Source organism: Miniopterus schreibersii (genome assembly GCF_964146895.1).
Source record: "Miniopterus schreibersii genome assembly, chromosome: 10".
NCBI classification, from domain to species: domain Eukaryota; kingdom Metazoa; phylum Chordata; class Mammalia; order Chiroptera; family Miniopteridae; genus Miniopterus; species Miniopterus schreibersii.
Window position 1 is genome coordinate 60,926,287 of NC_138110.1, and position 68,228 is coordinate 60,994,514.

Below are 68,228 nucleotides of genomic sequence, written 5' to 3' on the forward strand. Positions count from 1 at the left end.
CTTCTCTACCTTCCTGAATGATTCATCCTTTAAAACTTTGCCTACATGTCCCTTTGCTCTGTAAAACTTTCTCTCTCCTGCAGCCAGAGACCCTGGACCACACTTGGAGAAATCTTGCTCTGGGGCTGGTATGTGCCCAGGACAGGAAGTTTGGAGGCAAGAGGAACAAGAGAATTTGGGTAGGACTCAAAGTGGCAGGAAAGCTGTTTGCCTAATCTGCAATTCTAAAGGGCCTGAGGAGGGAATAGGTGGCTGCTTGGAGCCAGGGAGAGAAAGGCAGAGAGGGAGAGGCCTGTGGGTGTCTCCTATGAGAAGAGCTGGGGGTATTCTGGCCCCTTGGCTGCTCTGTCCCCTCCATGGGGTGGATCCAGCACCTGATTCTTGGTCTTGAGCTCCCCAGCTTTCACTTGGGCTCAGCCTCCAAGCTTCTGCCTCCTGTGGACTGTCCTGCTTGGAGGGGATCACGAGGATGATGGCACCTATTTCTGTGGGAAAGTGTTTCCTCCCCAAATCCCAGCACCATACACACTCACCACATCATATCTCGCCTCCTGGCTTTCGCTTATGCTGTTCCCTTCACATGGGATGCCTTTCTCACCTCCTTTGTCCAACCAACTTTACTCAGCTTCTCAACTGACATGTACCTCTTCCAGGAAGCCTTCCCTGACTGCCCTCCACCACTGTGCCCCTGGGCTTTCCTTGAGTACAGCACATACCACACTGGCCCATATTAGGAGTTCCTGAGGGCCAGGACTATCTGATAGTTCTTGTCCCCAGAATCACCCCAGCACAGGGCTGGGCACAGAGTAGTTGTTGTGAGCAGAATGGGTTTATGTCATTGGGATGGAGCCAGGGAAAGACTCAGCCATTCTAATTCTTCAGCACCATCCTTTGGTCTTCTGGGTAAGGGAGCTGGGCACCTCTTTACCCCCTCAGAGGGTCCTTCCTAGTCCAACCAAGTCTCACTGCTGTTTCTGACATGACCCCAACAGGTGTTTCCTGCTCTGAACCTTCCTGGTGCCCTAGGCTTTCAGCCCCTTCCCTACACTTTTACCTGGACACGCCGGAGTCCTCAGCCTCCTCCGCACCTGGGCCGTGGGTCTGGAAGCCCAGCCTTATATCCTGCATACCTGGGTTAGGCAGTTACCCTTTGCATTTGGGCTGAGGCCTCAGGTCAGGCCAAGATCTCCAAGGAAAATATTTGTGGCTCCTGTTGAACCACATCCTTGCCTGGAGGCAGCCCCAGGACTCCAGCTTCCTGAGGTTTGGAGAAAGGTCTTGGGCTGTCATGAAGTGTGGGTGAGGTGCTGGGCCACGTGGCAGGCCCCTGGACCAGGCACATTGTGGCTGTTCGTAAATGCACCGCAGACCTCGAACTCCTAAAGGTGCGGTCCTTGGGAGGGACCCTGCATGTCCCTTGGGCACATCTCCAGAGAGGCAAATGCCCCCTCCTGGGTTTCCCAGCTGGCCATGCCTGCTGCCCATGGACAATGCCTCTCTGTAGTTGGCCTGAGCCCAGTGCCAGGGCCCCGGCCCACATCAGCTCCTACTTCCTGCCTCTCGGCCCCACACATTCACTGGGGGCAGCAAGCATGACTGCTGTAGGCCTGGCACACTCTGGAACCCAGGGGTTGCCATGGCCCCAGCCTCGATAGCACTCAGTTCCCCTCAGGCTGCGAGGCCTCTTTGTCCCAGCCTCACCCTTTCCAGCACCCAGGCCTTTGGTTGCGCTGTGCCCTTCCTGGGACACTCTGCCTGCCCCTGACATCCCCACCTTGCCCCATGTGGGCAGCAGAGCGGGGGAAGCAGATGTGGCTGACAGATGTGGTTCAATTTCTGCTCCTGGGCTGGTCAGCTGTGCAGATGTGGGAAAACTGCTTCTCTCTGAGCCTATGTTTCCTCGGTTGGAAAGTGGAGCTGTTTTGATGTGTGGAATGCTTGAATCATCAGAGAACTCAGTAAATGGTAAATGCTGTTGTTACTGTTGAAATAATATTACTGACCTTCAAAGCCCAACTCAGAAGGCAGGATCTGCATAAAGCTGCTTGGCCTCCACTCTACCTACACCTGAAATCCTTTTGCTCTCCTGGGAGCCCCCAAAGTACTAACTGCTTACTCTCTTGGGGCTTGGATCCCCTCTGCCTTGAGAGGTGTCCATTTTATCCATCTATCCACCCATCCACCCATCTATCCATCTATCCATCCATCTTTCATTCACTTACTCATCCCAGTCTCCTTTCCAGTCTCCCTCTTTCCACCCCTGCCCCTTCCACCAAAACCCAATTTCCACCCAACAACCTGAGTTAATTTTGAAATATATTACTCAGATCTTGTCATTTCCCTGCTTATTAAAACCTCCAAAGGCCTCTGCAGCTCTTGCCTGAAAATCTGCAAGACCCCGCATGGTTGGCTGCTGTGCACCTCTCAGCCCTCGTCTCGTTCCTACCTCAGGGTCTTTGCATGTGCGAAACCTTTTCCCAGGAGTGTTCTCCCAGTCTTTCCTGGCTGGTTCTCTCTCATTCACCAAGTTTCAGCTTCAGTATCCTGTTGGGAGCTGGTGATGTGTCTGGACATGGTCTATGTCGCCTGAGGGTCTGGAATCAAGGACTTGACCCTTCCCACAATTACCCTTGAGGAGGTTTGCTACCCCAGATAAGGAAATACCAAGGTCTGGGCTCACACAGGAGGCAGGATACTTACTCTGAAAGAGTGTTTATGCAGCCTTGAGGGAACTACTTTGTATCACACTCACCCCAATACCAACTGTTTGTCACTTACTATATAATAAAGGCATTGAAGCCATTTGGGGCTGCTCCTCTCCAGAGGACAGTCTCCCTGATCCCATAACTTTGCCTCTTTCATTCCCACCACTCGGACTCAGGTTTGTTCGTTTCTCAGGCTGGTTCCTGACAGTGTCCCTTCCTTGGGAAGGCCTTTACTGGCCACTCTGTCTGAAGTAGAGCTCTTCTCTCTCACTGCCCACCCATGGGTGTCCTCAGTAGCTCTTACTCAGTCTGAAAACTCAAGTGTCATCTGAGGCACCACAATTCCACGATGCTATATACCAAGGACAGGGGCCCGACCACAGTGGAAGCAGGTGGCCAAGAACTTACTGCATAGCGCTTGGGTCCCTCATGTGGGTGCTCCTTTCCCAGACCAAGGTGATAAAAATGTCAAGAGGGCAAAGGAGACAGCTGTGGTCCCTCTTCCCACTCTCCCAGCAAGATGAACAGGGGTGTTTGCCCCTAATGCAGGCCTAGAGGGAGGGGGCTTTCCAGGGACCATTTAGGGGCTTGAGGGCCCCTGGAGTTGGGACATGGAATGTAATGGATTATCTTTCTTGCCTGAAACAAACAGGCTGATGATCTGAAGTTATGGTGGGAGAGTGGCTTCTGTGAGTGGAAAATTATAGTCTTTGTTCCCTCTGGATGGGGTCAAAACTTGCGTGTGTTTTACCCAGGGCCTGGTTTGGACCCTGCAGGAGAGATCTGGTCTGGAGCTGGTTTAAGTCCTTCCCAATATCAGCCCCTGGGCAAGTGAGGGAAGGGGCTGGGAGTGGCATGCAGGGTGATCAGTTGGAGAAACTCTGTCCTTATCTGAGGTTATGGCCTGAGAGACTTTGTAAGGAGGTTTGAAAATACCCCCAATGAAAGTGCCCATGAGACTCAGCTTGAAACATTTTTTGGCTCCCCAGAGAGTAGGGAGCCATCTATCAGTCAGGGGAAACCTCTCCTGCCCTCTTTCCGCTCCTTCTTGCCAGAGATAGAGGGAAAAGGGGTGTGTGTGTGAGAGAGAGAAAGAGAGAGAGGGGGAAAGAAAGAGTGTCTTCTGTCTCTCTACCAAGCTGGTCCATAGAAGCCTCAGTTAGGGGTGGAGGGAGAGAGTCTGATGCTCAACTGAAGCTGGACACTCTGACACAGCAAAGTGGCAGAGTGGAAAAGACCATCTCTATTCTACAGATCACCATACTGAGGTCCAGATAAGAGAAAACAGAGGTGTTATCACCCCCATTTTCCAGATAGGAAGGTTTGTGCAAAAGGGGAATGATCTGCCCAAGGTTCCACAGCCATAAAATGTGGAAGCAGGATTTAGACCCATTTCTGGCTAACTCTAGAGCCTGTGCTCTGGCCCTCTGCCCCAGCCCACCCATCCTCTTCAGCTGGTACAAGAGGCGCCCGCTTTTGGGAAGCCTATAGTCCTGTAGAAAATCAGAAATTGTTTCTAAGGACACGGTGGGTTGGACAGGTGGAAATCAGTAGGTCTTGTGGACTGTCACTGACTTGGAAGGCAAGAAGGAAGCCACCTTGAGGAACTCACTTGAGAGGCCTCAAGCCCACAATTTAAAAAGGCTCTCTGTTGGAACCAAAGATGCCACCAGAATGGCAGAAACACTTCACCTCTTGTTGCCTGTTACTGGCTGTTGGAAAAGTCTTCAGGGTCTGGACTCAGCGGAGGAGAGTGTGATGATTGATTAGCAATGTGTGCGCTGAGCAGTGTAGATGCTACATGTTTGCTGCAACCAACTGCCTCCTTCTTGAAGATTTTGCATTCCCTTGCAAAATATGAAAGAGCAAACAGAATGGGGAGGAAGTCTTTAGACACCATGGAGTTTGCTAATGCCTTCGGATAAGTTTTATCTCTGGGCCTCAGTCTCCCCAAATGTTAGATAAGGATGTTGGCTTCTTGATGCTGTGGGTCAGGTTAGCTGAGGGAGCCTGGTAAACATGCAGTGAGGAATAGCCTGTTTCTGGGCACAGATTTGCTCTAAGGAAGGCTCAGGCCCATTGACCCAGGGTCTGTGTAGGTCCTGTGTGAGGGAACTAGGCTGTTCATTGCGACATTATGTATAATTTCCCTAAAGTGGGACCAGCTTAAATGTCCAGCAACTGGACTCGGTAAATAATTTGTGGGCCACCAGGCTGCCGTCCCAAAACAATATAGAGAAAAGTATTGAAGGCTCTTAGCAAGTGAAAAAAATAAATGGTTTCTACTATTTTTTATTAATTTTTTTAAATCTAGAAAAAAGACTGGAAGGAAGTACTGTTACCAAAATGTAACAATGCTTATTTCTTGGTGGTGTCATCACAGGTGACTCTTACCATCTTCTTTGTATTATTAAAAGTAAAAGGAATTTTACGCTGAATGCATTTCTTGATCAGCAAACAAACCCTTGAAATAACTTGAAAATGAGTAAATAAACGTTGGACAGAGGACAAAGGAGCTGAGGGAGCCTGGTTCCTTTCCCAGAGCCCACCCACAGGCTCAGGATTCCAGGGGAACACGGCAATGACGCGGCTCACAGCTGCAACAAAAGCCCAGTCACGCCAGTGCCGGAACCGCCCTCCAGGAAAGAAAGACAGAAATCAGAACTGGAAACACAGGGCATAATCCCTCTTTTGTGGGATGGGAGGATGTAAGCTTTCATGCAAACAAGCGCTGGCTAAGCCAGGCTTCTAGGCTGGGTCATGGTCAGGGGCAACAAGGGCAGGATCAGCCACAAAGGCGATGATTCCCATCAGCGGGAGCAGCAGGGGACGAGCGGGGTGGAGGTGGCAGCGAAGGGAGACCCAGACAGAGTGGTGCCGCTCCCCCACCCTCTTAGGAGCTCAGGACCGTGGGGACAGCCTGACACATGGGCCAGCAGGCCAGCTGGTCGGTCAGCTAATCGTATTCCCCAGTGTGTGGACCCAGCTCTGGATGCCTTGGACATAGCAGTGAGCGCACGAACCACCCCACGCCCTCCCGGAGCTCACATTCTCCTGGGGACACAGAGAGGGAGCCACAAATCCACGAAGAAATAGGAAAACACAGAGGTCAGTTGTCTCAGGTGTGGGGCTAGATAACAAAAGTAGAGAACGCATAGGGAAGGCTGGAGCTCTACCATCAGAGCATCCCGAGGGCGGAAGCGCTTTAGCTTCAACAGGATGCCCTCCCCCAGCATCCAACACACACACGCGCGCGCACACACACGCCCTGTGCAAATTTCTCCTTGTTTGACTTTCAGAGTTCACATGTTTCACCTTAGGAACACAATCATTTGGGGAGTTACTTATGTATGAAGGGAGGGGCGCCTAAAGCATGGAACAGCGGGGGCCCTACCGCCTGAGCGCTCGCCGCCTGCCAGGCCGAGCCTCCAGCCCACCCGGTCGCTGCTGTTGCCTCCATCCTACAGGCAGGGCAGTGGAGGGGCAGAAAGGCCAGGTGATCTGCTTAAGGTCGCACAGCCACTGGGACAAGAGGCCAGGATTCGAACTCTGGTCCATCTGACTCCAAACGTGGGTTCTGATGTCTCAGCCACTGTCTCCCAAACACCTGCCGCCTGCGTGCCGCCTCCCGGCCGCCACACCTGCCTTACCCTCTGCGGCACCTGCCCACCCTCGGTTCCTGCTTATTCAGCGCGCGCTCTGGGGAATGGGGTCATGTTTGAAAACTTAAATACACTTGGTTTTCTATTTCTTTTTAAAAAATTTATCTTTATTGTTGAAAGTATTACAGATGTCCCCTTCCCCCCCATTGACCCCCTCCATCTAGCCCCCCCCCCCCCCCCCCCCCCCCCGCCTTCCTCACACTATTCCATGGGTTATGCATATACGCATAGAAGTTCTTAGGTTAATCTCTCCCCACCCACCCGCCCCCACCTTCCCTCTGAGATCCCTCAGTCTGTTCCATGCTTCTGCGTCTCTGGATCTATTTTGTTCATCAGTTTATTGTGTCCATTAGATTCCACATATGAGTGAGATCATGTGATACCTGTCTTTGTTGACTGGCTTATTTCACTTAGTATAGGTCCTCCAGGTCCCTCCATGCTGTGCCAAAGGGTAAGAGAGCCTTCTTTCTTTCAGCTGCATAGTACTCTATGGTGTAAATGTCCCACAGCCTTTTTACCTACTCATCTACTGATGGGCACACTTGATTTTCTATTTCTAACAGAAAATTGTATGACCCTACCAAAGTGGAGAAAGAACATTGCTTCCCATAAAATAAGAGGTGACAAGATGCTTCTGGCGACGATAATAATGCCTATGGTTCAGCTTAATGAGCATTTCCATGCCCTTTGTTTGCACTAACCCGTCTAACCCACATTGATGCCTGGAGGGCACTGTTTTATTTTCATTTTGTGGTTGATGTTTGAATGCGCGCTCCCTTCAGCGAGACGACATAGAGTCACAGTGAAAACAAACAGCAAGGGGCTGCTGAGCTCTGGCGTGCTGCCCACTCCGGGGTTAGGGTTGCCTGGGGACAGTAGCCAGTGCTTGGAGAGGTGCTAAAGACCCACTGGCTTCCCGGGGAGCCTTTCATATGGAAGGATTGAGGAAGAGCAGGAGGCCAATCTCTGCTTCTAGAAAACTCTGCACCAAGCTTACCTGTCATGCATCAAGAAATGCTTCGGAGCTCTTTCTGAGTGTGCGAGCCAGATCACACATCTCTTACCTTGTGGGCAGCTGTGTCCACCGGCAGTGGGGGCTCCGAAACCAGATGAAGTGTGTTCTTGAACCTCTTTGCACCTTTTCTGGACTCACAAGCTCCCTGGACTACAAATGTCTTGCTCTTTGCTTATATGCATTCCCAGGGCCAGGAGGGGAGGACAGGGGACCCAGCGGGCACCTCCCTCGAAGTCACCCACATGGAATTAGGTTCCTGTGCTAACATTTACTCACTTAGTCACCCAGTTCTCTGGAAGGGGAGAAAGGTAATTCATGGGCAAACCAGGAGACCCACCTGAAGGTGGAAGCACGGCAGGAACTCTTCAGTGTCTTCCTTCACGCTGGATAGGGACAGTCAGGATGCTCCTGTGCCCTCTGCACCCCCCGCCCAATCCCACTCTGCTTCTCTGTACTCTCAGAGTCTGCTACTCCTGAGAGAGGAGGTCATTCTAGGGCCTCTGTGCAGAGGGCTTGACTTCTGGGCTGTTTCCACTCATTTCTCTACTCCCTCTCTCACCTCCTCAGTGTCCCCACAGTGGAGTCTCTGGCCTGCCTCATCTCACCCCCGCGGCCTGGCCTCACCCCAGACCTCACCAGTTACTGACCGGGGCGGTTGCAGCAGCCTCTTCTCTGGCCTCCCTGAGTCTGGCCTGGCCCCTCAAATTTCCTGTCCACACTGTGGCCAGAGCCAACTTCCCTCCCCGTAACACTTTCTTATGACAGTTTTCAAACACAGAACAAAGTTAGTTTTACAGATCGCACTGTCTACCCACCACATAAATTCTGCCCACCCAACTTACTGGTTTGATGCATTTCAACCCAAGTTGCAACCTAAGTACTTCAGCTTGAGTGTCACTACCTAGAGTTCAACATTTGTCTGCAGTTAGGCTCTCGACTCAGAGGAGGCCAAGGTGCGCCTTTCCTGGTCGCCTAGCATCTGAGGGCATCCTGTACCAGCCTCCTCCTCTGTGATGTCCAAGTATAACCCAAGGAGACCAAAGTCATGTGCCGGTGGGGAAGTGGGTGCATGTCTGTCGTGGTCCTGAAGGTCTATCTCCAAAAGGAGTTGGTAGTGACATTGCTGCGGCAACTGGAAACTGAAGGGCCCTGGGGATTCCAGTGCAACCGGCCCTTCAGAACAGACAGGCCCAGACTCATGGGTACCTTCTGCCTCTGCCTCGATTAACACAGCCCTCAGGGAGCCAAGCAGAGACGGAAAGAAGCAGAAAAACAGGGAGCACAGTGGGAATATCACTTTTGATAAGACCGTCAACATTGCCTGACAGATGCTGCATCGATCTTTAGCCAGAGAACTCTCTGGAACCATTGAAAGGATCCTGAGGGCTGCCCAGCCTATGGGCTGCAATGGAAACATTTTGATCCACATGCAACGAGAAGCACAGATCTTCAGTGGGATTGCGTGGGACTGGACAAATGCACACCTCTGTGTGAGCCAAAGCCCCACTAAGAACAGAGATTCATCATCACCCAGAGGAGTTCCCTCCTGCCCCTTTCCAGTCGATCCTCAATCCCCCACCGTGGGAGTGGGTTCTGATCCCCCCCCCAAACATTAGCTTTGTCTGTTCTTGGCCTTCACGTAAGTGGATGGTGCAGCGTAGACTCTCGTGTCCGGCTGCTTCCCGCACCCGCCCGCGTGGCGGCAGCTGTCGGCAGGCGCTGAACGGTGGAGGCGCAGCCGCCCCTGTATGAGCACGTTACGGGGTGTTTCGCATTCTGCTTCCTGCCGCTGGGCGCCCGAGCAATTTCCAGTTTGGGGTTATTATGAATCCAGTTTCTATTGAACGTTTTAAGACAAATTTTTTTGTGAATAAATATTGTCACTTTTCTTGGATAGACTTGCTGGAGCACAGGGGAGGAGTATGATTATTTTATAAGAAACTGCCAGAACTTTCCCCAAAGTGGTTGTACCATTTAACACTTCTGCCTGCAGTGCAGGGGAGTTCTGGCTACTCCACTGCTGCACTGACATGTGGTGTGGTCAGTCTTAATAACTTCAGCCCCTCTACTGGGAGTGTCAGGCTATCTTTTTGTAGGGTATGTCCCTGGCTCCCGATGGCTCAGGAGGAAGTTTAGCTCTCAGCCTTAGCTCTGAGCCCCCCAAGGTCCAGCCCTTCTCTATCCAACCTTGCCTTCTCCATCTCCCATTTAATTTTCCTACTCTATTGACCTTAGTTTTTAAAAAGTTGTCCTCTGCATGCAACAGGTCAGTTCATTTTTCTCTGCTTTTACATGGGCCGGCTTTTCAACCTGGAATGTGTTCCTGCCCTCACTTATCTGATGAGATCTCAATTTTTTTTTAGGCTCATCTAAGATGTTACTTCCTCCAGGAAGCCTTCCTGTACATTTCACTGAGAGGAAATGATTCCCTCTTTAGTGCCATGTGGGTGCTTTCCAGCTATTTCTCCTGCAGCTCTGATCACCCTGTTGTGTAGCTGTCTCACCCTCTAGACTGTGAACTCTGTGAGGGAAGACACTCATCTTACTCACCCAGCACCTATCATGTGGTCTGTACATAGTAGGAGCTTGGACTTTGTTTAACAATAAACAGTTGCAGCAGTGGCAACTGGAATGACCGCTGAAATTTGTTATGTGCTCATGTGTGCTGGGCCCTTGCGAAACACAGCAACTCCCTCACTAAATGGTGTTCACCACAACCCTACGAGGCAGAGCTTGTAACAGATGAGGAAACTGAGGCTTGGAGAGGTGAAGAGGCTTGTTCCAGGAAACAGCCAGGACTTGTTAAAGCTGGGATGTGTCTCAGTGTCTTCCTACCATTCAGATGTCTGCTCAGATGTCCCCTCCTTGGAGGGGTCGTCTTACATTTTCTTCCCGCACTCCCTGTCCTCAGCCTTAGGATCTCTCTCTAATACATCCCTGGACTTTTTGACCCTCTTAGATGCCATCGCAGCCAACAATGATCTTTTTTACTTACTCATATATGTGTTTATCATCTGTACCCCACTCCCAACAGTGAGCTCATGAGCACTGCAACTTCATCATGTCCAGTACGTCACTCTAGCACACAGCCACGCTGTGTGGCACACAGTAGGGGCACAGTAAGTGCTGGTTGAAAGTAGAGCAATGGAAGCCAGTACCTGCATTCTTTAAAAAAAAGTTTAAGAAAGCCAGGTATAAAAATGAAATGTAAATACACTTAATGATTTGTGCATTTTATTCCATAAATTTTCCTTAAAGAAAATAAGTGTTGGATCCTAGTTAATGAAATGCATCCTGAAGTGTTTAAAAAGTGAACTGCCCTCTGCGATTTACTTTGAAAGGCGTCAAAGGATAAGACGGCTGGATGGACAGGCGCAAGGACAGACAGGCAGGCACGTGGCAGGGCACACAGAGCAAGCTGTTAATTATAGAATCTGGGTGGTAGGTATATGGGAGCTCATTAAGAAGTTATTTCAAGTTTGTAATAGAACATTGGGGATCCAATAATTTGCTTGAGATGCTCCTGCAGGAAACAGTGGCATGAACGATAATAACAGGCACGTTTCTTGAGCCACGTGCTGGGCACTGTGACAGGCACGTGTTTTACATGCATTAGCTGATTTAATGCCCACAAAAGTCCTCTGAGACGGGGCTCTTTGCAGATGAGACCGGTGCTCAGCGTGTGTGGCCAGCGGACGGCAAGGGAAGCGATGTGCGCGCTTTCAGCCTGGCGCTCGGCAGTGTCCTCGCGTCTCCAGCCCTCGCTGCCCTGTCTTGGTGATCTTGGTGACTGGAGACCCTGAGTTCCAGATGGTGCCACTCCCAAACGGAGCTTGGAGGAACGTGTGAGTAGGGAGCCCACTTTACCGCGCTAGGCCACCGAGGTTCCAGGGCTCCTTGGTTACTGCACCACGGGCCTGTTCTGTTTCGACTGATGCCGTGGAAGCTTAGATTCCGTGCTTTAAAACGGGAGCCAAGCCTGAGACGTTACTACCGAGGGTCGTCGGAAGGACTTGGGGAGTTAGGAAGAGGAAAGAGAATGGAAGCAGGTGGCGAGGACCTGTTGAGGTTTTATGGTGAAGCCTTGGGAAAGCAGGTATCTGGGAGACAGCAGGCCCAGGCCCTGTGAGTGGAGGGGGTGGAGGTGGGGGGACAAGAGAGATAAAATAGGTCGAGTTGTTGAAGCTTGAAATGAGTGATCTAGCAGAGATGCGAAGCATGTTGCAAAGGCGAGAACTTAAGCGCATCCCCCTCCCCGCTGGCTGACATATGAGGCAGACACGCTCTGAATGGCTGGTCATTGTAGGTGACCCGCCTGCCTTCCTCCCTTCCTCTGCAGAGGACCCTGGGCTTATGGGGCCAGTGCCTGCCCCCTCGTGGTCCAGAGGGTTCATAGTTACAGTGAGAACAGCAGTCTTCACTCCCCCTGGTGGATCAGCTCCTGCTTACTGAACATTTTTGATATTTGCCCCGAGTGTTCATTGGAGTCCTTAGTGGCCTCTGTAGAATACGAGAGGAAATGCTACTGGACGAGCCAGGCTCACAGGGTCCAGGGTGATGTATTTATTGACTAATAACCCCCAGATTGTTGCAAGTCTTTGGTTAATTTCAAGAGTTCTGGAAAAGTTGGTTCTGACAATTTTTTGGTGTTGCCATTTTTCTCATTGCTTTCATGTAGGAGAGAATTTCCAGAGGTCTTTAATCTGCCATTTTCATTGACATCGTTTTAGAGAGTTTTTTAAAATGTTAAAATGTTGTGACTATTTAAAAGTCATAAATGTGTTCGCATCATCTGCCACCTGTCAGACTGTTTTGTATCCAGGGAGTCTTAAGCTAGTTAGGAATTGAAGTTGTCAGGGTAGGGGAAATGCCCATCTGTGAGCTTCAGGAAGAAGGCCAGGGAACAGTGGGAAAGTGGTTCATAGATGGGCAGTGGACCTGTGTCCAGGCAGGAATGCAGTTTGGTGCCATGGCCAGGGGACAGCAGGACCAATTCTGATGGTCCCAGATGTGTGTGCCTGTCTTTATCCACCTTGATCTTTGGAGCCTCAGCCAAGGAGGACTCTCAGGCTTGACCTAATGCCTCCCCCAAAAGGTCATGAAAGAAGCTAATGCCTGGCTCCCCCCTAGCACAATCAGGTCCTAATGGCTGGTTCCCATTCAGAAAGGTCATCTGTACTTCAGGTCACCAACTAGATAGACATTCACAATGATCATGCAGCTGTTTATGGAATTTAACTGCCCATCCTGAGCTCAAAGATCTCGTATTTCTGTGAGTGTGGAAGATGCTTCCTCCCTTAAGTCCTCAACAGGAGAAACACTCTGGTTTCTTACAATTAACTTTCTTGCAGTTCTGAACTCTGAACTCTGGGACTGTCCTCCCACAATGTCATGTTGGCTGGTGGCAATAGTAGGTGCAGACAGTGGTGAATCTGGACATGATGACAAATATTTGGCAGGGGTTGAGAAACACCAACTTGAATCTGCTCATTTTCACAAGGTCAATGGGTCTCCCAAAGAGCAAGGGACAAGATTTTCTGTGAAGTCAGGGATGTTTCAGCCCTTGATTTGCCTTTTTGTCACTCTGTGACCCTGTGCAAGTCATTCACATATCTCCCAAAGCTCAATACCCTCATGTGTGGAGTGAAAGGGTTGGTTTAATCCTATAAGGATCTCAAACAATGATAGCATATTTATTTTTTATTTGAAGGGACAACCTTCCCCATCCTGGATATCCTGTTCTTGATTCTTCTTGCATTCAGTTTTTCATAAATCTTATCTGTGTAAACAATCTCAACATCCTCAGTCCCTTCCTCTTCTTAGTGCCTCTAAACCAGTCTTCTTCTTCCAAAACTATGACTCTCACCCAAGGCATCAACAATCTTTTCATATGCAACTCCAGTGACCCTTCTCTAGTCCTACCTTTCTCAAGCCTTTCAGCAATGAACACTTCGAATCAGCCTGCAATCTAGGTATGTGCCCTGGCTGGGTATCGAACCCATAACCTTTTGGTGTGCGGGACAATGCTCCTATCAACCAGGCCACTTGGCCAGGGCCTTACACTTCCTTTTTGTCATCTTTCTCTTTCTGTTGCTGTGAGAACAGAAAAGAGGCCAGTATGACTGGATGCAAATAAGCAAAGAGGAGTGAGTGGTAGTTGACTTGTGTATCCATCAGCTTCCTGGACTTTCTCTTGGGACCTCCCAGGCACTTCTGTGCGAGTGCCACAGTGAAGGGCACACTCTTCTTGCTGGAATCAACTCATCCTCCCACATTTCCAGTTACCTTTGGGCTCCCCAACCTGAGACTTAGACGGGAGCCTCACCTGCTTCCTCATCTATACCCGTCCAGGTCCCATTCCTGAACATCTCTCAAGCCTGCCATTTTTACTTCTTGTAACTTTGTGTATCATCATCACCTCTGCCTGGAGCGTTGCGTCTACCCCCAACATCCCGTCCACCCATTCTAAGAACCCCAGAGCGGTCAGTCTGAAACCCACATTCATCTGAACATCTCCTGGTTCTGCTGAAGACCAGTAAGATCTCTGATGTAAGGTCCAAACTCTGTTCTATGGCTCCGGCCTCCCAGGCCAGGGCTCTTTCCAACCTATAAGCCCTCAAGTGATGGTGAAGAATGACAAGGCCCCCTGTGCAGACAAAGAGTAATTTTATTTGGTGAGGAACATGGAATGTAGTGGGAAAGGAGGGGGGGCAGCTTCCTTGGAGAGAAGGCTGCTCTGATCCCCAAACGGTGTCCAGGATATTAGAGAACCCTCTGTGAGTCCTTGGAAGCTGGGCAGGGAGCGGATGGAGCAGCAGGAAATGGTTCTGTTGGGAGAAGACCCTAATCAGAATGAGGACTTGAGGTCACTGACTCTTGTTGGTATTGGTCCATCATCAAACCCTCCAGAGAGCGGGTAGGAGGCTGAGACCCTGGGGCTCAGGGTCTTGTCTCAGCCACAAGGGGAACCCAGACCTATGGCCAGGGGGCTCCTTGTGCATGTGTTCGCGTGAGTGTGTTTCTGTGTACCATGAGCACTTATGTGAGGGGAGTTTGCATATGTGTGTGCATATGTGAGTGTGCTGGTGTGAGAGTGCATGTCTCTGTCTGTCTGTCTGTTCGGGTGTATGTGCAGTCATGACCATATATGTTGGTTTGTGACTGTGTTGCTCTGCCTCCTGTGTCTCTCGACCTCTGTCAGCGTTTCTGTGGACTTTTCTGTGCACATCTGTGCTTCTCAATGTGGCCTTTTGTCTCTTTGGATGTCACTGTCACAGCCTCATGCTACCCCTACCAGGGGAAGAACAGTCTCCCCCCAATCCTGGGAAGTTGGGAGCAGCACTCACAGCTCAGTAGAGGCTGGATTCCTTTCTGGAAGGTTTAGACCTTGAAGACAAATTCCGTCCCATAGATCAGTGCTTCTGGAAAATGGAAAAACAACCCCTGCAGACCTGAGTGATGGTCTCAGTGTGAAGGAGTCTGGGATTTCCCACATTCCTCCCAAGGCCTGGGACCAGGGAAAGGGAACTCTGGAGGTCTCTCTGACTTGGCAGGGGCAGTGCCTCCTTCCACCAACTAGCCCAGTTGTTCTCTGTGTCAGGATTGGTGAAGGGAGACAGGGTCTATACCTCAACATTATCTGGATAATTCAAGGCACCCCCTCCCCCCAAATGGAGAGAGTTGAGGCTGGAGGGATCTATCTGTCCCATGGTGTGCAGGGACAGAGCTCCTTGGGGCAAGCACTGCTCCTACAGAGGGGGAGAGAGGGCTCGAAGCAGGTACTTACCGACTAAGTCATGCTCCAGAGTCATGTCCAAGTTCTTGAGAATGTCATTGACCAAAGGGCACACCTGGTCCAGGGGCAGAGAGGGGAGTTAGACAAAGTGGTACCTGGAGGGAGACCCTGGGAACAGCATCATTTTAGGATGGATTCTCTGGGGGAGAGTCTCTATCATTTCTCTGTGCCTGAGAGTGCTTGCTTCTAAGCATTGTCACAGACAAATGCTCACACTTCCATTGGGCAGAAGGAGAAACCGAAGGCCTATGTGTGAAGTGCCCACCACAAGCGAGTCAGTGTTCACTCTGTGATGTGACATGTGCTTCTAACAAGGTGGACTGCTCTGAGAGGCTGCATTTCTGGTTAGAGGCACCCAAGCATAGGCTGGAAGAGTGCTTGTTTGCAGCTGTAGCTGGGGTGGGGTGGGAGCTTCTCTGAGTGGGGCCAATCCATTTCAGCTGTAGTGTGGACATGCCCAGGGTCTGGCCCAGAGCAAGAACCAATCAGTGCATTTGAAGGATGGAAAGAAGAAATGTGGAAAGATGGAGCAATGGACAAATAGACATGGATGGAATTTACTTATCAAACTGAGGGACTCAGAATAGCTCACCGCAGGGGCCTCTTTCAGCTTGAGAAGTTCTCAGACCCAGGGGGTAGGAGCCCGCACTTTTACCCACTTACATTTTTCTGCACCAGCATAGGAAGGACTTTAGTCAAGATCCCTCTGAGGTTACCAACAAGGTTATGAATGGGGAGGGAGCCGACTCTGAAAGAGAAAAGTCACGGGGCAGTGCAGAGGCCTGGGGTTGGTATGGAGAAGCTGTCAGACTGGCCAGTGGGCCCAGCACAGTCCCAACATTACATCACTGAAACTGGGTCTTGTCTACCTACACCCCCATGCAGGCAAACACCAAGGGGCCTGTTCGAGGGGAAGTACAGTCCAAGTTCACCCAGGGAGCCCTCCATCTCTTCCCATGCCCTCTAGTAGAGGGGGCTTGAACTCAGATTTCTTGTTGCCTGATCCAGCATAAAACTGGTCAGCCCAGCTTAAGAAGGCATAAATCACTATTTACCCATCCATTTACTTATCCATCCACCCGTCCATCCCTCCCTCTTCCCTCCCTATCAGTCTTCTCATCCTTTCATTCTCTCACCCTTCCATCCTCCCAGTCACCCATTCTCCCCTTGTTCTGTCTTTCCAACCATCTATCCATCACCCCATCCTATTGTCTCTGGTCAGGTGAAGCCATCCCCCTGGTCTTACCCATTAAGCAGGGAGATTTCCAGGCTGCCAGGGGAGTGAGTGCAGTCGCCAAGAACCAAGTGGATCTCCCCCTGTTTATTTCTCACAGCTAAGATTTCTGCAGTGATGTTTAGCTGCAAATCCAACTTTAATAGACTTCCTCCGAGCAGGAGCCTGCAGAGGAGATAGTAGCCCTACTACATTCCAATGTCAGCCTCACCTCACCCCGTCTTGCCCATAGCTGTGCTCATCTCATTTCCCGGTAGGGGCAACCAAAGCTCAAAGAGGTCAAGTGAGTTTCCCAAGTGACTCCAGGCCACAGCGCATAGCAGCAAAAAACTGAACTTGGAGGCGTATGTCTGTTAGACTCCAACGCCCCCTTTTTGGCTACCTGTGGTCATCAGGGTCTCCTTTGGTGAACCCCCCCCCCCTTTTGAGGCCCACTCACGTTTTCACATTGAGGTCAAAGGCCAGAGGGATGTTGACGTAGAGACGATGGCCATCAGGGCTCGGCACAAAGCCAAGTTCCAGCAGCTGGGGATTAGTGATCTCTAGACTGCCCAGGAGGTTAAGGGAGAAACATTAGCTCTTCTAGCCCCAAAGCTAGAAACCACCTTTCACTCAATTGTTCTTATTTTGGAGGTGGAGCTACCCATGAAGTGGGATGGGGGAGAGAGGAGGGGAGTCTTGCAGCAAAACCACGAGTTCCGTGTTGCATCAGCCTTCCCGCCGCCGCACTGGGCAGATCCTGACTCACCCATGGCCCTCTCCTGGAGTCTGTGAGGCACTCTAGGATAGAGACTGAGGTATATTTGCATTTTGTCTGGATTGTATTTGCGTTCTGTAAGCCAGTCCAGAGCCTTACAAAGAAAGGGGCTGCTCCATATTGGTTGACTGTGTGGGTTGCTGAGCAGGTGAGCAGATGAACATGTGAATGGATGCGTGGAAGAGTGAGTCCTTTGATGGGAGGAAGGAGGGGCACATGGGTGGACGGATGGGCAAGTAGACTAAGTTTTTAACAACATTTATGGGTAGGAGTCACTCATCCTGCCATGACTTTCGATGGCAGGTTAATTAACAGTGTTTATCATGGAGGCCGAGGCGCAGGAGGTCAGGGAGGATGAAGAGAAGATGGAAGGAAGCCTCTTCTCTGAGCCAGCCATTGCGCCAGGTGATTGCATCTTTTCCAGTCCCCACAACAGTTTTTCTCTGTGGATACCGTAATACTTATTTTATAGATAGAAACTGAGAGGGACTGAGAAACCTAGAGGGACTGAGTGCCTGGTCCCAGGTCACCCAGCAAGTACACAGTGCATTTGGAAATCAAACTCAAGGCTGTCTGTCTGTCTTTAAGCCAGAGGCCAGAGCCTGAGTCGGTAGGGATCTTGGAAATGGCTTTAATCCAGCCCTATCAAGAACCCAGGCTCTGCCAGCTCATTGCATTAACTTTCCATTATTCCTTCTTGTTTAGGGAGCTCTCAGACGTCTCATGGGAAACACCATATTAGATCATTCCATGGACATCACATTGATGATGTAATTGAGGAGAGCTGTTTACACTTTCTTGCTTACATAAAAGGCCACCTGTGTTCTAAGGGATTCCAAGATTACTACTGTGTAGTCGGAAAACCTTGACTTTGGAATGAACTAAATTACATTTAGATCCATCCCTGTGTATCACTCTAGTGATGTGAGCAAACAACTTTCTGTGCTTCAGTTTTTCCATCTGCAAAGTGGGGATTATTAAATCAACTTCAGAGTGTTGTGATGAGGATTACAGATGATGCTGGGGACTCAGAATATGCTTCAGGACTGAGGGCAATTGCTGGTTCAAGAGGACTGATGTTCCCTGCCAGACAGTGAGAAGGGTCTCAGACAGAGTCCAGGCCTCATGTTCAGACCACCCCTTCCATCCTTCAGGGCCACTGCCTGGGGTGAACAGATATCCAATGGGGGTTCTCTTGCGGGGACCAAGGCCCTACTTTAGGGCTACTCACTCAATGATGCCCAGGGAAGAAATCCCTGAAGTCACTCTCCCAAGAAGGCCGCCAATCAGGCCACCAGAAGTGCCTCCTTTAGTCTTCAGGATGTCCGATAGGGGAAGGTTTTTGAGAGTACCCAACAGATTCCCAGAGAGCAGGCCATTGCTGAGAGCTGGAAATGGGCATAAGGGTTCTTAGGAGTCAGATTTGACAATTTCAGATCCTCAGCCCTCTTCCCGTTCATCCCTGCCCTCTCACTCCCCCCCCGCATAGCTGCGCGAACACACATACCCCCCCACCTGACCGAGGTTGCCACAGACTCTCACTTACTACTCATCAATGTTCCAGCAAGATCTGTGGGACTTGAGGCCAGGTCTGGAGTCAGAGCCAAGGGCAGGGTCTGGTCCAGGGTCAGGGGTGGGGTTTGCAGCAGGGCTGTGGTCTGGGCCAGCAACCCACAGAAGACAATGAGGCTCCCAATTGGAACCATCTTCTCTCCTTGGTGTCTGTGGACAGAATGACAGGCCCACTGTGGCACATATACCGGAGAGGAATTTACCCACAGCCCCGGCCCTCAGAACACCAGGGAGAGACTAGCAATAGCTACCACCACTCAGAACTTCCTGTGTCAGGCATCAGGCTGAGCTCTCCACACTCAGCCTCTGTTTTCATCTTAGCCACATCCTCAGATGTGGCACGAACACCTGCATGGCTCAGGTCAGGAAACCGGGTGAGTTTAGGTAACTTCCCCCAAGGTCATGAGTACACATGAGGACAGGATTTGGAGCCAGGTCTGTCTGTTTAAATTAAGTGCCCATCAGATTGATTCCATAATTGGGCTTGCTTGCAATGGCTTGAATCATTGCCCCTAGTTCCTACTCTTTAGACAAAGCAAATGAAAAACTTAAACATGCTAGTGGCTGAGGAACCGAACTGCTTTGTCACCATCCCCATTAAGCCTCTTGGTCTGGGTTCAGCCTGCGATTGGAAGTAGGTCTCTGAACCTGCCCCCACACTCCCATGCAAATACACACACACTCTTTTCTATGCCTTTTTTCTTTTCCCTCAAGCTGACCTGGATAAACTTTTGGGAACCCCTGACATCTGGCTGCCTTTTGCACCAGTCTCCTCCTAGAGATCACCAACCCTCACAGGCTTATTTCACAGCTGGCAAAGGTGTCTAAAGCTGGAGCTGGTACCGATACTTTGGAGACACTTGGCTAGTTGGGGCAAAATTCCATCAACTGGCCCGTTTGGCCAAAGCACCATCATCGCTGTGGCTGACTGAAATTGAAAAAACTTTTCGGTCCAAAGAGCCCGTTGTGGCCTCACTGGGGATCAGGCCAGGCCCTCTGAATCTCTTTTGGGAAACAGACCTTTTATGAATCCACTGGAAGCCAAGGACCCTACTCCCAGAAAAAAAATGCATCAAATTGGGTGGATTTTAGGAGGTTTGTGGATGATGGTCTGAATTCACAATGGCAACCTCAAGTTGAAACTCGAGATTTTGACCTAGGGTGTGAGAGAATTTTAGCGCAGTACACCTGCAGCCCCATGCCTCCCATCACCATCGGATTCCCTTTCCTACCTTTCTACATCCAATTGCTTCTATATTCACATTACTGGTTTCCTAGGGAAGCAGAGTGACTGGCCACCCACATCCCCCTGAAAATGGTCAGCCTTGTTTCTTTTAGAAGACCCCCAGTGGGTGATCCTAAGTGCAGTCAGCCAGGGCCCACCCCACAGCCAGGAGCCCGGCACCCCTGCCACCCAGGGCTGTAGAACTGGAGCAGAACGGGCAGGTCTCACCTGGGCTTCTCAGAGGTTCTGGTGACTGTCCTGGTCTCCTCGCCTCTCTCCTGCTTGTTTCTGCCCAGGAGGCAGCCTCTTTTATAGCGTGGCAATAAGGAAACGTGCAATCGGATGATGAATTTCTAGAGAATTCAAAATTCTGCAATCCGGTGGTATCTTTCAGGGCTCTCCAAAGTAAATAATTGCCAATCACATTAGTAAGTGAGACAGTTAAGCCATTTGATCGACAAGTTAAACAGAGGAAAACCTGAGATGGGGCTGTTACTCAAGACTTCATGGTTTCATGAGCGGGGCTGAGGCTGGGACCCATGTTCCGAGGTGGCCTGGAAGGTCAAATTGGGACCACAGGGAGAAGGCAGCCCGCGGAGCCCAGGAAGAGGCCTCATGCTCCTATCTCGGCCCCTTTCCATTCCTGGTTCAGTTCTTCTCCTCCAGTTAGGGGTCCCTTGCTCCAAAGTGTTAAGAGCAGCCGAATTGCCTCCGGTTTCCTTTGATCTGTGGGCTCTCCATTCCCCCCATAACCCTGGGAGGGAGGGGCTGCTGCTTCTCCTTTGCAGAGGAGGAAACTGAGGCCCATTGGGGATAAGTCCCAAAGACACAGGCTCATTGGAAAATAATAAAAACCGTGTCACCAGATAACACTTGCGGAGCCCTTGCTGATGCCAGGACCACATGGTGTTTCACAGGAAGCGTCTCATGAGTCCTCACAGCTTGTGTGAGGTGGGAATGAACACTCCCATTTTTCATGGGGGAAACTGAGGCTGAGTGTGACTTGAACTTCAGTTTTCTCCTCTTTAAAATGAGGGCATAATATCTATGTAGCAGGGCTGTGGGGGATCATGTCTGGAGAGCTGGTAGGCTCTTAGTTCACAAGCTCATGTGTCTGTAGTTTCCTTTCTAATGTATCTGTAGTTTAGTCACCATTTCAAACGCCATTTGCTGGGTAACAAAAACTTCCCTGTTTCCCTTGGGTTTTATTTCTGTTTCAGAGTCTTCATTTGTGCCACGGCATCTAGAGGAGGCTACCCTGTCCCTGTTTTGACAAGAAATACAGAGATACCCTTGTGCCATCTTGGCCCCCTGATTGCTGAGACACTGTGTGTCCCTCCTGGCCAAGAGGCCCCTTTGGATGTAACATTTACTTCTGACTCCCTTGTTAGACACCCCAAATGGTTCTGCTGTTTCTCGATTCCTTGGGCCTCAGGCAGGACCATGGGGGGCTACCCCGGCCCATCTGCTTGGACCCACCTAAACCCTCTGCTTACCTTTCTTTCCCTGGGGTCTTGTTATCTCCCCTGGCTCTGGAAGGGTCATGAGCACAGATGTCCTCTGTTCTTGAATCCTGCACATCAACTTGGGGCATTTCTTGCCTATGACAAGTCTTGCCTGGGGAGTAGCAAGGGCACAAGACGCTTTCCAGAACCCACCAGAACTACGTTCTCCTCAATTTCTCTTGGGCTCTCACAGTCCACCAATACAACATAGGGACTCTTCTAGTATTAGGGAAGGAAATCTTGCTTTAATTCATTATATATGTGCTATTCTTGAAGTCTCCTAGGCCCTGAGTTTTGAAATAGAAAAACCCAGGCTTAAGAAAATAGAAAAAAATTAACCCACAGTAAAATTGCCTTTTTATCCTTTGGTGCATAGTTCTATCAACTTTAATGCACATGTAGTTTTGTCACTACAGTTATAACCAGGAAACAGAACAGTTCATCACCCCCCAAACACCCCCATGTTTCCCTTTTAGAGTCACCCCCATCCCTACCCTCTGGTGAGTACTGATCTGTCTTCTGTCACTACTGTTTTGTCAAAGACCCGGGGACTGGAAACTCAGATCCCTGCTCCTGGAGTTGCTCCCCTTTGAAGCCACAGGTGCTGCCTGCTCCACTGCCCCAAGCAGGGCAAGGTTTGGGGGGCGGCAGAAAGCTTGTGGAAGGACACGCTGCTGACATTTCGAGTATTTTCCACGTTGGTGACGTCAATGCCTTCCCAAGCTGTTTATCGGAAACTATAGGTGGTTCCCTTTCTTCCTACGTATCTGATTGTGATTGTGGTTGGGGGCCTTTATTGGTGATGTTTTTGTGAACCAAGAGATCCCTTTTTAAAGGGCAGAGTTAATCTTTGCAAGGGGCTCTGACCTACCCAAGGCCTATTCTCCAGAACCAGGGAGTGGGACGTTGGTTCTGTTCCTGGAGCAAGGTCAGGTGGGACTGAGGTTGAGGGAGATCTTCAGATGGCCTTGGAGGCCTCAGTGGCTTTGTTGAGGGGCAGAGGGCAAAAGGGTCACAGAGAGCTAGGCGCCCCAACTTGATGAGAAAATGCATTTTTGCTTAAGGCAGGTTCCACTTATCTTGGAGATTAATCTTCTTTCCTCCATTTACAGCTAATAATAATAAAAGCTTTTCAGGGGACACTAAAGCTTTAGACCATTTCTAACAACCCTGTGGGGATGCTGAGGCTCCGGGAGGACAGTCAACTGCCCAGGGCCACCTCCGCTAGGAAGAAGTGAACTCACACTGTCATCGGGCCTGTCTGGCTTTAGCGCTCAGAGCTTTAAGAGCAAGTTTGTGTCACAGTCTTCAGTTTAGAAAGTGCTGAGAATCAGACAGGGCTGAGTTGCAGACTCGGCTCAGCCAGTGACTCTGGGCAAGATGCTTCTTCTCTTCCAGCTTCAGTTTCCTCACCTGCAACAGGGAGCCGGCGGCACCTACCTGCCAGGGCTGCGGAGAGGGTTGACTGGGGAGACAAATAGCGCGCAGCCCAGTGCCTGGCAGAGCCGGACTCTGTAATGCAAGGGCTTAAGTCATAGGGCATAGGAAGTTCCTCAGCATTTGGGCTGAATTTCTGCTTAAATCACCCCAACCCCAGACCGCAGTCTCATAACAGAGGTCCACTGTGCACCGAGCTCTTCTGAAGAAAACACAATGTGCCCACAGCTCCGTGAACCTTAAAATGAAAACTGCGCAAGAAACCCGTGGAGGCTGCTTGAGGAAGGAGGTCCTGGAGCCAGCCCTGGAGGGGTCAGGAGGGCGGCAGACAAAAGCCGCCTTCGTCAAGGGACCAGGCAGCCTCGGTGGAGGATGGGGCCCAGCCCCCCCCCATGTTTGCTCTTTGAATCAGGAGCAGGAAGAATCCCACAGCCTCGAGGCCCAGGCCTTCAAGGGGAATCAGCGTGGGAACATGGGCGTTTAGGGTTGCAAATCCCCGCCGAAGCATTTCGGATTAGGGAGTCTGAATTGAAAGTTGGGGACATGAGTCTCTCTTGCCCTATTCTGGTCTCTGAGATGTTGACACTTCCTTGTTTGAGCTTCTCAATCCAGCTGAACGCATATTTCATCACATTCCTCTGTGTGTGTGTGTGTGTGTGTGTGTGTGTGTGTGTTTGGGGTGGTGGTGTTGGGAGGGAAGATTGGAGGGGGGAATTCACAGCAGTCAAGAGTGTGGGCTCCAGAGTCTGGGCTACCTGAGTGCAGTCGACGTGGTCATTTCATTGCTGTGTGACCTTGGGCAAGTGTCTTTCTCTCTCCGAGCCTTTGTGTCCTTATGGGTAAAATAGGATAGTACTTCATGGGGCTGTTTTGAGGATTTGGTGAGATGCTTAATGTGAGCTTCTGGCGCCCAGGGCTTAACATGAGTGTGGGACTATTATTAAGACGTGTGTGTGACTTCCCTTTGATTTCTCAGTAGGCCTTCCCTACCCTCAGGTGGAGGAGGGTGGGAATTCATATTTAAGAAATGAATAGTCATTAATCAAATAATTAACAATGAATTCAATGACATTAATAAGCATGCCCTATGGACTTAGTATGTGTTAAACATATCGCAAGGGGCTTTTCAGGCACTCCGACAAACGCCCTGCATGGTAAATATGTTTATTGACAATGTTTTGTTAAATTATAACCTACATAAGGAAAATGCGCATAAGTGAATTGTTACAAACTGAACACCCTCCCCGTAATCAGCACCAGATCCCGAAGCCCACTGTCGCCTCGCTCGAGTCCCTCCCAGTCACTAACCCCCCTCCAGGGGTCACTAGTATCTTGACCTTTAACAGCACAGATTAGTAGTTTTGCTGTTTTGAGCTTCATATGAGAGATGCAACATGAACTCTTTTGTACCTGGCTCTCTCAGGTGTGTGAGGTGCACCTCTGTGGCCGTGTGCAGTTGCGGGTCATTTTCATTGCTGTAGAGCATCCTGCTGGGAGGCTACCCCACAAGATCTTCTGTTTATGGATTCTTCTGAGGGGCATTTAGGGAGTTTTTACTTTGGGGCCATCATGACCACTGCTGCTATGAGCAATCCTGTACAGAAGCATGTGCACATGTTTCTGTTGTGCACAGACCTAGGAGCGGAATTGCTGCGTCATATGTTGCACTTTGGGAGATGCTGCCACCCAGTTTTAGAAAGTGGTGGTACAATCTCCCTCCCACCAGCAGTGTGAAGGCTCCTGTTGCTCCACACCCTGTAAGATTTTATTCCCATTCTGCAGGTGAGGAAGACCAAGAGGTAAAGTGCCTTGTCCCAAACACAGCTAGTGAGTCCTACAACCAGGATGTGATCACTCATTTAACCCCAGCTTGCACTCTGTGCCGGCCCTCTGCTCGGGGCTGGGGGGGGGTCATTGGTTACCCTGATGCGCATGGTCATACCCTCATGGAACTTCTCGTTGGGCTGAATTGAATTTGAACTCAGAGCTGTTCAATGACAACATTTATGCTGTCACCTTTTCTCTACACTCCCTTGGAGCTCAGCAAACTGCTTGGCACATAGTAGGTGCTCAATAAATATGGGTTAAATGAATGAGGGAATGGGACATCTCAGGAGGACCCTACATTGATGTGCTACATTGATGAGCACATCTGTGGATGGTCTTCTGGCTGCAAAATACAGGAAAAGAGTGTTTTCTCTGGTCTTTCTGGGCTGATGACAAACCCAGGTATATTTAGCCTCAGGACAAGCCTTCATCGGGGCTTTACTTCTGGAACCCAAACTCAGGGCCCAGGCGGGGGACCTCTGCACCCTTCAGACCTACAATTTATTATGGGGGAGGACAGGATGTCTATGGGGTCTGTGGTAAAGTTTTTTTTCAGGGCAATGGAAGCCCCACTCTAAGGGAGACTTAAGGTCACAAGATGTGGAATCTCCTTCCGGTCACCAGTAGGCAGCTGAATGCTCAAGCCTGGCATGGGGAGGTTGGCCAGATTCCCAGCTATTTTGAGTTCATGAGCAGCAGGCTGTTCTGTAAGGAGGAGAGTCAGTGTCAGTCACCAGCTTGTCCACCCTTCCAACCCCCAGGCCCACAGGGGAGAAAACGCTCATCCACGCATGCCGGCCAAGGGCCATGTCCAGAGCACTCCCCTTACAACTCTTTCCAAATGACATAAAATTATTTGCTTGTTGTCTTCCATTCACTAGACTGTGAGCTCCAGGAGGGCGGGAACTGTATCTGTCTATCTGCAACTGGAGTGTGTGGTCTCAGGTTTGGGGTGGGGCCAGTGCTCCCTAAAGGATTGAGTGGAGGAGCTACAATCTCTGGTAATTTGGAGCCTTAGGTGACTTGGCGGGGTCCAGCCTGCTTGTAGGAGTGCCCTCTGCTGTCCCAGCTCTCTTGGGGACAGTAATGTGGTCACCTCTAAGTGTTCTCAGAGCACGTGCAGACACTCCTCCCTCAGCAGGCCTCACTAGGAGCTCCAGTGGGCCACCTCTTCTAGCCTTTTGCCCATCCTGAGTCCTCTCTGGATGGATGCAGACAGTCACCCATGAGGCTTTTCAACAGTTTCACATCCAGCTGCCTGAGGATTTCACTGATCAGAGGACATACCTGGACAGAGAGAAGGGTCAGATCAGGCCACAGGAAAAGAAAACTACAGGCCCTGTGCTTGGAAGCTTAGATTCCGCTGGATTTCCACCTGGAATCATGGCAAGAGTGTCTTAGCTCCCTTGTATTGAGAGCCAACTGCATGCTGGGTGCCATGCACAGCACTTCCATGTTTTATCTCCCTGAATCCTCATGACATCTTTATGAAATAAGGACTGTGATGGTTTCCATGCTACAGATGGGGTAACTGAGGCTCAGGGAGTCTAAGTCACTTGCCCAAGGACACACAGTCAGTAGATGGCAAAACTGAACATTTTAATTGAGTTCTTTCATATTCTAAAGCCCAAGGTTTGAAACTCTTTCATAAACTGCCAATATATATGCCTGGACCCTTAGACTGAAGGATACTCAAGGCAAAAATATTTTTCTCAAACTTACCTGATTTTCTATTAGGCGTGGGATAACTTTTTCCAGGTTTTGTCTAAAATTGCGAAGAAAATGTTTTATCTTTGGTGAGGTGTCTCTAGAAAGAGAGGTAGATGTACAGAACAGGTAAATACAGGCAAAATAATGCTAAGTGTAATGTATCGAGTATACCTTACAGAGTCATTTAATCTGCAGCCAGCCCTATACAAGCAGCATTATTGCCAGCAAGGAAGAGGGGCAATTCAGAGAGGTGATGTGACTTATCCAAGGTCACACAGCTAGTAAGTGTCGATTAGATTAGATCCAGGTCAGTAGAGCTCCAGAGTCCACAGTCTTTCCCTGCACTGTCCTCTCCATGAATGTCTGGCATGATCTAGGCACTCAGTGAATGTCTGATGAATAAATGAATGGACAGCCACTGAGAATTTTGTTGCTTTCAGCGTTCTGGAATCACAGAGAGAAATCAGACATAAATCTTGCCTTGGAGGGACTCACAGTCTGTTGAGGTTGACAGACTTGCTCAGCCAGTGTAAAGATCTTTATTGAACCCTGCTTTTTCTGTCTCGTTCACTGCTGTATCCCTAACATCAAGCATGCTGTGCCTGGCGAATAATAGGTCCTCAGTGAATATTTGTTGAATGAATGAGTGATGAGGAGCTTTAGAGAAGAAGGGAAGGGCATCCAGCAAAAGTATCTGCGTGTGCAAGGACATGAGATTGTGAAAATAGATGGTGTGTTGATGGAGGGGCAGGTCCTTCAGAGAGACTATGGGGCAAAGGGCTGCAGGGTGGGGCCGGGTGGGGCAGGAGAGGACAAGTAGGGACTGTGTGACATACAGGAGTTTGCTCTTCATACAGAGGGCATTGGAGAACCATTGGAAGGTTTGGGGCAGGGGCTGGGGGCCATGGCCAGATTCCTGTGCTAGAAAGTTACTTCCACTGCAGGAGGAGAACAGAGGGAAGGAGGTGAGGTGCAATCGGAGGAGGCTCCTGCAATGGCCCAGGAGGTGGACCCCGAGCTGGCACAGTGAAGACAGAGAGAACTGAGAGAGGGGCAAGTGGGGGCTGCCAAGAGGTCACTGATGGGAGCTGGTGAAGGTGGGCTGAAGGGAGTGAGGGGGGGGGAAGAGTCTGGTTTCTTTCTGGGAAGGTGGCAGGGCCATCCCTGGGAAGGAACAGATCTTGGGGAAAGGGTGAGACCCGTTTGGGGTTCACTTAGGAGGTGGTGGAGACATGTGGTCACAGCAAGGGCCAGTCAGGAAGGGGCCCAGCCCTGGGGCAGGGCAGCTGGGACCTTACTCAGTTAGGACTGTTGTGTGGACGCTGCTGGGCTCCACGTGGCAATTGCCTATCGCCAGGTCCCTCCGGCCAAACTCGTCTTTCTCCAGCCAGAACTCCACAGCGAGGGTCATGCGTTCGTGTGCCTTTGCGGTTTTGTTATTGAAGGGCTTCCTGGGGAGGAGAGAGGTGGGAGGGGGAGGTCAGGAGACAGAGGAAGAGGAGGTGGAGGCAGCCAGCGTGAAGGCTGGCCTCGTCCACGCTCGGAGTCTGCTCCACAGAGCAGCCCGTGGGGCTCTGCGGGGCCTGCCGGTTAAGTCCCGCAGGCAGTGATTAAGGAGAAAACGGCTGTTAGCCAGAGTGGCCTCTGAAAATCCTTTCAATAGACCAGATTAGGGGCCTTTGGAAATTCAAAGGTTGAGAATTTATCTTATTTTCAATATTTTTACTGTTTCCCTGCAGCCTCAGGGGCAGTGGATATTAAAGGATAGTTTGAACTCACATAGGTTTAAGTGAGCAAATGACCTGCCTCCACCGACCATTGGTTGCTATCCACATTTCAGCCGAAGGAACCAAAGCTCAGAGACGTGGAGTGACTTGCCCAAGATCACACAGGGAGTGAATTTGGAAACCAAGATTTGAAACCAGGTTGGGGTCAGAAAGGTCTGGGTTCCACAGGTTGCCCCTAACCCCCCAGCTCCCAGGTTCCCAGTGAGGAGGAGGACTGCCCCTTAGGATCCTGCTTCTGTATGACTTACAGTCTCAAGTCAATGTCAAACTCAAGTGAGATGTTTGCCAAGAACCACTCCTTAGGGACGGACATCTGGATCCCGCCATAGTCCAGCTGAATGTTGGTGATGTTGGCGCTGTACAAGGAAAGAGCAGAGGTCCCACAAGGGTTGAGGGACCTCCGACATCAAGGCCTCGGACTGACAAATAGGGCTGGCTGTCTACAAAAAGAGCCTGGCAGTCATTTGGAGTCAGCCTTTTATAGATGTTCTGAGGGCAAGAGCCAGCTGCAGGAGCCCTGGGCTGTAAGCTGTCCCAGAGTGCCCAACAGATCCACACTGTTATATGATTTGTGTAACCCACAGTCCACTGCAGACCCAGACCCTAAGCCTGCTTTCACCCACACCTCCCCACTCAGCAGATGTCCCCACCACCCACCCAGGTTGCCCAAACCCCATGATCTGTCTTTGGTTCTCTCTATGCCTCATTTCCACATTTAAATCATCAGCAAGTCATGTCGTTGTCTCCGCTTGCAAAATATATCCTGAGTTTGGCCACTTCCCACCACCTCTGTCGCTTTCACCTGGCCCAGGTTACCATCACTTCCTGGCTGGAGATGCTCTAGTTTCCCTGGGCTCCAGCCGTGATCTTGGCCTCTCTATAGACTGTTCTCCATGTGGCAGCCAAAGGAGCCTAACTCCCCTTTCACTCAACATTCCCCGCTGGATTCTCACTGCCCTTGGAAGAAAATCTGAACTCACCCCACAGCCCCTTAGACCTGCAGGGCCTGGCCTCACCTGCCGTCTTGCTCATCCAGCCACGCAGGACTTTTTCTTTTTCTCAAATGCACCAGTGTCTTTCCTACCTCGGGGCCTTCCCAGTCCCTGCTCCCTATGTCCCTCAGGGCATTTGCTTCTTTACTCCGGTTTCTGTCTAAGGAGTACCTCTTAGACAGGTCCTCCTGATCAGCCCCCCACTCACACCCTTCATCTTGATAAATTTGTCTTCATGACATCTCCTTCCGCCTGAAATTAGTCATTTACTTTTGTGGCCTGTCTCACTAACTAGGATTCAGATCCCAAAAGGCAGTGACCGTATGTCTGGTTTATAGGTGTATTCTCAGCACCCAGCCCAGGTCCTGGTACACAGTAGGTGCTCAATGAATGTCTGTAACAACTGTTTAAGGAATGAATGAAAAGAGGCAATTGTGGCCGCTGGAGAGTATTGGTGCTCATTAAAGGGAGAGAATGAGGGGTTCGAGTCAGAGAGAAGGGAGCTCCAGGGCACAGCGGGCTGTAATGTGTGTTTGAGCAGCTTTGAGATCAGGGAGCTGGGAGGCCTGCATCCGTCAAGAGGAAGGAGTGACAATGAAGGTGAGCAGGACAGGCCCAGTTCTGCGAGGTTGATTGCAGTTACTGATGGCTACGCACCTACCATGTGCAGCAGAGAAAACTCCCAAAACTCTCAGTGGTAGGGACTATTATTCTGCCCATTTCACGGATGAGGTCTCAAGGTCAAAGCTTATAGAGCTCAAGCGCCTTGCCCAGAGTCACATAGCTATCAAGCAACATAGTGGGTTCAAATGTCTGACTCTAGTCCTAGGTTCCTTTGGCACCCCAGATGTTTATCCAAGCTGTGCTCTGGGTACCCATGTTATAGGTGAAGCCAGAGTGGTCCAGCAATTTCCCCAAGGTTGGTGGCAGAGCCAGGATTTAAACACAGAAGTTTTTACTCCCAAGCTTTCACTTTTAATTACCCTGCTAAGCTGCCTCCCCAAATACCCCTTGTACTCTGCCCCCCCCGCCCATCCTTGTATTGGGCCTTACAGCTCCTCCTTCCAATCTTCCTTCCTCCCTTCTTCCCAGGGCTTGCACTTTCATTCCCCAGCTCTGCCCTCTGACCATAGCTCTATGAAGAGTCTCAGGGCCATGGATGGGGTTCAAGGTCTCACCTGCCTTCTTGCTGCTGCTGGAGGCTCATGCCACCACCGATCAGCCAGCCCACCATCCCTGAGGCTACCTGCTCTGAGGCGTTCAGACTGTCCAGGAGGCAGATGTTCTGAATTCGGCCCTCTGCATTGTGCTTCATGAGGCCCTGGGTAATAACTAGAAATGGGTAAAGGGTCAGTGACATCGCATGGTGTCATGGAAAAGGCAGGGGATTCGCAGTCTGGAGGCCTGGGTTGCAGGCTGGTGCTCTCACTTCTTGCTGAGGGCTTGGTGCTGTCACCGCCCTGCCCCCAGCCCTGAGATCCACATCCTTCACCTGGGAGATTATGCTCTGCAAGGGTGATATGACATTTCTGCAGAGGGTCTGGAGCGCAGAGCCTAACATAGATGTAGGTCACAATCACAACAAATGTTGAAGATTAAAGTAAGTGGGCAGGTAAGGAGAGAATGAATGTAAAGCCTCTCACACCATGCCAGGAATAAACGGAGTGGAGCTCCCAGCAGGAAAGAATGAATTCCAATAGGGAGGGGAAGTTTTAAAGCTATGAACATGTTTAAGTTCTTCCTCTCTTGGCTCTACTCCGCTGCCCAGGATGGGGGCCCAGCTCTGACAAACCCCAGAGCTCACCACAGGGCACATTTATTTCACTGACCTGACCCTTTCTGTGATCAGGACCCGCACTATGGGTCACTGCAGAGCAGCAGAAACCAGTTATACCTCACCCTCCTTCCTGCAGGGCCAGCTCCCAGACCCCTTCTCAGCACCCCATGTTTCTGCTGCCTATAAACAAAAGGTCTGGAGTCACAGATCTGGGTTCATATCTTAGCTCCATTAGCTCCCTGATTCCAGATTTCCTCATCTGCACGATAGGGGCAGTGATAACACATCTCGGAATTCTGGTGAGGAAATACTGAGAACATCCAACCAAAGATTATTTATTGAGTATCTGCTGGGTGTCAGGCCCTGTCCTGGGTGCTAAAGACACAAGCCAGTTTTTTGTCTAGTGGGAGAGATATACATTAACCTAATAGTTTCAAAGATAGAGCGAAACAGTAAGTGCCTAAAACTCTTAGTAATTCTTGGTTAGTGATGGCAGTAGCCCTTGGGAATTTGTGAGCAGTAGACACTATTAGTCAACAGTCTAGTATCCATCCATCCATCCATCCATCCATCCATCCATCCATCCACCCTCCCATCCACCCTCCCATTCACCCATCTTCCCACCCTTCCTTCCGTTCAGCCATCCTATCATTTCCACCTGAACTCTGTTTTCGTTCAGGCACTATCTATAATTCCTGGTCCGAATGAGGATGTTGATCATCTGAGCCATCACTGCATGGTGACTCTCTCATATCAGACTGGAAAATATGAGAAAGACAGTGTTATGTACTGCATTATGTTCTCCTCTTTCCTCTCTACCTCTGAAATTAATATATTGAAGCCTTAACCTCCAATGTGATTGTATTTGGAGATAGGACCTTGAAAGAGACAATTAAGGCTAAATTTGGTCATAAGGGTGGGGCCCTAATTCAATAGGACTGGTGTCTTATAAGAAGAGGAGACACCAGAATACAATCTCTCTCTGTGCACATGTGAGGACACCTGCAAGCCAGGAGGAGAGGTTTCACCAGAAACCAACCCTGTGGGCACCTTGATCTTGGATTTTCAGCCTCCAGAACTGTGAGGAAATGTCTGTTGTTTAAGCACTTGGCCTGTGGTATCTTGCTATGGCAGCTCAAATAGACTGGCACAGATGGATACTCTCCAGTGCTGGGAAACATGGAGAGACAGGTATGCTCATTTATTACTGGAGTGAGTGTAGACTGGCACAGACATTCTAGAATGCAATCTGGCAGTCTTTAGTTACATTGAGTTTGCATCTGTCCTAGAGCCCAGCCATCCGTCTTCTGGGTATATCCCAGAGGCATTCTCCCACAGGTCCTAACAGGGACACATGCAAGGATGTTCATCTCAGAGTAGTTTACAAAGGCAGGGAGTTAGATACAACTTAAGTGTCCATCCCTAGGGAAATGGCCAAGTGGTGGTGAAGCGGATGGATCTCTGCACCAGTATGAAGCCACAGATGTCAATAGTGTTCAGTGAAACCAGTCAAAAGCAATGAGATCTATGTGGCAATACCAGTATGTAAATCAAAACACTGCATGCTTTCCAAGGACCTGAGCATATGAAAAAAGGTGAAAGATTTATGGGATCTGAAGAGAAACCAGAGTATCTGGGCATGTTTAAACACACACACACTGCAGTGGCTGCCAAGGAAGAGGGAATGGGAGTGAGAATTACAGGTAAAAAGGAAAATAACATAAAGCCAAGTAAAAGAGAGGCTTTGCCGTGACTCATGATAATGATAATGTGCTATGACTTGGTGTATGTGCAAGTCCACCCCATCTGTCTGTACTTGAGGTCTAAGAAATAAGGAAGAAAAGAGGGTAAGTGTCAGACTTGAGGTCATACAATCAGTGGCGGGACCCAGGTGATGCTTCCCCCTCCCCCACCCCTCCGCCACCCCCGTGACAGCGGGCAGAGCATAGGCTTAGCTTACTTCTCACCAGGGTGGACTTGCAGTTTGTGTGAGCCTTGGCCAGGCCAGGCCAGGGCTGCCTGTGCAGTGCCGAGGGCAAGGACAGAAAACTGAGGAGGACCAGGAGTTTCCAAAGCGGTTGCATCTTGGGTTCTGGGACCTGCAGGTGTCAAGAAGGGTCAGATGGCTGCGAGGGTGGCCGTTGGGATAGATGGACTCAAGGTTTTCTGCAAGGAGGTTACATCAGAGTTAGCCCCCAGGATGCTGTGGGGAGGTGTCGTGGTGAGCTCTGGCAGCTGCTCACATGGTGAGGGCAGCAGGTAGAACCCTGCGGGGAGGCCGGGGCTCTAGCAGGAGGCCTTGTTGCTTGGAGACGCCCAGTAGAGCCCTCTGTTGGGTCATCCAGCAGGAGTTTTCTCCCAGACTCTGCACAGGCTGGATGTTGGTGACTCTTCAGTGAACAAGTGAATGAGTGAATGAATGGGCGAGGATGGCTAACCCCAGCCTTTCCAATTGGACTAGCACTTTCTTAAGGGCAAGATCATACTCAAGGCCTACCACGAATCTTGTTTGCCAGAAACTAAGTGCCAGTGAAATGTTTGTTGAGTGACTAAATGACAATACATGAATGTGTGAGGATGGCTGATCTCTGAATCCCCCACCAGATTATTGTTCTCTTGAGGGCAGGTGTGAATCTAATTAATCTTCATGTGTCCAGTACCTCCCTTGATTACCACATGGTAGTTACAAATGAGATCTCGTTAAATGAAACAAATGAACGAATGAATGAGTGAATGAATGGCTGATGGTTTTCAAATAAAATTTACAGGATGGGGACAGAAAATCTTGAAGCCAAGGCATTAGGCTTACCTTATTGCTCTGGGGTTGGGAGTCAGAAAGAATTTAGTTCAAGTCCCCTGTCCTCGCCATCTCAAGAAATGGCATCACAATCCATCCAGTTGCTCCAGCCCCAATCCTTGGAGTCCCCTTGACTCCTCTTTCCTCATCTCCCATGACCCATCTGCTAGGAAATCCTGCCAGCACTTTCAGAATCTGACCACATCTAACAACTAAGCCACCACCTTGGCTGAATGATTGCAGGGGCGTCCTATGTGGTCTCACAGCTTCTTTCCTCGCCCACCTACAATCTCTTCCGCACAGCAGCCTGAGCAATCATTTAAAGGCATAAGTCAGACCATGGACTCTTCGCAAATAGAGCAGAAGCCAAAATTCATGCAATGCCTCTGGGCCCTGTAGGGTCCCAAGTTGTTCTCTCTGATCTCACCTGCCACCACTCTGTCCCTCGTCCACTCCCCTGCAGCCACACAGGGCTGGGGGTCCTGACCCCACAATTCAGCTGCTATGAGCTCTAAGACAAAGGTACTTTTCACCTCCCTAGGCTGCAGAAGATGTACGGGGTCATTTGAAAATTTCACAGCTGCCTGGGGAGCCACCTTGGGCACTTGGCTTCTGGTTTTGTAAGAGATCATAACAACCCAGCATCACAAAGCAGAGTACAGAAGGACAGACTTGGAACCAAGAGGCAAAAGCTTAATAACCAACATAGTTTATTTAAAAGAGTAAGTGACATAGGTATGGAAAATGCACAGAAAGTGCAATACAGAGGTCAAGGTAATGATGAAGAGAAAGGTAGGAAGAGCAGGTGGAGCTGAAGTCGTCATCCAAGGTATTAGGAATGTAAGCACTGAATAAAGGTTCACTGGTGTTGGCCGTGAGGAGATCATTAATGACTGAGGACGAGTTATTTTGAGGAGTTGGTGGAAGAAGTCAGATTATCTAAAACTGAGCAGTAGATGAAGGTGAAGTAGAGGCAGCGAGTAACCATGTCTTTTGAGAAGTTTGCTCTTAAAGGGAAGAAAAATGGGGTTACGGGAGTCAAGATAAGTTTTCTCCCATAAACCATAACTTTGTAGACTGTTCTTGCCTGAAGGTACTTAGATGATGAGAACAACACTCTCACTTCACAGTGAGGAGACTTTGGCAAAGAAGGGGGAGCTACCCAAGGTCACAGAAACACTTCAGAAAACATCTCAGCCTTTGGGAAACTCTAGGCCAGAGTGTCCAGGTATTTTTGAGATACAGGCTATATTAACCCAGGCATCTTCTCCCACTTTTGTCATTCTTACCAGCTGTGACTATTGTTGCCTCTGCCCACAGGGTGCTATGGAAGCAGGACAGTCCACAGTTAAGAGATTCAAAAAATTTATTGTAGGAAAATTATGGGGAACCAGCACATGGATTCTGGTAATTTATAGGAAAACAGCCTCCATACCCAGAGAAGTAGGGGATCTTTGGGACCAGGGTGGGTAACGAAATTCCAGGCAGCAGCAATTAACATGAACATCTACATAGGTGGTGGTTTGGACTGTGGAGAACATTCCAGAGAGGAGACCAGCAAGCAGGACCTGATTTTTCGTGAAATAATAAAGATCTTAGTCAACATTACACCCTTTCCATGGAGGCTGCAAGCCAGAGCACAGCGCCTTTCCTCGCCTGGTTCTGCATCTCGTTGGTGCTGCTGTCCGCTATCCACGGTGCTGAACCTCCTGGACACCCAGCCTCCGCCTATCCCTGGGTGACAATTTCTAGCTGTCCCCTGGCCTCCCTCTCATCAACTAATAAGGACCTTCCTTCTTACTTTGGCTTACTTCATGACACAAGGATGCAAAATGTTTCCAGAAGCCTTGGTTTGGAAATGAATGAAGTAGACCAGGGGCTACTTTCATGGGGAGAGTGGAAGGCTGTGATGAACTGAAGAACGCCTGTCCTCTCTGAAGATACCTTGCGCAGCCCAAACGAGACCTATCTGTGGGCAATCTCCAGGCATCTCCAGGCAGCAGTGCTGTGGAGCGTTGGGTCTGGGGCAGATTCTGTGCTCTAGTCTCACGCTGCATTCAGTCAGAGCTGAGTGGACTCATCAAGTCCCCCCAGAATGGAAGTGGGGCCCTGGATGAAGCAGGGAAAGATAACCTGCTGAACCCCCCCTTCTTTCCCTCTACAGGCCTCAGACTGGAGGCATTCAAGTATTCTGCAGGCTCTGGGTTCCAGACGTGGGGGGCCCCAGGCCCCAGCGAGTGTTGCTGGGATTGCGCAGGTGCCTTGAAGTTGCGGCTGCTTCACCCGCGCCCGTGGCCCGTGCAGAAGTGGAGAGAGCTGTGCATGAAACCTGCCACTGTTACTTTACAAACATGGGAAATTCCAGCGGCACATCTAACCCAGCATCTTTTTTATCAGGGACATTCTCGAGGGTGATGTTAAAGATTTGAGCATGTTTCACATGTGTCCTGGGTGAAGAGACAGCCAAATAGGGGACAGTGGTGGCCCTAGCTACAGAGGACGCCTGCTCTGTGCGAAGGTGGGTTTCCTTCAGGGCAGAAGCCCAGGGTATGCAAAGATGGCTACTCACTCATTAGTCATGTAACTATGCACGGCTGCTTTGTGATGGGCGCTGGGAATAAGCTCTGAGCAGAAAGAAGCTCTTGCCTTAGTGCATCTCGAATGATCATGTCTAGCCCTTTGGCCAGCATCAAGCACACTGGAATAAATGAGTGAAAAAATAAGCAGAAAACTTACAGCCATAGACAGCACATGCTTGGGAAGAGTGTGTATGTGTAAAATGATAAGCCAGTAAATTAATACATATAGAATGTGTCAGGTGATAGGTTCTGTGAAGAAAAGGTCCTGAAAGATCAGGTGACAGAGAGTGACATTGGGAAGAGTGGAATTATAGACAGGGTAGTCAAGGAAGGCTTCTCATAGGAGAGGACATTTGGACAGAGTCACAAATAAAGTGAGGGAATGAGTCATGTGGTTAGCCAGGGGAAGAGAGGGCCAGGCAGAGTAAGTGCAAAGGCCCTGAGGCTGGTGCTAGGCTGGCTCATGTGAGGAACAGAACAAGCTCGGTGTGGCTGATGGTCAGTGGGTGAGGGAGAGCAGCAGAAGAGACAAGAGAGGTAGTTAGGGCCTGATCGCAGGGAGCCTTGTGGGCGAATGGTAAGGACTTGGGGTTTGGTTCTGAGAGCAAATACAGGGTTTGGGCCAAAGAGTTAGAGTCTGTACTGCTTCTTAGAAAGATTCTTCTGGATCCTGGTGGAACAGAATGGAGGAGGAGTGGGTTTTAGGTGGAAGCAGGGGGATCTGGGACAGTAAGTAAAGGGGGAGATGATGGTGGCTCAGGACAGAGGAAGTGGAGAAAATGGTCAGATGCCTGGGTGTAAACAGACAGGGTTTGCCAAAAGCTGGATGTGGGTGTGAGGGGAAGAGAGGAGCCAAGGACATCAAGAGTGTTGGCCAGAACAAATGGATGGGTGCAGTTGTCATTAACGAAGATGAACTGGGTGGGGGTGGGTTGAGGGTGGGAATCAGCAATTGAGCTTTGGATGAGTTTTCTATATTCTGGTGGTCAGCTAGCATGGATTATTAGAATTACCACATTATTATTACCGAGGTGGTTCTTGTTACTGCTGATTGGGGGCATACTGAGGACAGGGAGCTGCGTAAGTACTTTACATATATTATTTTCTTTATTATTCACAACAATCCTATGGGGAGATGCTATAATTCCCCACTTAGCAGTGCAGAAGTTGAGGTTCAGAGAGGGGAAGAGACTGGTGGAGGTTGCACAGCTGATGAGCAGCCATCTTCCCAGGCAAAGGGTCTGAATCCCTGTCTTTAGTGCCTCCAACCCCAATGGGAATTTCCCCCAACCAGTGGATCTCAGGCCACCAGAGCTGGAAGGACTGCTGGCTGAGGGAAAGGCCTCTGAAGAGTCAGGAAATGTGGGGAGAGCTCTTACAAACCAACACAGCAGGATGTGCTGGGCCTGGGGTGTGGGGATTCGAGGGCACTCACTTAACTTAGCTGTCCCCGCTGGTGAACTGGGCATCAGACTTCAGGGAGTTACTGCTTTGCTGAAGAAGCTCTTTATTGATTCTTGTAAGTCAGGCATCTCCAGGTTGGAAAGAAGGTCCGCACCTGGGAGTCCTTTGGTCAGAGTTGAGAAACACAGGCCCCAAAACCCAATTAGACATTTAGATGCCCCAAATTCCCAGACACAACCTTGACCTCTGAGCATGTCCCACGTATGGCATTTGCTTTTCATTCATCTAGTCTTTCTGGCCTGCTTGACACTGGGCCAAGTTCTAGACACAATCATTTAGCAAATATTTATAGGGGCCTACTATGTGCCAGAGCCACGCCAAGGGATGGGGCTGCACTGGTGAAAACAGGCAGAGCTCTCTGCCTCGTGGACTGGCGGCCTAGTAGGACTGAGGGAAGAGAGATGATAAGGTGGGAAATAAAGGGAGATGCAGGAGCAGGTGCAAGTAAGTGCTGCGAAGGGGCTGATTTCAAAATCTCTAGCAACCAGTTCAGCATGAGCACCAACCAAAAAGGACACACGCCTTAGCTCTGCAGCCTAGTCCTGGGGCTCCCGGGCTATGCCAGGTGTTAACTCTTTAGATTTTGGTTGGCGAGGAAGTTGGAGTTCTGGGGGTGAAGCTGGGATGGTTGGGGTGATGTGGGGGGAGCCACCTGGGCAGTCTCTGAGCAGAGGCTATTTTCCAAGGAGCACTGAAAGAAATGCCAGTATTTTGACCACTGCAGCCATATTGATACCTTCTGATGAACGCTGTTTCTGTCTAGGAGGGGAAAACAAAAGGCAGAGAGGAATTGAGAGTACTGGGTGAGGGTGCTAATTTATGCAGGGAGGTCAAAGAATGTCCTTTTGCAAATGTGACATCTTAGCAGAGACCTGAAGAAAGCAAGGGAGCCCTGTTGATAGGGGAAGAGTGTTTTAGGCAGAGGGAACAGTATGTGCAATGGTTCTGGGGTGTGCTTAATGTGTTGAGGAGGCTACTGTGGTAGGAGAGGAGTGAGTGGGTGTGAGAGAGGTGGGCAGGGCCTGTCCAGGTAGGGCTGGATTCTTGGATGGTGGGTCTTAGTAGACGAAGCAGGACAAGGAGACAGGAGGGGGAATCTTGGGGAAACAGAGCCTGCTGAGATCTGGGGAGAGCTGGCCAAAGCGCTCTGGAGCTGGAATGTCACCTCTCTAAGCAAAGGATCTCATAGTGTGGGTTCAAATTCTGGCTCCCACTTCTTCACTGTGTGGCCTTGATGAGTCTCTTTGCCTCCATGAGCCTCAGTTTCCTCACCTGTCAAATGGGGACAAGAATAGTGTTTGGTATAAGGGTGTCATGAAGAATTAACGAGATCTCTTGTGCCAGCAAAAGCAGCCCTCCCTGATGGTGGTGGTCTTAGCATAAACTGATACTGTCTCAACCACGGCCAGGTGCAGCCTGGGGACAGCTGGGTTCTGGGGCATCAATGGAGGGACTTTGGGCAGAGAGAGGAACCTGTCTCCATTGGACAGTTGAACACCACCGGAGCCCTTGGCCTCACCAGGCAGGTAGGGCTTCTGTGCAGCCTGTCAGGTGGGTGCAAAAGCTTTCCGGGTTGGTGATGGGAGAGATGGGTGAGCCCTGGGGGCTGGAGACTATGGGTGCTCTCAGGCACTGCTTGAAGAGATGTCAGCTCCCGTGGAACCCTAGCCCTTCAAAAGGCATGGGGGAGCAGGCTGGGATGTTGCCCAGACCTCTGAGCTTGAGTCACCTTGCCCTGAACTTCTGAGCCCAATCAGACCAAGTATTCCCCTGATCTCCCACAAGTCCTCTCGGAGTCCGTGGCAGGGAATGGAGGAAAGCACCAGGATTATCCCCAGGATGTGACTGTCCTACCCTCACTGCCTGTCTGGTCCAGAGTGAGTGCTCACTCTATACCCGCTGAATGTGTGAATAGATGAATCAAGGGTTCTACACTGCCACAGGCTGGCTGTGTGACCTTAGGCCACTTTCTTGCCCTCTCTGCCTCAGGATCCCCATTTGTAAAACAAGAAGTTGGGCTGGATAGTCACAGACGTTTCTTCCAGTTCTTGCCCCAGGTCTCTGCTGCCCTAGTTGCACCTCTTCCCCCAAATCCCAAATGGAAGGAATGCAACAGGTCATACAGGATCACACAGCAGTGGCCTTTATTGCTGGGGTGGAGGGTGATGAGCACAGGGACTGCTGCTCAATTGTGAAGGCAAGGGGCAGCGGGGAGGGGTCCTTCTGGCTGGGCTCAGGCCTTCAGTCCAGCTGGATGGTGGCAGCACCTTCCTAGGGGGAGATGCTGCAAGGAAACCCAGGCAAGCAGCTGGGAATTAATCTGGAATGAGACCACAGGGAGTTAGGTCACTGACATCAAAAGGACCCTTACAGGCACCTGCTATTCACCACGCACAACTGCCCACGCTCTTTCCCACAATACCCTGCAGGGCCTAAGGCCTTGGAGAGGGGACTGGCACCTGTGGTTTGGGGTCTTTCTCTGGCACTTGGCACTGAATCATCCTTATGCCCTCACTCTTCCCACCCCTCACCTTAGGAACAATGGCAGATGCAAAGAGACTGACCAGAGTCCAGCACTGGAGTCAGGGGTCAGGGCTCTCTATATAATCAGGATCATGGATCAGTCCGAGGTCAGGGCCAGGGCTCAGTCTGTCACTAATTTCAGGGCTCAGTCAATAACTGGGGCCAAAGCTCAGTCTGCGACTAGGATCCAGGCTCAGTCTAGGTGTGTGATTAAGGCTTGGGATTTAGACTGTGGCCAGGATCAGGGCTCAGCTTGGGACTAGGGTCAAGGCTTAGCCGAAGACCAAGATCAGCAAGATCAGGACTCAGGCTGCTGCAAGAAAGACGGGAGAACCCAAGCCTTGCGTTGGCTTCCCCACAGCTCCCTGAGGAGGAGCCTCATCCTGCCACAGCGTGGGACAGAGCCTGGACCCGCACCTGTTGGGGGCATCACAGCAGTCCTTCTCATCTGTCCTCTTCAGACACTTCTTTGCGCTTCGTCTGCCAGCTTCAGTTTATCTGGAGGAACAAAATCAATAATAGGTCTCAGTCTCCATCAACTAGAATAGTGTAGGGGTCTGGGACACCTACACCGCCCAGCTGGCATGGCTCAGTGGTTGAGCATCCAGAAGATGGCGGTTTGATTCCTGGTCAGGGCACATGCCCGGGTTGCGGGCTCGATCCCCAGTCAGGGGTTTGCAGGACGCAGCCGATCAATGACTCATCATCATTGATGTTTCTCTCTCCCTCTCCCTTCCTCTCTCTGAAAGTCAATAAAGATATATTTAAAAAAAGAAAAAGAAACCAGACACCAATGGCTGCCATTCTCCAATGGGTCAGCCTGACAGCCGTGGTACCTCAGGCATGTCACTCCACCTTTATGAGCCTCAGTTTGTTCATCTGTAAAATGGGTGCAATGCCAGTACCTACCCCACAGGGCAGTTGTGAAGATTCAATGGGATGGTGCATGCAGAGCACAGAGGGATTGCCCATTCACTTAACCCATTTCTATTGCTCCAGTATCCCCAGCACCCCCAGACATACCTGGATACCCAAAGGCTAAAGAAAGCCCCCAGTGGCTGGAGGAGAAGCCCCAGCTCCTCGTAAGGAGGGAAAGGGAAGGGCAGCTGGTTAGCAGTGCCTGCTAGACCTCAGGCTCTTGATGCCTTTCCTTTTAACCCACTTGCCAGCCCCATGCTGTTTACAATCTTGTTTTTCCCACAAGAAATGGAAGCTGAGAGAGGCATAGACGCTTGACCAAGGCCCCACAGTTGCTAAGTAGCAGAGCCAGGATTTGAACTTCGATCTGGCCCACATTCTTTCTCACATCATTCTGCCAGGCAGCTTCTATGGGTTTACCAAGGGATGGTGGCAGAGAGCTCTCAGGAGCCCACAGAACCCCTTCCATTCTGCAAGGACCCCTCCAGCCACAGTCTCCCAACTTGCTCAGGACGTTGGGTGCTTCTGTTTCTCCAAGGTCCCCTGACCAGACCTGCCTGTGGGGTGGGCACTGAGTTGCACTCCTGCCCTGGGAAGGCTGCACAGGAACACCTCTGCTTCCCCAGGGTGTGACTTACCAATGATAGTCTGAATAAAATTGCTTTCCAAGGTGCTGGCAGTGAGGCGGAGCAGTGGGCACACCTGAGGGGGAAAGAGAGAGGGAGAAGAGGTGGGGGAGGAGAGAAAAGGACAAGCCGCTGGCCACCCCCGGAGAGGCTTTTCACACGGGGCCTTAGAACCTTAGGATTCTAGAACACTGGAAACCTAGAAGTCCAAAGCCTGAGAACCATAGGATGCTAGCATCCTAACACCTACAACGCTAATTCCTAGAACCTTAAGAATCTAGAGTGTTAACCTCCCAGACCCTTACACTCTTCAAAACCTTCAACTTTGTAACCCTGGAATTTTAGGGTCAAACGGGGCCCTGGAAACCCTACAGCAGTGTTTCTTATGATTTTGTGTGCAGTTCCCTGGGGATCTGGTTAGAATGAAAATTCCAATTCTGCAGGCCTGGGGTGGGGCCTGAGGGTCTGCCCTTCCAGCCTTCTCCCAGGCGAGGCTGTGACCGCACATCGAGCAGCGAGGCTCTAGTCCTGGGATTTTCCTTTCATGAACCCAGATTCCTAGCCGCCTTCTAGAATGACTAATTGAAAGTCTCTGGGACTTTGGGCACACAGTACATACAGTTTTGTATGATGCATAGGAGTCCTGCACATGGTACATATGGCTTTGGATGATGTGGAAATAAAAAAAATTTTTTTTATAGGTCTGTGTTTATTTTTGAAATTAATTCTATTAAAGTGATATTAATTTCTATTAATGGCAGGGATATGAAGTTTTCTTTTAAAAATAAGAATATTTAAATAAATTTAAGTAAGTAAAATTGTGTTGATTAAAGGAAAACATTAGCTAAAAAATACATCGGTAGTACATGGATATGACAAATAGCTCAAGTTTGGGACCCAGTAATCTCAGCTAATGTCAGGCCTTGCTTCCCCTTCCCCCAATCCCCCCAGGCTGAGCAAAGGGGGGCAGGTTCCAGCTGACAGCCCACAGAGAAGTTTGCACCTCAGAAGGAAAGGGGCCCAGAGAGCACAGCCAAGCCTGTAAGTGCCACACTGCTCCCCCCAACCCCAGGCCTGGCTTTGGGCCCCCAGGAGCGGAGGACTCACCTGATTCTGCACCAGCAAGGACACTGTCTTGCTCAATAAGCCGGTCAGAGTGTCAGTGAGGGAGTTGACCACTGCACTGTGTCTGGAAAATAGAGAGAACTAATAAAGCATGGTCAATGGGCAGAACTGCCAAGCTGCGGGGGGGGGGGGAATGACAAAGCACCTTGAAAGCAGATAAACAAACCCCAGGGACACTGAGAGGCCTTTCCCTTCATCCAGGGGAATCCGCACTTGTAATCCCATGTCTGACCAGCAGCTCACCCTAATACCTCATGAGAATCTCTCATCACAACCCCATTCATTTAACAAATATTATACAGCAGAAACTCTGTGCCAGGGACCAAGCTAGACTGGGGACATGGGGATAAGCAGAGGACACACAGCTCCTCACCTGGTACCTAAACATTAAACAAGTCTTGCTAAGGCCCGCTCCTTCCCACCTTCAGCTCTCAGGGTAACTGTCACCACCTCAGGGCAGCCCTCTCTGACTGCTTGCCTAAGGAAAGGCTTTGTATCAGTTCCCTGATAAGTGTGCTGCTGTGCCCAGGGCTCATGCCATCTTGCATCTTCCTTGAGGGCTCTTTATTGAGGGGCTGAATGCTCGCCTGTCTGCCTTTCCCTCACTACAATAAGCACCATAAGAATAGGGTCCTTGTCTGTTCTCACCAATACATTCTCCGGAGCCCAGAACACTGCCTGCCTCAATATCATAGCAGATACTCAATACATTTGAAGCTGAAAGAATGCATGGAGTAAACATACAATTAAATGTATGATGACAACTTGTGACAAGTACTCTGAAGGGTGAGAGTGAATCGGAGGAACCTAGTTTTAAACCCTGAGGGATGAGATGTACATTGAGGGGAAAGGCCCTAGGGAGCTAGGACAGCCCTGGACAGGTCTGGAGGTGGGAGAGAGGTAGCCTGAGGCCCAGAGCAAAGGCCAGTGTGTCTGCCCCGGAGAACAAGGGGAGAGTGAAGTGAGGTGAGGATGGGGCAGACCATGCAGAGCCTAGATGGCCATAGGGAGGGCTTGGGATTCCATCCAAAGTGGAAGAGAAACCCTGAGAGTATTTACAGCAGCAGAGTGGGGCATTATGTGACACCTCTGGATACTGAGACCCAGAGCTGCAGGATAAATTCCCTGGGGCTACAGGCAAAGCAGTGTCTGGCAGGGCTCAGGCCTCTGAATTTGCATCCCAGCCTTTCCAAGTAACATCAGGCCTGGGAGCCTTTGTTTGGCTTTAGGGTGGTCTTTAGACAACCTATGATCAGACCCCCTGGTGGAGGTGAGGTGGGTTGACCTCTGCTCATGGCTCAGCTTTATTCCCTGCCAAAGCCCACCCACCCCAGTCCTCAGCTTCCAGAGAGAGCATCTGTCCTTGTCCCAGCCATGGCCAGGGTCACACTTTCTCCCTCAGCCCTCTTCTCGGAGCCAAACCTGCTCTTTGGATCACATAGTTTAAGATGTAGATTTTGTGGATTAACAGGGATCAATGGTTTAAATGGAGAGGATTAAGTTTTCAAGATCTCATTTCAGGAATTTTCCAGTGGGTGCAGGACACTTGGGGACAATCTGAAATTAGAGCCCACGGTGGACTCTACTCCCCTCTCCCCCCCAACCAGAGACAAGAAGGGAAATACAAATGATGATGATGATGGTGATGGTGATGATTGAAAGCGTTACATAACAATGAAGGGGTAATTCTTCAAGAAGACAGAGCAATCCTAAATATGCATGCCCCTAACAACAGAGCTTCAAAAAGCAAGCAGCAAAATTCTGATAGAGCTGAAAGGTGAAATAAGCTGATTCAAGATTACGGTTAGAGAGGTCATCACTCCTGTCTCAGTCACAATGGATAGAACAAGGAGACACAGTCAGCATGGGTATCATTACTGAGATCTTAGTATGTGCCAGGCTCTGTGCTCAACACTCATATTTTATCATTTGGTCAGTTCGGCAGCCTATGAGTAGATAGTATTGTCATCTTCGTTTACAGATGTGAAAACTGAGGCTCAGAGAGGTTAAGCTGATGACAAAGTTACAAGTTAGTGACAGAGCTGGTATATGAAGCAAGGTCTGTTTGACTACACAGCTTAGCTCCTCTTTTGCCACATTGTGCCACCTCCCAGGCATAAGAATAGGTCTGAAATCAGGGGCCCTTGACTCCTCTGAGAGCCCAGCTCTGCTGGGACAGACAGGACTTACCTGCCCAACAAGTTTAATGAGATGCTGTCTTCGTTGCTGGAACAGTTTTTCACGACCACTTTGGGGATGCCAGTATTGGCATCAGGTTCAAGTCTGATGTCAGCAGCGAAGTCCAAGGAAGCCGCCAGGTTGACCGTCTTGCCAATGGGAGGCCTGCAGAAAGTCAGATCCACAGTGAGGAGAGGTCTAGATAGACCTTCCCCCTTGCCCGTGCGGGCTCCTCCACCTGTGTGGACATTACCCAGGATAGCTATGGATGGAGTCAACATTGTCCATGTTCTTTATGGGATTAACACACTTGCATTAGGTGCTTCTTCTCCTGGCTACATAGGTCTGGTTGATATGAAAATGTTATATAGAATCACACTAATAATTAAAATAATAATAATAGTTAACATTTATCGAGCACAAATTATGTTAGGCACCTTTGGAAGGTATTTGGCCTGGACTGATCCATCTAATCATTACAGCAGTACCATGGGGGAAAGTGCTCTTGGAATTAGGGAGCACTGGTACAGGAGGTCAAGGGACTACCCCAAGGGCTCACAGCTAACGAATGACAGGATGAAATGACAGTGTACCTAATTTACGAAGATTTTTCCACAGGTGCTCATTTTCCTACTTCTTTTAAAGTAATTAATATACTTTAAAATTATATTTTTCTACCATATGATTTCACATATATATAGGCTGTAATGAACAAAAGAGACAAAATAGAAACAGACTCAGATACAGAGAACAGACTGGCAGCTGCCAGAGGGGAGGGGGGCTGGGTGAGATAGGTGAAGAGATTAAGCAAAATAACCCCCCAAACTCGTGGACACAGATAACAGGATGGTGATTACCAGAGGATAGGGGGGTGGGGGGAGGTAGAAGAGGGCCAAGGGGGGACAAACGGTGTTAGGAGGAGACTAGACTTTGGATGGTGAGCACACAATACAACATGCAGATGATGTGTTGTAGAACTGTACACTTGAAACCTACGTAATTTTATTGACCAATGTAACCCCCATAAGTTTAATAAAAAATAAATAAAAAAAATAAAATCCTATTTTTCACACATGCCCTTTATTATATACTATACAGTACTATATGCACTCATCTGAAATGGTCACTGCTATTTAAAGAGAATCTTGAGAGACAAAATAATACTAGAGGAAACTTTGCCAAAGAGTTATAAATGTTTGTCCTCTCCATTTTTGCAAATGTTACTATTAGATAAATGTTATGATTCCAGAAATCTATTTAATGGAAGATTCTTTTGAAAGAGACTTGGTTATGGCCAAAGTTTATTAGAACCTTTTTAAAGGTTAGGATTTTAGAGCTGGAAAAGACCCCCTTATTTATAGATTGGGAGACAGACCCAAGGCCACACAACAGTGGGGAAAAGTGCCTGGTTCCAGCTTGGAGATCCATTGGCTAAACTGTGCTGCCTCCCCCCAATCCCAGACCCTAATGCATACTCACATGGCCAAGTCGACGTTAGCGCTGACGGGGAGCCCCAGAATAACACCTGCGCCATCAGGAGATAGTTCGGGTTTGATACTCAGGATGTGGACATTATAGATTTTCAACCTGTGCAAACCAGAATTCACCCTTGTCATTCCTCACGACAGCCATTTGCTGAGCACTTCTCTATGCCAGGATGGTGCTGAGCACTTGGGCCTCGTCAACCTTGCCTACTTTGGTCTTTACTGTCCTCTTCAGAGGTTTGATTGTCTCCATTTTATGACATGGCATACTGAGGAGCACAGCTGTGATTTCCTCCGACATTCCAAGGAACAGTAATTGCCAGAGCCAGAATCTGAAACCAAACTGTTTGACTCTAAAACTCTATGTGTGGAGCCAGCGGGTGTGAATTTCAGTTTCCTCTCTCTCCTGAGGGGATTCAAAATTTTATTCTCGGCTATATTTGGAGAGGAAAGTAATTCCCTGGAAAAGGGAATCCAGGCACCAGCAAGCAGGTGGGGGTGAGAGTGAAGAGAACCTTCACCCTGGCCCTGAAATTACAGAATGTGGAAGCTCAAACCCATGTGATGCCCAGATTGGTCCTGTGGCCCTGCCTCTAATTTACTCAAGCTCTGGTGGACCTGGCCCCAGACCCCTCAGCTCTGTGGGAAGAACGCATTTTATTGTCTTTCTGTCTTTAATGTTAAACGGACACCCCTCCCCCAAAGGTAGGTATTCCACTCCCCCACCCCCTTTTTGGAGCAAAGATCTCCACCATGAAGCAGCAACTTACTCGAAAGCTTGTTGTACAGATGAAATTATAGCAGAAAGGCTATCAGTCACCAAAGTTTCAGCTTTCTGGAATATCTCCTGGGTCGATTTCCACTCATCGGAATTTAGAAACACCTCCTTGTCTTCCTTCAGTTTCCCAATAAAACCTGACAAAAACTATCAATGTTTAGTGTTCTGGACCACATAGGAAGCAGCTTCTATGCGCCAGGTACTAGGTCAGACTGTTTGCCTATGTTATTTCCTTTAACCTTCATAATAACTCAGTGAGGTAGATATTGATATTAACTGCGCTTTACAGATGAGGAAGTAAGGGTAAAAAGTTTAAGAAATACGCCTGAAGACATACAGCTACAGAGTCCCTCTTCTTTCAGCTGCCTTCATACTAATATATCTCATTATTCATCAACAGACCAATCAATCAATTGACCAGGCAATTAATAATGATAATACACCAGCTTCTAATAGTGACTTGGGAGTGGTGGTGTCTACTGCTCTAAATGAGATGTCCACACGACTTGGAAAAACCCCGTCAAAGAAAATGAGAGAATAAACTAAAATATGGAAAACCTAGAATCAAGGAAAAAATATGACTCCAAGCCATAAAAGTGACAAATTGGAGTCCCAGGATGGAAGCTTTGCAGTAGGCCCAGAGAGCAATAACTCACACAGGAGTGGGAAGGCAGAGTGTCCTAGTAGATCGCCAGTAAAAAGAGGGATTAGATAGAACCTATCACATGGTAGGTGTAGAATGGTGCATATGAAAAGAGTTAGGATATGTGCGTACAATATTTCAAGTGAAAACCAACAAGGCAGTTACTAACTCAAGGAAAAACAAAAGACTGTACTGGAGAAGATATGTAATCATAGTACTACAACTTGGCTCTGCAATGGGTAGTTTCTACCTAGTTATAATGATGCAGACAGAATGCCAATTTAAATGAAACTATGGTGTTAAGGAGGCTTAATGGGGTGGTGAACGCACAATACAGTGTACAGATGGTGTGTTGTGGATTGTATACCTGAAACCTGTATAGTTTTGTTAACACCAATAAATTCAATAAAAAGGAGAAAAATTTAAAAAAACTATGTCTGGTCTTATAACTCACTAGGTGACCTTAACTCAGACACTTCTGTTTCTGAGCTTAGTTTTCTCAGCAGTGAAATTGAAGATTGGGCCCCTCCTCTATCTTCGAAGATTGCCTGACAATATTTGGAAGGCAGCCATTGACAGAAGTGACAAACTCCTATAAAAAATATTTGTCAATGTGCTGTTAATTTTCCAGAAAATGAAAAGAAAGCCAAGTTCCTTTAAGAAATCAGAATAAAAGGGAGATTCAATTAACTATAAAAACAGGCATCCAGCTACCTAGGCTAGGTAGCGTTCATTTCCGGCGAGTGAACGCAAATTAGTAAGAAAAGGAAACAACCCCATGGAATAATGTGCTGAGAATAACGTGCTGAACAAAATGTTTAAGTTAAACTATGTAAAAAGCTAAAACTAGGGGAAAAAATGAGTGGGTTCTTTCACACCTGGAGAACTCTAAAGTGAAATGAGTTACAGCCTTTCACCTAGGTGACTGGCAAGTCATTTGAGTTGTCCACGCCAGTGCTGCCAAGGGAGCAGAGCAAAAGGCACTCGCACACCGTTGGAGGAAATGTGAACGTAGGGGATGATTTGTCAACATTTACTAGAATTTCAAACGTGCATATCTTTTGAACTTTTGAAATCTCACTTTTAGGAACTTAGCCTATGCATATGTTAGGAAAAGTTTACCTTGATATGTATGAGAAGGATATTCATTTAAGCGTTGCTTGTTTATAGGAAAATAGCAAGCGAGGGAGCTGGGCAGTGACTGCCCGCCTTTGCCAGCCAGCCACCCTTACAGGGCAGCCCCTGCTGGCAGCCCCTGGCAGTGCAGCGTATTGTCTGGGAGGCAAGTTCCTGGGTGCCACCTATCGTCACTGTTATTGACTCACCTTGAATGTTATTTTCGATGTTATCAAAAACGGGCTCCATCTTCTTTACAGCATTATCCAAACCATCTCTGACAGACTTAAAAACAGACGCGGAGGTCCCAGTGAGCAGGCCACACAAGAGAACAAGTTTCCAAAGCTGAAGCATCTTGTCCTGACACCTGGACATTCATAGCAGAAACAGGAGTGAGGACTACCCAGAGGGAAAGGGATCTGCAGTGAGCACCTACCGCCCTTCCGCTTCACGTTCCTTTCAGAGAGATGTGGTCGGCTCCTGTGTTACAGGTGGGCAGCCCAGCTCAGAAAGCTAGAGCGACTTGCCCAGAGACACACAGCCAGCGAGTGGACAAGCTGAGATTTGAAAAGCCACACTTGACTATAAGTCCCTGAGCTTTACAAAAATTTCCCCCCACATGCTGGCTTCTTTTCCTGGAATATCTGTCCTCTTCTTTGCATTTTTTTTTTTTACCTGAGTCACTTCCTATAGACTCTCTGGCTTCAGGAGACATCATATCCTCCACAGAGTCTGCTCAAGGCTCCTCTCCAGAGTCTAGGTGAGGGGCTTCGGCTCACCACTTTTTCTGCCTTTCTTTCTCTGATCAGAGTCCTGGGTATCAATTATCTGATGACCTGTCTGCCTCTATCACCAGGCTGTGAACTCTTTAGAGGAGGAACTGTGACATTTCACTGTCGAATCCTCAGCCCCCAGTAAAAAGCCCGCAGGCAGGACAGTTCAACAAATAACAATTTGCTGAATAAAAGTATGAACAAGTAAATGGGCATCATGTCATGACCCTGCATCGCTCATCAGTTTGACCCTTCTCTGAATATAATATATATCTGTCTCTTAATTTGCTATATTAAAAATATTAGCCAACCCAACTTTGTGGGGTGCCGTCGGGGGAAAGACCACCACTCACAGGTTCAGAGGATGCTCACGAATCCTTGCTCTCCTGCTCGGTCTCCTGGGATTCTCCTGGGTGGTGGCGGCCCTTATATTGGCTGCTATAGGATGGGAGGATGGGCATCGACGCAAGCCCTGTTTCAGAGGTGGTGGAGGAGACTCCAAAGTAAATAACCCCTGTCCAGGATGAGCAGAGACTTCCAACCCAAAGGTCACCCAGGATGCTTGAGTTGGAATGGGTGAATATGAGGAGGACTTTCTGCCAAGACTAAGACCAAGCTCTCATGGTGCCTCCAGCTGCAAAGGTGGCGGGCACCGTGAGTGGCGTCCTGGGTGAAGGCCAAGGATGGGCAAATTAGAGAATGTGCTAGTGGGAGAACCTATAGTGATCATCAGCTTATTTCTGTCATCAGCTGGAAATGAGGCTCATAAAGGAAAGTAACCAGCCTGAGGTCACCCAGCAAGACAGGAACAGAGAAGGGACCAGAATCGTGGTCCACAGAAGGTCAGGGTCAGCAACCAGAAAGGTCATTCTACCCAGTCCTCCTCTGGTGTCCCAGTGCTCTCACAGTAGAGCCAGCCTCAGTTCAAATGTTCGCAACCATGGGAGCTCGCCACCCTTTAAGACTGCCTGTTCCATCTGGTTAGAGTTCCTCCTGAGAGCGAACAAAATCTGCCTCATTACCCCCATGCGTGGGCAACAGTGAAACCCAGAAAGGTTAAGAGCCTTGCCTGGGCTTGCACAGCCAGCTTCAGGAGACACACACCACAGCCTCACCCCCGGCACACCCGCCTCATCCACCCTGCTCGCAATGCAGCAGCCAGGTGTGTCACTCAGTTTAAACCCAAAGTCCTACTGTGCCCCGCGGGAGCCTGAGTCATCTGGTCACTGTCTCTCCAAACTCACCTCCTATCTTCTCTGCTGGCCCTCACCTGTCTTCCTTCTATTCCAGAAGATTCTGACCTGTTTCCTGATTTGGGCCTTTGCATAAGCCCTTCTATCTGCCAGGGCTCTCCTCTCCAGCTGCTTCCAGCTCTTGATGTCACCTCTTCAGAACCTCCCTGACTGCCCACCTGAGACAGCCCCTCACCATTCTCTCCAGTCTCAGTTCCCTGATGGCTTCTTTCACAGCAAATTGCCACAATTTGATTTTTTTTGCTTGTTCATTGCCATCAGCAAATTATTACCACCCTGTGCTCCGAGGCTTTCCTCATATGTGGGTTTCAAAGGCTCTGACCTGTCTCTAGAATGCTCCAAACCTCTCTCCGGGGTGTCCTATAAAAATAGGCACTACCTGGGAAGGTGACAAGGTCCCCATGACCAGAGATGCTCAGAAATTGGACTAGATGCTGTGGGACTTGGCCTGACTGTGAGCAGTGATTCTAAATTTCCTTGGCCTATTGTTCTAAGACCATTTTTGCACATTTGTATGTTTCTTTCCCTTGGGTTTTCTTTCTACCTGAGCCTGGCTGCCCCACGTGGATATCTTTCCCTCAGGCTTCCTGTCTCTTTCCTTTTCTCACCCTCCTCTCCTCCCAAGACCCCAGCTTCGCCTGGTGGTGACCTCCCGGAACCACAGAGACTCGTGCTGGGTGCTGCTTCTCAGCGCGAACCACACCGGGGCTGAAGCCAGCTCTCCCCGTGGCATCGGCCTCACACAGCCGGGTTCTGGGGTGACACTAACTTGCCTATGGGTGTGGGTCTAGGGGGATGGCACAAAGGCAGTAGGGCAAACAGAGGACCCTGTCCTCTCACATGCAGCTCGAAGGTCCTGCTTTCTAAGGAGCTGTATTCTCAGGGTCACCCACTCCTCTGCAGCTTCAGGGCCCAGCTCACTTGAGTTCAGGACTTGGCCACACCCTCAAGGGCTCCTGTCTGCTAAAGCATTTGGGGGCTCCCACGTCTCACCTACACTAGCCTACATCTCCCAAAGTGGGGAGAAATCATGCCCCCTTCCTGTGGTCGTCCAGATCCTACTCCCGATAGTGAGTGTATAGCTCACGAACAAGCACGCTGTACTCACGTATTACACGTGCACACACACACACACACACACACACAGAGCACACCCGTGCATATGCCAGCCTGACTCAGTGAAGACACATCTCGCTGCCCAAATGAGGAGAACTTTGTTGTTGCTAATCCTCCCCAGGGGATATTTTTTTCATTGATTTTTAGAGAGTGGAAGGGAGGCGGGTGGGGCCGGGGGAGAGAAACATCAACAATCGATTGATTGCCTCCCACCTGCGCCGGACCAGGGTTGGGGGTCAAACCTGCAACCCAGGTACGTGCCCTTGATGGGAAATAGAACCTGTGATCCTTCTGTGGGCAGACGGCTGCTCTAACCACTGAGCACACCGCCCAGGGCAATGAACGGAACTTCTTACAGTCATGGAGACCACGTTGCCACTGTTCTGATGAAAGGGCTCACTCCCTGCAAAGGTGGATTTGGGTCTCCCCAGGTTGCCAGGGTTTGTTTTCTTCCCTTAAAGACGTTAGAAACAATTACCTGGCAAAGCCCACTAGACAACAAAGCCAATACTAAGGAAATGGGAAAATACGGGTCTAGCCTTTCCTGAAGTTGTATATACCCCTGGACTTTTTAGTTCAAATACAGTTCTCCCCCTCCCTCTTTTTTTATTTTTGCTTAAACCTTTATGAATGGAATTCCTGCCACTGAAACCCACAGCAGTCCTGACTCATGCATTTAAACATTCACCTCGGCCTCCTCCCTTCTGATGGCTGCTGGAGGGTCACACACTACACTCAAAGATCACAGGCACCAAAGCCAGAGGGGCTCTTAGAACTCATCAATTTAACCTCCTTGCTGCGGCGTCTGGGGAGCCTGTGGCCCAGAGAAGGCGAAGGAATCATCCAAGGCCACACATTGACCTTGAACCCCACTTATTTTCCTCTTTATTGCATATCTTTTAGTTTTGTTGGCATTTTCTACTCTGGGCAATAGCCCATAAAAAAATTACACATTATTACCTAGGAAGCTTGTTTAAAATACAGATGCTCAAGCCCCATCCCTAGATAATTTGGGTCAGGTGCTCTGGGAGCCCAAGAGCGGCCTATGTCCAGCTGCCCAGGATTGCTGACCAAAAATGGGAGTGACTGGACTAGATGACTCAAAAGTGCCTTCTACCCTGATTCCTCTGAGCTGTGGCTCTCATGCCAACCTCCGGAGCCCCATTCAGCCCAGGCATGACCCTTATAACCCTGCAACCCACATGTACAGCACTTCACAGTGCAGCCTGACTGTCCTGCAGAAGCTCAGACCCAGAAGAGCGGACTAATGATAACTGCCATTTATTTGGCGCCTGCTCTGACCCAGGTACTTTTCCTACTACATCTAGTTTCATCCCCTCACAACCTCTCAAGGGATGTTACTGCCCCTGTTTTTTGAATGAGGAGCCTAAGGCTTAGGAGAGAAGGACTACTTGCCCAAGGTCACACAGACAGGAAGGGACAGAGCTGGGAAGGAAGCCCAAGTCTGTCTCTTCGGAGTGAGAACGGCTGTTCCAGCTCGCGGCCTCCTGGGGCAGCAGTGAGTCGCATCCTTCTGTTCTTGGTACCCAGTCGGAGGGTCTGGCAGCTGCTGTGTCCCTGGCCCTGGGCTTACTGCTTTAGGTTCACTTTTGCCATTAGTCCTCATGACTACCCTGTGAGGAGGTGTTGAGCCCCATTTTCCAGTTGAGGAAACAGGTTCAGAGAGGGTAGGTGGCTTGCCCAGGCCTCACAAGGACAGGAAACAGGTGTTTGGATTCCCCGAGAAGCCACTCTGGCCAAGGTCACATGGAGGCCAGCTGTCAGAGAAGAATAGTCCTTGGGCTTGAATATCCTGTTTATCCTTCAGGCTCTGTTGTTTGAATTGGTTGTAATGCCTGGTGCATTGGGCCTGTGTCAACCTGGAACAGGCCACAGGAAACTCCAGTGGGTGCCCACTTGGCAACAGATGCACTGGCAGAGAGCTCAGGGGCATCCTGTGTCTGTCTCTTCTGCTCACCCACCTGCAGCTCAGCAAGAACCAGGTGGGCTTGTTCTTCACGTGACTGTGGCCAGGGCAAAGGGTGGGATAGGCTCGGGAGCTAGCCTTCCTCACATTGCCCGTGGCTCCACCATTAGAGCACAGAGCAGGGAGAAGGTGGCAGCCTGGGTTGGGACCTAGAGAAACCAGGCCAGTAAAGTCTTTCTGGGAGGCCTTGGACCAGCCACCAGTCCCCCTTCCCTGGCTGCCTGGCACCCAGTTCCTCAAACATCTGAGGCCCCTCTTTCTCCAGGTGTGAGGAACAGAGCAGGGCTGTGCTGAGATCTTATGAAGAGAGCTTTTCCTGCCCCAGGAACAGAGCCCAGGGAGCAGAGTGTGATATGGTGACCTTAGACCTGGTGTTGGCCCCAGGCCTCACTTGCTCCATCTGTAAAATGGGTAAACACCTCTGTGCCTGGATCCCAGTGCCAAAATGGAAATCAAAACAGGGGAGGGGCTCTGCGGGTGTTGGTCAGAGCCTGGCTCTGGAGTTGGGTTTGGATCCTCTCTCTTTCTGTCTGTTGTTGGCTGTATAATCTCTGTGAAGGGTGTCATCGCACTGAGCCTCAGGTTCCTTATCTGTGAAATGGGATGAGCAACAGGACTTACCACCCAGGCGTATTGTGAGGGTGAGGTGGGATAATGAGGGCGACAGGGTTAGCATGTTACCCTTGACACACAGCAACAGTGATGATGATGATGATAATTGTTGGTTTCTGGTCACTTTTCCCCACCTCTGTGTTCCCTCCTAGACAGCTGACCCCTTGGGACTCTGAGAGGCAGTAAAGAGCGTTGGGGGGGCCACTTGCTACACTTCCACCAGCCTGAGCGACCCCGTGCTCTTGCCTGGGCAGAAATCCCACCAGCTCCTGGGGCATGACCCCTCTCTGGGACCATGAGGGCAGAGGCCACAGGGCATCAGTCCTAGGGCCTAGAACACAGTCCACACTCAAGGCATATTTATTACAGCCTGCAGAAGCATTGTTTCCTTATTGCTAATTAGTTGTAAGTGGACACACTTGTTAATCCGTGCATTTTGTAAGGCTGGTCTTGGAGTCAGCCCTGGGCGTGCGTCCCAATCTTTCCCTTTGTCAGCTATGTGACAGCAGGCAAGTGCCCTAACCTCTCTGAACCTCTGATGTTATTGTCTTGTTTTATGTTTTTTGTTTGTTTTACCATAAAATGAGGATAGAATGTTTTCTGCCTCAGAATTGCTGCACTGGGGACTAAAGGAGAGCATGTCAGGTCTGTGTAGTGGCTGAGAGCATACGCTTGGCTGCTAGGAAGGCCTCTCCCTTCCACTGAGTGACCTTGGGTACCCATGGCCTCGCTGAACCTGTCGCTCTCTGCCCTGGGCACTAATGCAGGCCCAATGTTCCTCCAGTTTGCTGTGACGGTGTGACTAGAGGATGCCAGTCTAGGTCTGGCACAAAGCTGGGCTGTGTCAGGTCCCCCTCCTGTCCAAACATTCCCCAAACTCTCCAGTACAAGGGTGTGGGGACATGCACGAAGGGTCCTTGGTGGTGGGTGGAGGTCGGTACTCTTGGAGGCCATTTGATGCCCAGGCGGGCTTATCTGAGTCCCCTGGAAGGAGAAGTGGGGGCAGCTCCTGTCCGTTTCAGCCCTCTTCCCTCTCCAGGATACAGGCAATCTCCCTGAATGGAAGGTATTTGCCTTTCAGGGACAAAGGCCCCAGCCATGAGGGTCCTGGGATGAATTTCTCATTGAAAATCTCCAGTGAGGCATTAAGGATTAGCTGTCTCAGGCCTGGAACATACTAATCTCGGTGTGACGCCCCAGTGTGACTGCTAATCCCCAACCTTGCAGGCTTCCTGATCCTACTGACACAGCCCTTAAGCTCTGAGCTGGCAACTTTTCCCAAACATGGCTCAGCTCCCTGGTGAGAAAGGTCCTAGAAGGTCATTCACCCTCCTGAGACCAGAGAAGGTGAGAGGTGGGGTGGAGCTTGCACAGGGTAGAAGCAGGGCTGGGCTGAGGCTCTGTGCAAGCCCCCCCCCCCCTTCCCCTCCCCTCCCCCTTCCCCATTCGGTGACAGACGTCTCTGTGTGCACCCACCTCCCACCCACCAAATAACATTTCTTTATTATGAAAAGGCCGGAAGGATTGCCACTTTGTTTTTGAAACCAGGCAGTAGGAACAATTCAGCCAGCTGTAACAGGCCCGCTCTCACCACTGAGCAGCCTGCTCGGGAATTCTCAGAAACGGAAGATGGAAGTCACCACAGTTTCAAATGTCCTGTCATTTTTGTGGCTGGTGAACATACTAATCAATAAGCTGTCATAGCATTACAATGGGAAGACACTTAATCAGGCTTCCAGCAATTTTGACATTGCCGTTTGCTTTACTGATTTTAGAGGTAACACATTTTGCTTTTTCAGCTCTCAAACATTTCCCTAAACCCTGGGCTCTTTCTGGAACATCTGCGGGGGTAAGTAGCTCCCCCAGGCCCCTGGAAAACGGGGCGCTACTTCCCGCTGGCCGATGAGGGACAGGGCGTTTGGCCCTCCCACCACCCCTAGGCTGGGGGCTTCTTCCTTCTGCTCCAGGAAACGTTCTCTGAGCACTTTGCCCACGTTTCCCAGAGAAAATGCAACACACGGTTGGAAGGCTCTGCTCCTTCCCTGAGGCTCCTAAAGTCTGGGGACCTGATTTTTTGCACCTCGAGTTGCCCAGAGCTGGCACAGGGTCTGGCCTAGAGTGGGAATCAAAGGATGTTTGTGGGGAGACAGGGGGAGAGCAGATGGAAGAAGCACAGGAGCAAGGAGGAAAGAATGAGGGGGGTCGGCAATGCCCCCCAGACCAGGTCTCTGAGGGCGGGGACCACGCATCTCATGTCCCAGTGCCCAGTGCGGTCCCCGGAGTGGCTCCTGGAGTTGGCTGACCGTCTGTCTGTCTGACTGGGCAAAAGAAAGGTCAGCAGCCCATGGACTCAAGTGAGCTCCGACCCCCTCCTGGCCTAGCTGACCTCCCAGAACTGGACCTATTGTCTGTCTTCACCGTGTGTCATCTTCCAGATCCCTCCTGCTACAGTGATCCAGACTGCCATCCACCCACCCACCCACCCATCCATTCATATAACAAATGTAAATTGTTTTGTGCTGGAATCACTTGTCAATTTGGTAACCATTTATTGGGCACCTCCTGGTTGCCATGCCCTGTGTTAGAGTCAAAGAAAAATGGATCCCAGTCCTTGTCCCAGACAAGACTTTCCAGGGCAGTAGGTGAGCCACTGTAATCAGCTCATGTCTGTTAGGAAAGCATGGTATCACTGTTTACTCCTCCAAATAAGCAGAGGTTGTTGGGTACTATTTTATTCCCATTTTATAGATAAGGAAACTGAGGCACAAAGAGGTAAAGTGAATCACTTAGGGTTACACACCTAATAGGTGGCTGAGCTTGAATTTCAGCATAGGAAGCTTGGTCCCAGGGTCTATGCTCTGAGCCCCTCACATTACACTGTCACTTATATCCTAATAATTGACACTCCCCCCACCCCACCCCCAAACAGTGTGAGTCCTTCAAGGGTAGGAAGCACTCTGATTTGTCTCCGTTTCCCTAGCATCACCCAGCCTAGGTCTGTATCAGAGGAAGCATCCATAAGTGTGCTGATCAAAGGAATGTGGGTTGGCCCTTTCTCCTCTGCTAGATTGGGGCTCCTTGGGGTTAGCGACCATGGCTCTACCATCTTTGTGACCCCAGCAGCAAGCCTATGGGCTGGCTTGTGGTGGGTCTCAATATACACTACATTGAGTTAAAGTGAAAGGAGCAAATTAATTCACAGGCTGGCTGACTGGCTGAACAGATGAATATAGGGGAGACCATAAATCTCGCAAGAAGAACCCAGAGTTCCCTCCCTCCCTCCCTCCCTCCCTCCCTCCCTCCCTCCCTCCCTCCCTCCCTCCCTCCCTCCCTCCCTCCTTCCCTCCCCTCATCCTTCCATCCCTCCATTCATCTCCTATTTATGGAGCTACTGTCTGGCCCTGGCCCATTCCAGGCTCTGGGCCCCTGAAAGCACTCATGTGTGTGTCCACCCTCGACCCCCACATACACACTGACAATGACTTTTCACAAAGCAGGTAGCGTTCCTGGAAATGTTCTGTATGTTGAAAATCCTGTGCAAATGATCAGAATTTCCAAAACCTCTTGCTGCTTTAGCTGCTGTCCAGGGCTGAGAGCCTAGTCCTGTTGAAAACCCTTCATAAACACCGAATTGGGTTGAACTGAGCACTTTGGAACGTGAAAGAGCAAATGGTGCAGGTGAAGACAGGTAGTACAAAAGACAAACGCTGGCAAGATTCCCAAACTTAGGGTAGCTCTGAGTGTGTTTATCTTGCAGGGGCTTTTGATAATTTCAAACCTCAACTTGAATCTTACCCCTGTTGCTTTGTAGCTGTGTGACCTGGGCAAGTCACATAACCTCTCTGAACTTCTACTCCTCATTTGCAAAATAGAGATCATGATAGTCCCTTTGCTCAAATTGGTGTTAGGATTAGGTGAGATTTAAGCCTGGAAAGCAGTGAGCCCAGTGCCTGGCACCTAGTAAGTGCTTGGCAAAGATAACTAGCTCAGCAGAGCCATTCAAGGGAAGGATGAAGGGTGGGAAACTGCGCAGGATCTCCATCAAGGAAGGGACCTTAATCCTTCCTAAGGAGGGGGAGCCTGGAGCATGTTTAGTTGTGTGTTCTTAGCAATTAAAAAAAATCACTTTCTGCTTACAATGTGAAACTTCATAACTATTTTGCAGGACACTATTTCAGATTTGCATAAACCAGACTCACATCAAATGTGACCTGAATGTATTTGTTGCCTGAAGCAATGAGCATTGAGGTTGAGCATTGAGGTGGATGTTTCCTGAGCGGCTCCCACTGCGGAGCCTTCGGCCGGTGGAGGCATCCCCAGGGTCATTTGTTGCTGGACCAAGGACACCAGGTGCTGTGGGCCTGCAGAAACTTCAGGGAGAATGGCAACAGTTGTTCCAATTCCTTCTTCTCTCCCTTCTTTGTCCCCCCATCTGGCTCCACGTGACTCCCCTCCAGGCTCACAGGGACCCTCAGGTTTTTCACAAAGACGGTTTTGGCAAAAGGAAGTTGAGAAAATGAATGCTGTCATATGTGTTATGGGCCAGAATGGCACTGTGAGCCACCACAGTCAGTGTGTCCTCAGGCCACGGGCCCACGTAGCATGAGGGAGGCCTGGAGTGGCCTGAGCTCTGGGTTCGATTTGTGTAGGGTGTGGGGAGATCTCTGTGGGCCTGGGGCCCTCCTCTCACAGCTGGTTCCCCAGGCCCCGGCCCTGGCACCTCCAGGATGGGGTCTCTTGTCTGTCTCACTGTGAGTTTCCCCCAGGGTGGAGCCATAGAACCAAGGGGTGGTGAAGGGGCCAGCTTCATGCACCCCAGTTCCTTATGGTACCAGCAGGGAAACAAGGAAACGGCAGGGAAGCTGTAGGGCAGGACGAGAACCCAGGCATCTCTCTTCCCTGAGGCCCTGGACACCACCTGCCTCTTGCTCTGAGTCAGAGACCTGGGTTTGAATTTTACACCGCCTCCTGCTAGCTGTGTGGAAATGAGCCAGGCAGCTAACCACTCTGAGCCTCCGTTTCCTCATCTGGAAAACAGGAATAATAACAGCCACCTCCTAGGGTGATTGTGATGACCACATGTATTATAGTCCCATTTTTCACGTGGGGAGACTGAGGGACAGAGAGGTAAGTGTCCTAGTAGCCTGAAGAACAGGGATTGGAGCCCAAGAGTTCTGATTGCCCAGCACACATTTAGTTACATCGCTCCCCTGAGGCTCAGTTTCCCCATATTTAAAATGAAGCTAATGAAGGATGGCTTGAAAAATTAAATGATATCCTGAAAGCCACGTGCCGGCACAATGACCCACGGAAAAAAGGCTGGGTAAAAGACACGGATTCGCGGGGTCATGGCTCCACCTTGTGGTGAATTCTGGGAACTGTGCCTCCATCGCCCAACCTTTGCATTCCTGTCACTTCTCCTTGGGGGGTGGGGGCGAGGAGAGGGGGAGGAGCAGCTGAAGCTCACAGTTTCCAGCCCGTTATTGTGGGGATTCATCTACGGGGAGCAGGGGTGAAGCTGGGTGTTTGATTGTGGGTTCTCACAGCCCCTTGACGTTTCCTCCCCACATCTTTGCACAGGTTGTTCCCTCCGCCATGTAGTTTTTACTGTTAACCTGGGGAGGCAGTTCGCTGCACTGTCCAGGCTCTGCATTGGGCTCTCCTCGTGCATACCCTCAGGATTACCCTACAAGCAAGGTGCTCTTCTCACATTCATTTTGCAGAAGAGGAAACTGAGGTTCAGAGAGTCAGTGGAAAGGCAGGATTTGAACTCAGGCCTCCCTGAGTCCACAGCTGGCACACCAAAGAGGTGCAACAGGGGGCACCCCCTCCCTGAAACACACAACTGCATCAGGAGCATTTCATGCAAAGAAACTCAGAGCTTCAATTATGTGGGAGCAGCAGCCCAGCATTCCTGCTCATTCCTACCAACTGGGAAGGTCCTGAGTTTCCCAGGGCCTCCGAGACCAGGATTCTGCCCTTCTGTAATTCTAAATGTGCATTATCTTCCTCCTCAATGCTACCTTTTCCAGGCAGATCCTGAAGGGTACCTTACACACCGAAAAAGTGGCTTTGAGGCAGATTTCTTCTACACGAGAGGAAGCAGAGTGCAGGGGAGCGGGAGTTGGGGAGCACCCATCGCCTCTGAGTCCCGAACGCAGAGAGCCAGTCCTGCAGCCGGTTTTATGCATCTCACTGAAATGCCACCGCCCTGTTGGACGGGCCACTCCCCAGCTTCAATGGCTCTCAAGAACACTCAACCCCTGGGCTGTGCAGCAGGCCAGTGCCTGAAGGTGGCGGGATGGTCGCTGCCTGTCTTTTCCTCACTAGAACAGCATGCCTGTGATTCGGTTCTGAGAGGCTTTTCTGCCTCCATCAGCCCCACAAAACTCATTCATTTGTCCCTGTCATACACACTCTTCCAGAAGAGGGAGGTTATTCCCCAGCTGCTGGGAAACGCACTGTAGCCCCAAAGCCCCAGCGTCTCCCAGCACGGAGGGTGGAGCACTCTCGGCCTGGCTCTGGCCTGCGTTCTGCTCACCCAGGCTCCTCCTCATCTCCAGTTCATGCTCCAGCAAAGCAAGCACGGAGCTTCCTGCCCAGCCAGGGACTGAGACAAACACAAGAAAGAACACAATAGAGTCCTGCCCTCAAGGAGCTTCTGTTCGAGTGGAAGGCGTGGAAGAAGCAGAAAATCACTACACAATGTGATAAGAGCCATGGACAGGTGAGCACAGTGTTGTGGACACCCCCAGGAGGGAGCCACTCTACCCGCAGAGATCTGGGAAGGCTTTGGGGAAGATAAACCACTGCAGTCACACCTTGAAGGGGTGCAGCAATTTTCCAAGTGCAGAAGGAGGGTGGAAAGTCATTTGGAGCAAAGCTATGGTGTCTCACAAGGGCCTGGAGTGTGTGGGATGGCTGAGATCAACCGTCCAGAGCAGCAGGAGGGGGACAGAGGAGAATAAGGCTGGAGCAGTTGTAGGAAAGACCTCAACTGCCAGCCTTGGGGGTTTGAACTTGACCCCCCTGGTAATGGACAGCTACAGAAGATTCTGGTCAGAGGTAGGATTCAGAAAAATCTCTCTGGAAGCCACGAAGGGGAGGAAACAGGAATGGGTGGGGTGGCTACTGTAATAGTCCTAGAAAAAGAGCAGTGCTCAGGCCAATAACACAACTTAATTTCCAGAATGCTCAAGTGTTGATTGATGATGTAGAACCAGAATCGGGTCACTGGGCACAGCTGAAATACAGATGAGCAGAGGCCTCTGTGGCTGGAGACTCGGGCCACCTTTCCTGCCCAGCCCAGCCTCTGACTGCCTGTGTAAAATTGGGTGATTCTGAGAGTTTGTTATAAATATTATACAAATACCCCTCTTGCACAGTTGTAAACTGCTTGGCACACATTTGTCCCTCAGTAAATGTCCTTTTCTCTCCTGTTCTCCAACATCAGGGCAAAGGCCAGGACAAAGCTCTGGGAGGCTGAAGAGCCCAAAGATAAAATACCTGCCTGGGCTGCGTCTCCTTACTGTGGCTGCTCTCCTGTACCTCCAGCTGCAAAGCCTTCTCCAGCTGATCTCCAGGGTCTGCCCAGCACACATTGTCAACTTACCATGTTGGGGAAGGAAATCTGCAGGATCTGCTTCAGCATGACTTTTGTCACTGAAGAAAGAAGGCTGGGGAAGGAGAACAGGGACCTTTGAAATAACAACAGCAATTATAGCTAATGGTTACAAAATGTTTCCTCTGCTCCAGGGACGAGTCTAAGCACCTGACATACTTTGACTCAAATTACCATAATAGTTAAAAATACAGATTGCTTGAATCCCAGTGCCACTATTCCCTGGCTGGGTGACCTTGTCTAATTTACATAACCTCTCTGTGCCTGTCATGTGTAATATGTAAAATAAGCAGCTGTGAGGATTCAATGAATGAGAGAAAGAGACGGGCTAGAGGACATTCAACCCATCATCAACAGGACACCTGCCACCTCAGAAACAGGTGGCATTCTTTATATCCTTTGTCACTTGACTTATGGCACATAGACTGCATTTCTTCTTAGAGGCCACGTTCTAAAATAGAGGCTGTAGCTCTATCAATAAATCAGATGCAAAGGACATTGTAATAAGAGGTAAACCCAACGGCATCTCTACCACAGGCATCACAGCAACCTTGGGTGTCACCTCTTGAAGGAAGGCCCTGACCCATGTCCCTGGGTCAGCACAGCACCAACCTGTATGCAGTAGGCACCAAGAGTGAGGGTGCTCTATATCCTTAAAAGTAAACACAAAGCTCAAATGTCCAGGAGCTGAAATGTTTTTGGTCCTTGGACTAGGGAGCTTTGGGTTTCCCTCAGGCATGGTGCTGCTTGACAGACATAACATGCCAAAGGTTGAGGTCCCCTTTTTGCAGATCTGGAAACTGAAGCTCCAGGGTCACCTGGCGGGACTAGAACCCATGGCTCCAATCCTTTCTCACCACCACCTAGCTGCTCTCTGGCCTCTGAAAGCGGGGAGTGCGGGGCCTTACCTGGCATGTGGCTCCTGTCACATAGGACCTGCTGATCTTCTCCACCTCCCCAAGAGTGAGAGCCAGGAACAGAGAGGAGCTTAAGTAGCAGGTGGGCCAGGCCAAGGGGTGGACCGCAGATGCCTGAGGGACCTGAGCAATGTCTTCGGAGGACTGGCCACTTCTGGCCGATTCCAGAACAGAGTTGGGGAGGGGCTGTGGCAGGGCGAAGGCCCTGGCCTGGAGGCCTGAGGGGGGTGAGGCCAAGAGGCCATCTGAGCCAGCAACTTGGACAGGGAGTCATGACTTCCCGAAGCCACCACAAATCCATAATGTGTGTCTGTGGCCTGTGTGTGTGCTTTGTGCATGTGTGCGTGTGTTGCCTCTGTATGTGTGACTGCATGTGGGTTTGTTTCTGCGTGTGTCTGCAGGCATGTGTGTGTGTCGGGGAGGTCTCTGTGTGTTTGCATGTCACTCTCTGTGTGCACCCATGAAGTCCTGGGAGGAGGCCCCAGCTTTTGCTTGGGGCACTCTCTCTCCTGAAGTCCCATTCATTCTAAGGCAGCTCCCTTGGGAGCCCCCCGGTGGCTGGGAGGGGGGGTTCCTGGAGAGAAACGCTGGCTTAGGGAAGACTGTGGGCCCTCCTGTGTAAACTCAGCAAGTCAGGAGCAGAGAAGCCTCAGAATCCCTATGGGGACTCACACACTCCAAGAGGACTCGCAATTCCTGAGGAATGCTAACCTTCCCTTAGGAAATCTCTATTTCTGAGAAGCTTTTATTTGTTTCCAAAAGAATTCTATCAACAGCTCAGTGTTTGCTCAGAAATACCGGTCTTTGAGGGAGCCGCACTAATCCTGAGGGAATTCCAGGGAATTGTCATCACTCCTCAGCAATCTCGATATTCCTGCCTGAATTCTGATCTGGCTGAGACAAGTGCCATGATTTCTCTGGAAATGCCACTAATCGTGCTGGAACTCTCCCAAGGCAGCCTCCGGCCTGGCTGGACCTGAAGTCCACATCTGGCTTTAGCTGAAGGTCCAGCCACCACTGGCCAGCTGCGGGACGTTGAATGTGTTCCTTCACATCTCTGGGTCTCAGACTCCTCCCAGGCATTGGCCTTAGCAGTGCTACCTGATGGACAGGGAGGGTAACTCGCAAACTGTAAAAGGTAGTGCCCAGTGAAAGGCTGTTGTGGCCATGACAATGGGTTGGTCAGTCTTTCTATTGCCATTCACTCGACCTCAGCATGAGTTTCCTGGGGCCCCTCTTGGGGTAGAGGAATGTCAGAGTGAGAGGAGGACTTGGCCCAGAGAGGCAAAGGGGCTCAGAGAGGTCACACAGCAAGTCAGTGCTGAATGAGAAGGGACCTGGGTCCTGTGAGCACTGGGGGCCTCTCCTGATCCCACCCCCTCATCCCTCCCAGGCACCCAGGCTGTTCCCAGTGTCCTCAGGGTCCACTGGTATGGGAACCTGGAGCCAGTCATGAGGTGGCCGGGCCGAGGGGCGCATGGGCTGGACGGGCTGGCTGGGAGGGCTGGCTGGTCTCCTGACCTGCCTGCAGGCTCTTTGCCCATTTCACACCTCACTCAGCAGGAGGAAGACAAACAGCTCCAACAGGTGATGCCAGGCCTGATGCCAGGGCCCAGGGACTCAGCATGACCAGGCTGAGTCAGAGCTGAGCGTGCTTAGAGCTGAAGAGCCAAGGTGGCTCCTGTGTAAGTCCCTTCTAGTCTTGAAGCCTTAGTTTGTACCATCTATGAAACAGGTATATCAGGCTAGAGACATCATTTGGGAGGGTTGGCAGGAGGTTTATCTGCTGGAACTTGGGCAACTCTCCCCCCCAGCCCCCTCCCCGTGCAGCCAGCTCTTCCCCACAGTCTGGACGTGGACCCTGGTGGGCCCCCCCCCTCTGACTGTTCAAGGCCTCGGAGACTTACATGGGGCATCGCCCTACAGCCTTGGAAGACACACTGTGACTTTCGGTCAGAACAATCTCCACCTGAGTGAACCCCAAACCTTTTTGTCCGTACTGAGTGATAGAGTTTTTATAAACCAGGTGCCACTCGCATCTTCCTCTGAAGCAGATGGTAGATACATAAAGTGCACAAGTCATAAGCACAGAGCAGGAGGAACTTGTATAAAGTGAAACTGCCCATGTGTTCTGGCTGAATTGTGTTCACCCCTATAGTTATGTGTTGGGGTCCTAAGCCCAGTACCTCGGAATGTGACTGTATTTGGGATAGGGCCTTTTAAGGAGTCAGAATGAGGTCATGAGGGTCAGCCTTAATCCAATATGACTGGTGTTCTTGTAAGAAGAGAAGACTGGTGCTAAGCATTGAAAGGAAAGGCAGGGAGAGGGAAGGGTTCGAGGAAGGGGGAGACATTTTTGATGGAGAGGTCAGAGAAGGCCTCCCTGAGATGGTGACTTAGAGTAAAGACTGTAGGAGCTGAGAGAGGCAGCCACCATTATATCTAAGGATGAGCAATGCAGGCAGAAGGGACAGCATGTGCAAAGGCCCTGGGGTGAGAGGTGCCAGTGTGTTAGAGGAATAGTTAGAAGGCCAGCAAAGATGTTGAAAAGCTAATGCGGAAAGAAAAGGGATGAGGTTGGCCAAGCAAGCATCAATACTACATCTTTTGATTAAAATATTTTTCAAATCTCCTTTGACAATAAGGCACTGAGTATTAACAATAATCTTTTAGATTGTTATCATTACAATTAACAGTCACGTACAGTATATTAAAATTGCAATGGATAATTAAAAACAAAGTAATATTGATTTGGAAGTAGACATTTTAATGAAATGGATGGGTTTTTCCCCCCATTAGTTCTTTTATCTGAAAATTAATTTACTCATTGCTAGAAGGAATCCGGGTTCAGCACCCATCAGAGACCTAGTTTTCATTTTTAGAGACCTAAGTGCTATGAAAAATTCCTGCTTATTTGTTCAGCAAATAAGGAGATATCAATGGGAAGAGTTTTATTAAAACAGTGTTGCTCAATTCTGTGAACTGCATCAAACATATATGCCCCAAACCATGCAGAGACGGGTTATCAAAAACTGTTTCTCAATAACCCCAAGTAGAATAATACCAGTGGCAGCAGTAACACTCCTCTTTTGTTGCAAACACATTGAAAAGCGCCTGGCTTGCTTCCTGAGCTTTCCAGGCTCACTCACAGCCCCTTTGTTCAGAGCCCTGGGGGCGATGCTCTGAGCAGGCCACTTGAGTGGGGGGTGGGGACAAAGAGGGAAACATCTTCATATAGAGGGAGAAGGCACGCTTATGGAAGGGAATGTGAGAGAGGAGAGGCCGCTTTTGAAAGGGTCGTTGGGAGAGAGGACATAGGAACACTGAGAATCCGGAAATGGATTCCCATTGATGATCCTATCAAAGCAACCCTGGAAAGTTTTCTTATATCCCTGCTCCAACCCACTGGGCTCACATGCTATGGGAAATGCATCTGTGGGCTCTGAGTTTAAATCCCGGATCAGCCTTTTATTATGGATGTGTCCTCAGATTGGTTAACTAACTTGAATAAGCCTCAACTTCCTCATCTGTAAAATGGGGACAAGAACAAGGACATAAGGGGCTTGGCCATGTGACACCCAGCACATGGCAAGTGCTCGGAGACTCTTAGCTGCTACTGTGATGATAGTTTACATCCCCTTTAATGGTGCCCCATGGCCATGGCTGCGGTTGTTACCCTCAGTGATTAGGGGCCAGCTTGAGCTGAGAGGGGCCGGAGGAACAGGGCTTCCAAAGCCCACCCTCCTGCAGCGCAGCAGCTCCACGCTCACCTGGATTTCTCTTGGGCTGCCCAGAAGCCCTCACTGACCAGTGGGTTCAGTTTGAATCCCCCTGGTGTGACGTGGACTACCGATTGCCAGCCTCCCCACCTCCTCTGGTCACTCTACAGGACCCCACGTTTGTTTGGGTTTAAATGTCACCCTATAATCTCGGTGGCTCAGGTTAGAAGCACATGCTCTGAAGTTGGGACAGCTGGCATTTGAATCTGAACTCTGGGAGCACTCGTCTCCCCTCTGGGTCTGAAAACTGGAGTTAATGGTTGTACCTGCTGCAAAGGGCCGTTGTCCTGGCCAAATGAACCACATGCCAAGAGCTTCGATGGCAGGCACCAAGTAAACTCGACCCACTGTTGCTATGTTTAACACAAAGATCCCTGAAGATCAGGAGGCCTGGGCTGTCATCAAACGCTGTCCTGTTCTCACTAAGTAGCCTTGGCAAGTCACCCCTTCCCATGCCTCAGTTCCTCCATCTGGGAAATGGGAATCCCACTTCCTGCTTTGCCTCATGGCTCCCAGGTGAAGATTAAATGAGACCACAATGACAACATGTTTTGTAAGCCTGCAGTTGGGAGATGGGGTTGCCCAAGCCTGGGAAAGAGCCCTGGTACCTGCACCCGGCTCCCTGGCAGTGAGCTGATAGGACCCCAGAAGTTAGAGGCTGTGTGGGGAGCAAGGTCCCAAGATTCACAGCCTTGGCAAAGACTTCCAAGCTCAAACATAGTCCTCCAAGCAGTAGAGCTGCCTAAATTCAAATGAGCCTTGCTCATCCTGTGTCCTGAACCGGTGCCCCACCAAAAGGACCACTGGAGCACAGAGATGATCACCACCTCCAGGCTAAGCCAACATGCAGAAAAGTGTGCATGGCCCCCTCCCGCTCCCCCTCCCCCCCTCAGAAGGCTCAGGGCCTCATCAAGTCAACCAAGTGACAGAGCTGGAATT

At 50.1% G+C, this 68,228-nt stretch overlaps 2 protein-coding genes across 2 annotated transcripts; both read right to left on the reverse strand.

Moving 5' to 3' along the window:
• Positions 1-14,032: 14,032 nt before the first annotated feature.
• LOC308562982 (BPI fold-containing family A member 1-like) lies at positions 14,033-20,243 on the reverse strand. The gene is made up of 9 exons (XM_081149545.1): positions 20,194-20,243; positions 18,715-18,890; positions 18,400-18,556; positions 16,851-16,958; positions 16,424-16,576; positions 15,841-15,925; positions 15,169-15,232; positions 14,729-14,803; positions 14,033-14,209 (listed from the first exon to the last, which is right to left on the reverse strand). Exons 2-8 carry the CDS (start codon positions 18,872-18,874, stop codon positions 14,763-14,765), a joined length of 768 nt encoding a protein of 255 aa, XP_081005671.1. The 5' UTR covers positions 18,875-18,890; positions 20,194-20,243; the 3' UTR covers positions 14,033-14,209; positions 14,729-14,762.
• Positions 20,244-25,907: 5,664 nt separating this feature from the next.
• BPIFA3 (BPI fold containing family A member 3) lies at positions 25,908-33,084 on the reverse strand (the record flags this gene model as incomplete). The annotated part of the gene is made up of 7 exons (XM_081148323.1): positions 25,908-26,021; positions 26,457-26,541; positions 27,281-27,382; positions 27,743-27,895; positions 28,480-28,587; positions 30,402-30,555; positions 32,961-33,084. 7 exons carry the CDS (start codon positions 33,082-33,084, stop codon positions 25,908-25,910), a joined length of 840 nt encoding a protein of 279 aa, XP_081004449.1.
• Positions 33,085-68,228: the final 35,144 nt, after the last annotated feature.

Excerpts from the sequence above, each read along its gene's own strand:
- LOC308562982 (XM_081149545.1), bottom strand. The coding sequence starts at position 18,874 with ATGGTTCCAATTGGGAGCCTCATTGTCTTCTGTGGGTTGCTGGCCCAG. Across the intron at positions 16,959-18,399 it reads TCTTCCCTGGGCATCATTGA|TCTAGAGATCACTAATCCCC; the intron begins GTGAGTAGCCCT and ends CCTCCTGGGCAG. Across the intron at positions 15,233-15,840 it reads CTATGCTGGTGCAGAAAAAT|GTGTGCCCTTTGGTCAATGA; the intron begins GTAAGTGGGTAA and ends CCCCTGGACCAG.